The sequence below is a fragment of the Eubalaena glacialis genome, chromosome 1 (genome assembly GCF_028564815.1).
Source record: "Eubalaena glacialis isolate mEubGla1 chromosome 1, mEubGla1.1.hap2.+ XY, whole genome shotgun sequence".
NCBI lineage: Eukaryota > Metazoa > Chordata > Mammalia > Artiodactyla > Balaenidae > Eubalaena > Eubalaena glacialis.
In genome coordinates this window covers 68,468,302-68,540,390 of record NC_083716.1, presented here as the reverse complement: position 1 = coordinate 68,540,390, position 72,089 = coordinate 68,468,302, and the positions used below count along the sequence as shown (strand labels likewise).

General features: G+C 34.2%; 1 pseudogene; it reads right to left on the bottom strand.

The window, feature by feature from the left end:
• Nucleotides 1-50,792: 50,792 nt before the first annotated feature.
• LOC133096342 (E3 ubiquitin-protein ligase RNF13-like) lies at nucleotides 50,793-52,260 on the bottom strand (annotated as a pseudogene).
• Nucleotides 52,261-72,089: the final 19,829 nt, after the last annotated feature.

Genomic DNA, 72,089 nt, shown 5'->3' with positions numbered 1-72,089 from the left:
AGCCACCACAATGAGAAGCCCACGCACCGCAATGAAGAGTAGCCTCTGCTTGCCGCAACCAGAGAAAAAAAATCAGCGCACAGCAATGAAGACCCAATGCAGCCAAAAATAAAATAAATTAAATAAATAAATTTAAAAAAATTAGAACATTCTCTAACACCATATACAAAAGTAAACTCAAAATGGATCAAAGGCCTACATGTAAGACCAGATACCATAAAACTCCTAGAGGAAAACCTAGGAAGAACACTCTTTGACATAAATCACAGCAATATTTTTTTGGATCTGTCTCCTAAAGTAAAGGAAATAAAAGCAAAAATAAACAAATAAGACCTAATTAAACATAAAAGATTTTTGCACAGCAAAGGAAATCATTGGCAAAATGAAAAGACACCCGACTGAGTGGGAGAAAATATTTGCAAATGACATGACCAATAAAGGATTAATATCCAATATATATAAACAGCTCATACAACTCAACATCAAAAAAAATCAAACAACCCAATTAAAAAATGGGTAGAAGAAATGAATAAAAATTTTATCAAAGTGGAAACACAGATGGCCAACAGGCATGCAAAAAGATGCTCAACATCACTACTCATCAGGGAAAAGCAAATCAAAACCACAATGAGATATCACCTAACACCTGTCAAAACGGCTGTCACCAAAAAGAACACAAATAACAAATGATGGCAAAGATAAGGAGAATCTTATGTTGGTGGGAATGTAAATTGTTGTAGCCACTGTGGAAAACAGTATAGTTTTCTCAAAAAACTAAAAATAGAACTATCATGTGACCCAGCAATTCCACTCCTGGGTATATATCCGGAAAAAGAAACATGCTAATTCAAAAACATATATGCACTCCAATGTTCATAGCAGCATTGTTTTCAATTGCCAAGATATGGATGGATGCAACCTGTGTCCATTTACAGATGAATGGACTTGGAGGACATTATGTTAAGTGAAATAAGTCAGAGAAAGACAAATATTGTGTGATATTACTTATATGTGGAATCTAGGAAGTACAACAAACTAGTGAATATAACAAAAAAAGAAGCAGACTCACAGATATAGAGAACAAACTAGTAGTTACCAGTGGAGAGAGGGGGGAAGGGGCAATATAAGGATGGGGGAGAAGGAAGTACAGAATACTGGGTATAAGATAGGCTACAAGGATGTATTGTACAACATGGGGAATATAGACAATATTTTGTAACTGCTGTAAATGGAGTGTAACCTTTAAAACTGTATAAAAAATAAAAAATAAAAAATGATTTTTCCTAAAAAATAAAAATAAATAAATAAATACGTATATACATACAAAAATAAAAGATGGGGGCAAGAGTGTCTGACATGATATAATCTTTAGAACAAGGAGATGAAAGTGGAAGTCATTGAAAAGACTTCTAGAAAAATTATTTTAAATGAAGGGGCTTTCCTGCCGTTTCCTTTCACTTATTTCTATATGAAATGCTGATGAGATGGTGTTAGTAAGCAACTATTATGCAACCACGAGGTAATAAGATGGAGGCTATAAACCACCTTCCCAAGATGACTAAGCAGAAGTTTTGACAGTATTGTTTCACTGACCACATTCTCAAACCACCATATCAGCTCCAGATCAAATATCTTTTTAGTTCTTGTTAGATGGGAAAAACTTAAAACTGATTTAGATACACTCATTAGTTAGATATTCTGTTACACTCAGGTTTATTCCCAACTAATGTAGAAAGAAAGTGTTGTTTTATTTATCTTATTTAGTAAGCACAACTGTGATCAGTTGTTCCCACTACTTCCTCGCCTAGTTTGTCCCTTAAGATACTTTAGCCCACTACAAGTCATGCATCAAGTCCCTCTGGTAAATCAGGAAAAGATTTCACAGAGTATGTCCTCCTGCATGTTCAAGGCATACCTAGACTTATTCCAGTGGTATCCCTTTGAGAAAAGGTTCATAAAATCATATAAACATTTTTATAATTTATAACAGGAATAGTCCTCTGTCTCTTTTTTAGAGTCTGAAATGATGTCTTTTGTTCTCATCTGTTCTCCTGTTAAAACTTATTTCTGGCTATAATTCAGCTAAACCAACATAGCATAGCTATTTTTAGGTATAGATGAATTTGCTTTCATGTGATGTTTTTCTTTTTTCTACAATGAACACAGGTCCAAAGAAAGTAATTTTCCAGAAGTTTCATGAAGATTTTCCCCTTAGCTTAAGGAATAAATGGCAGCCATTCAGAGAAGCAGAGAAACTAAAATATTGCACATTTCCCAACAAAAGAAATCATAATATAAAATTAGATATAATTAGACACATTGTCTCTTGCCTGTTAATTATCCATGTTCAAATCCAGTTAAGAATACCTTACCCACTTTATTCTTTGTTCCTATTTTCATCCAGAGAATAATTAATATCCTAATATGCCATAAAGAACGACTGCTGTACCATATTTTTTTTTAAGGAATGAAAGCTAAAAGCAGGGGGTGAAATGATTGTTTACCTTGGTCCGAGGTAAAATTGCTTTAATTTTTCCAGCTATGTTGCTGCAGTAATTTTAAAACCTGAGCACATCTCCCAGTATCATTAAAACAAAACTGGAATTAAGACCCAGCCCACTCAATCCATATCATAAAGTAGTCAAGGAAATGCTGATGGTGTTTGAACTATTGATAGTGGGTTGAATTTTATGAACTAATGGAGGATATATCATCAACGATCATGCTGATAATGAATTGATGATGTTATGCTTAAACAAAGAAAAGGGCTTGCCTAAAAGATTTCCTATTTGAGAAATCATTCTTCTTTCACTTCATGCCTAAAACACGGATATGGGTAAGAAAAAAATTACCCATGAAAAGAGATATTGTTACATCTGAAACTCAAATGTGAACTGTGTCAGCCAGATAGAACACTTGGGTTCTACAGAAGTATAGTTAGAACATTCCATTTTGTGGTGGTGATGTGTTTATGTGAAGTACTTAGCACTAGAGAGAGATCTCCATCCCTGCAAGAGTGTCTCTGTTTTGAAAATTATTGTTTAGTACCTCTCCTTTAAGTGATGGTGGTGGTGTGTCTGTGTGTGTGTGTTGGGGAGCGGAAGTGGTTATTGAGGGCTAGCCAGTCAAATGATGATGATTATTAGGGATATCAACAGAATTGGTATTGAAACCAAAGGAATCAGTGGAGCCAAAATTCAAAGGAGACACTGTGATCAGTAAAATAAATACACACCTTACCTACAACCCAGCAATTCCAGTTCTACGTAGATAACTACGGACACTCTGGCATAGGAGGCATGTACAAGAATTTTTGTAATATAAAGAAAAAGGGAATCAACCTAAATGTCACCAATATTAGGCTGAACAAATTAATAATTATTTATTCATTCAGTGAATCATATGCACAGTAAAAATGAATCAATAAGCCATATGCATCAGATATGACGAACCCTAAAAATGTAATATGAAGAAAAGGAAGCAAGTTACTTTTGAAACTTTAGTTCAAAAGCAGATAGTACTAAGTAATATAATTCGAAAGGACAATTAACATGAATTTAAGAAGAGCAATTTAAGGGAGGAATTTTGAAGGATATGGTGAATGATGGCTAGAAAAAGTTTTCCAAAATACCGTAAATATTCAATTTTTAAACTTGGTTTGGTAGAAACAGGAATGTTTGTTATGTACAAAATGTAAACCACTTTTATTGCCTCTCTTTTCTTGAGCATTGTCTCATGGAATTTTCACAATTTATCGTATATTACTATTATCCTACTTTATGTAAAGGCAAACTTAAGCACACATTAACCTGGCCAAAGTTGCACAGAGTGGATTATCCAAAATAACACAGCTAGCAAGTTTCAGAACTGGGATCCAAATCTTGGTAATTTGACTGTAGAGCAAATGCTCTTAACCACGTGATTATAGACCCTCTGTGCCCAGGGCATTATCTAAGCACATGCATAATTTTAATGTAGCTATAATCATATTATATCCTGCATTTTATATGTAATATCGCATTTAGGGAAACAGTCTGTGTCATTATTATCTTCTGAAAATATACATATTAATGGTTGCATAGTATTTTATTCTGTCTGTGCCATACTTTATATAAAAAACTTAAATTTTAATTTCCAATGTCTTGATATAATAGTGTTTCAGAAACACCCTTGAAAGTAATCATTATTTTCCTAAGGTAAATTTTTAGAAATCCGATAACGGTAAAACATAAAAACACAATTTTTAAACATTCTGTCTAATTACTCTCTAAAGGGTCTTTATCAACTCATTCTCTTCCTAGCTGTTTATGAGAAAACAAGCATTTTGAAAATTTGACACATTCTGATTATATAATAGTGCTGTTTTAATTTGTATACATTTAATAAGTAATGGAATTTTATATTCTTTCTGATAAACAGTTTTTATTTCTTTTGATGATCTTCCTATAGCTATATTAGCATTTGTTTTAGTGTTTGGTAAGATAATTTTCTGTAAAAAAAAAGAAAAAGGGATTCTCTGTCATATTTGTTTAAATGTTTTATTAGTCTACAGATACCTTCTAAGTTTATTTTTAACCTAAAACTTTTTTAGATTCTTCATAAGTCTACGTGGCGTTAAAGTTTTTTTAATATGTTTAGGAGATAGTTTTCACCACAAAATGCCATATATGTAGGCACCTTTTTTCCTTCTCTTCATATTTTTAAAATCATAAGTTCTCATTATACCTAAAAGTATATGTTATTGTCACATGTAAGATAAGGATGTCACTTTTTTCAAAATTATTTCTTAAATTTCCAGCAATGTTTGTATATTTACTCTTTTTAATTAATTTGGGTATTTCAAAACTTATGCATGTATATTATATATACAATGGTCAATTTCTGGGCTGTCATTCTTTTCCATTATTTTCTCTATCATTTCTTGCCCTATTGATTTCTAAATCACTGACTTATCTATCAACTTTTGTACTAATCTCTACTCCTACAAATGTAGTAGCATCATCAATTTCTTAGATGATTACAATGACATCCTCACTGGTTTATCTACTTCATCACTGCCCTCCACCATCAATTCACCATGTAGCAGTCAGAGTAAATCTCAAATAAGTCAATCACATCATTTCTCATTGTAAATACTCTAGCGGCTTTCATTTCATTTTTAAATTTAAACTAATCATGGATTACACATCTCCATAGCACCTGACCTCCTCACCCTGGCCGTAGTTTTTGACTTAATTATCCATTTCTCTCATTCTTCTCTAGTCATTCCTGCCTTCTTAGTATACTAGTGACAAACCAAGTATACTTCTCTCCATACAAAATGTTAAAATTTAATAACATTTTCAGTACTTCCATGCTTATTTCAATAGTGATTTGGAGGAGAATAAACCTGTCACTGCTAGCTCTCTTAGTACATTTTAATCAGAAAACACTTTACAAGATTTATAGATCTTAAAATGATGTTGGCATCAATTAAAAATAATATTACTGTCACTTTCTAGTTTCTAAATGCAATAAATGTAAAATAAATTTGTATTGCTCAAGCAGGCTTACCAACAGACTTAGATAAAAACTATTTCTTTTTAACATGAAAGGAGTACCATGTTACTTATTGATGAAAACATCTAAATTGTAGCCCCTGGGTTAAAATCTAATCACAAAAATGCTACTCTCTCCGAGATTTGGGAGTGACTACAAGCCCATTTGAAAATTAGGGGTAGGTGAAGCTCAGGAATTTGTGTCAGCACAAGAGTGTCGGGGAAATTAGTTACATCCCACTCCCAGCCCTCAATTTTGTTGTGACAAAAACTGTAGTGAAAACATATCCAGTAGTCATATTCTATCTGTTAAAGACACAGTGTGGATAAGCAGAGGTCATTGTCTAGCCCAATGACTTTCCTGTGTTCTTAGTTTATTTTTCTTATGACTCTTTAAAACAACCTAAGGACACAGGAAGAGGAAATTATTATCAGGCTTTGTTTACAGATGAAAAGCTTAACAAACAAATTTTCTATGCATCAAGTACCTTTATACTGGGGATAAATTTTCCCAAGCAAAAAACTCAGCTTTCAAGAAACATTGTCTGTTTTTTTTCTCTTGGTTGACTGAAATTTATTTGTAATTCAAGCCTTTAGCCCACTAGAAGAAAATAACTTAATCTAAGTAAATTGAGTTATTTTCTGTGTACACAAGGATCCACTTTCATGACATCTGGTCTTCTACGGATCAAATCTAATTTCCTGATGGGAGTTGCGTACAAATCGGGCATTTTGTTTAATATCATTATCCATGGTGTTATGACTTGGGCACCCAGATTCCCATTAGTTTTCACAATTCACAAGGTCCAGGAAGATCACAGCTATAATCTTTTGACCTCCAACTGCATGAGCATTTTAGATCCTACATTTTTCAGTTATTTTCATGGCCCAGAGAAGACATAAGAAATGATTTCGTGCCCTCCTGCACATCTCTGGGGCTATGGAAAAGCTCTCTTAAAATTACCAGCTCCTGGGGAAAGAATAGTCTCTTCAGTAAATGGAGATGGGAAAACTGGACAGCCACATGCAAAAGAATGGTCGACCACTATCTGACACCATACACAATAATTAACTCAAAATGGATTAAAGATGTGAACTTAGGACCTGAAATCGTAAGACTCCTAAAGAAAATATATGCAGTAAACTCCTTGACATAGGTTTTGGTGATGATTTTTGAATCTGACAAAAAGTAACAGAAGCAAAAATAAATAAGTGGGACTATATCATACTAAAAAAGCTTCTGCAAAGCAAAGGAATCCATCAACAAAATAAAGCAACCTACTGAGTGGGAAAAAATATTTGCAAGTCTTATATCCAAAAAGCAGCTAATATCCAAAATACATAAAGAACTCAAACAACCCAATAGCAAATAAACAATCTATTTAAAAATTGGCAAAGGATCTAAAAAGATATTTTTTCCAAAGAAGACATACAGATGGCCAACAGGTACATGAAAAGATGATCAGCATCATTAATCATCAGGAAAATGCAAATCAAAACCACAATTAGACATCACTTCACACCTATTAGAATGTCTATTATCTAAAAGACAGGAAATAACAAGTGTTGGTGAGGATGTGAAAGAAAAATCCTTTTACACAGTTGGTGGGAATGTAAATTAGTACAGCCACTATGGAAAACAGTATGGAGGTTCCTAAAAATATTAAAAATAGAACTACCATATTATGAAGCAATTCCAGTTCTGGGTATTTATCTGAAGAAAATGAAAACACTAACTTGAAAAGATATATGCACCACCATGTTTTTTGCAGCATTATATACGATAGTCAAGATATGGAAACAACCCAGGTAGGCGTTCATCAGTGGATGAGTGGTTAAACTGTGAGATATATATTTATATGTATGGAATATTATTCCACCATAAAAAGGATGAAATCTTGCCATTTACAACAACATGGATGGACTTCAAGAGTATTATGCTAAGTAAAATAAGTCAGAGAAAGACAAGTACTGTATGATCTCAGTTATATGTGGATTCTGCAAAACAACAACAACAACAAAAGCTCCTGTATACAGAATACAGGTTGATTGTTGCCAGAGGCAGGGGAGGGACTAGGGGAAATGGGTAAAGGGAGTTAAAAGGTAAAGAAAAACAGCAACAACAAAAGTAAATATGGTGTAGTATTACTGAGCAACAAAAAAGAAAAGAAAATTTTGAAATGAGAATCTCTGATTATTTCCTGGAAGGTAGGTAGAAGAGGAGAAATAGGGAGAGAAGAAAAATAGTAAAATATTCCTTGTCTTATTTAAAGATTTTGATATAGATTCTGATTAAACTCTAGAGGTGCTTATATAAACATAGCTCTAAATATTTGTATTAAAATTTTAAGGGTAGAGAAATTTCTGAAAAACCAATAAAATGATGGCAAAATATTTTTAAAAGATATATATCCCAAAAAAGTGGAGAATGGTAAAGAAGACAATAAGTAGATGGACAAGTGGTAAGTGACGCAACAGACTCAAGAAAGCTGAATCTTAGAGCATAAGTTGGAAAGCTGGAAAGGATACCATAGAAAAGGAACATTCAGTGTAAGAAATGAGCTTTTGGAAATTAAAAACACGACAGTAGAAATGAAGAGATGGAAACTAAAGTGAAGGAAATCTCCCAGAAAAATGGAACAAGAGACACAAGAATAGAAAGTAGAAGAGAAATAGAAGGTAGAAGATCAATCCAGGAGATCCAATGGTCAAATAATTGGTCAAGAAAGAGAAAATGGAGAAGAGGAAATTATTTACAAAATGATTTAATTTGATACAGTTTTCCAAAATTTTTGCCATGATGTGCAGTACTGCTGTGAACACTTGTATATTGTTAAGAACACACCACCATCATTTAGCCTGTGCATATTCTCTCATTTTATGCATTTTGATTTGCTCATGTATGCATTTATGGATGCATTTACTTATATAATGAATTCCCATAAACCCACTACCCAACTAGCCAATAACCAGCTATGGTATTCTTGCCTTTCAATAAACAAACCAGCAAATAAATACGACCTCCCATATTTTAAACCCTTATATTGTCCTTTCTACTCTTCTGTTCCCAGAGAGTTAAGAGCTTTGCTCTTTGAAAATCCACTTGGGAAACTGGTCACAAACTCCATACTCACCAATTCTTATAACTCCTAGAGAATCTGTTCTTCAGCTCATCCATCTCTACCCCAGGAAGCAGTCCTTGTAGTATGGCAGGTCAGAAGCCTTTTTTCTCAGGAAAATATACAGGTGATTAACTCCTTTCTTGCCATCAGACTTCATTTTTTCTGCCCTTTCTCTAAATGGGGGAGAAAACTGGCTACTACTAAGGAAGCATTCTTCCATGCTCAGTATTAGTTTATAATGTACATTTATGTCTACAGTTATTATGGGTTGTGGCTTTTGTAATACAAAAGTAATTTTCCTTGAGAGATTATACTTCTCTGGTGATTTTAAAATCCCATTCTGAAACTCAAAAGCCAATACTTGATAAGTTTTGTTCTTCGTATTTTTATATGGTATCTTTTACTGCAAGGACCAATTAATCATTCTGAATGAAGAGAAAAGGGCAAAAGACAGGAAAAAATTCTTGAGAATTAAAAAGGCATGCAGCGATATATAAAAATAGTCTCATTTTAAAATGAAACTACTCAAGAAAATAAAATAAAAGATGGAAGCTCCTGTTTTCCTATTTCTAGTATATTGCATTGAATAAAACTGGCTTCATTGGAATATGGATGATCAGAATGTTAACTGAATCCTAGCCCTACTGGCCATCTTTTGAGTTATCTCCCTATCTATCTATCTATCTAATCTCTATCCAGTATCATCTATCTATGGACATGCAAATAAATAAGAAATATAGACACATAAAACTAACACTTGTGATTCACAACTCAGTTGAAGAAGTAGAACATTACAAATAACTTTCAAAACTGAAATACCCTTTGAAGCCTCCTCATTTCCCTCTAGTATCAAATACATTTCTCAATTTTATGCTTATCACTCTTTTGCTTTTCACAATAGTTTTAATGCAAGTGGATGTGTTTTTAAATATGAAACTGTTATACTTTGTATTCTTAAAATTTTATATTAATAAGATTATACTAAATGTATTATTGCCATTTTCTTTTTTCACTCAACATTGTTATTTAATATTTATCTATGTTATTTCACACAGATCTACTTGATTTTTTTAATGTTATCAGTATTCCATTGGTGGGATATTCCACAATTTTTACATCCATTCCAACATGTTCTGCATGATACCATTTTTTGAACTTTTTTGAGATACGCTTTTTGCCTCAATGCAAAGTAAATTTTCATAATTTTGTTCATGGGCAAGAATATACTTGGGTTGAGATGATTGCATTTAACATCACAGATCAATGATTCTAATATAAAATACAACCCACCCTTCTTTCCTCTTCAATTTCATGCTCTGAAAGCAACCCTGTGCATTTTCTTCCTTGGTAGATGTGACTATGGGGAGATATCAGTCCTGCTGCCATGAGTATTCCAACCTCTTTGGTAGTATTGCTTTTCTCCTTGCAACCAACACATTGGACTTGTAGTTTATATGTCAGTCTCTTGTGAATCTTACCTGGAGAGAACAAATCAATTTTCTGGAATGGCAAACTAGAGGATCAAAACCCTTTAGCCTCAAGCAATTTTGTTTCCCTAGAAGACTTTTCATCTTTCTTCTTACTATGCCACACAGTTGCTCAGAGAATTCCTTCTCTGAAAACTATAGGAACCCAGAGTAGCTCTATTGCATATTCTCTGAAAAAATGTGTAATCAACGAAGTGGCGTATATGACCAAAACAAATAAATAAAAGTCCTCATGATATAATACAACATTGGTCAGTCTTTATTCTTGTAAGATATTGGTTGCAATATAGATTAACACACAATGGAGAAAATTTCTCCTATTTTTTTATTTTTCATTTTTTACTTTCCTTTTATTGTTCCTTATTTTCATCATTCATTTTTTTTTTTTTACTTTAATTGGCTTTCCTTGTTGATAGTTGAGAAAAGTTGCTAAGGTTTAAGATAGGGTTATGAAGGAAAAGCAGTAGAAAATAATCATATGCTATTTTAAAAATTATAATGTATCATGATAATTCATGAGATAAAGAATGGTAGAAATCTGTTGAAACCTGAGAAATAATTAATGTCATTTAAAGATAATTGGTGGGAGCCAAGATAATTTCTAATTAATTATTGACAGTTAAATAGAGGCAGATAAAGTAAAAAGTATGAACTAACTCTGGAGTAAGATTGCCTTTCTAAAGAAGCATGTTTTGACTTGAAAGCCTAAATTCTGTCAGAATTTTTTATCTTTGAGCAAACCAACAATTGAATTTTCTTGTAGATTTAAGGAAAATTATTACTTAAATATGATGCTAGTTCTTGATGAATCTACTGTGTGAATTTATTTGATGAATCAAATTCCTTGCTCTACTCTAATTGTCTTGTTTGCCTAAGGATTATATTTGAATGTTATCATGGTAGTCTGTTTATTCTGATATTCATAAACAGTCTATTTATTCATACATATTAATGCTATGAATAAAATAAACTGTGTCATTGCTATAGGCAAAATTGTATGAAAAAGGAAATCTGAAAGGGAGCTTTCTCAGATCACATTAGTATTGTTCTGTGTCTGTCTTATCCTTCATTTGTCTATAGGCAAATATTAAAAATGTAACTTTCAAGGTAATTCCTCTCCTCACAGAATTATTTTCCCAATTCTGAAATCATATGTTATAGAAATTAATATTTTCTAATTTTTCCTTTTTTGCTAATTTCTCCACATTTGCATATTTCCTTTGTGAAATACTACCTACAACATGTGATTATCATTGAGTATGCCCAGACTAAATTTTTGGTGATTACTCAAAGTCATTTCATATTTATTAAGTACTAATTGTATAGTCTTATATATGAAAAAGTCAATACTGTTTAATTGTTACCAGTGACCGAATCTATAATGCGTTGTATTCATTATTGCATGTTCACTTAAACATAAAGTTAACAAATCATATGCAGGTGATGTTTAAATTTGGAAGACTAATTTGTCCTGAGATCTAAGCATGTAGTCAACAATGTTAACTGAGATGAAGTAAGCAAAGTGATTATAAACTTAAGTATTTAAACATATAATCATTCTCCAGAACTAATATTGTCCGATTCACTATTGATATGACAATGCATGTCAGACTCATATCATCTACATGTATATATATATATATATATATATATGTATGTATGTGTATATATATATATATATAAAGAGATATATAGATAGATATCCTCATTATTTGCTGATCTCATATTCATACATTTTTCTACTTGGAAAATTTATTTGTGATACTTGGCAGTACTTCTGCAGTCACTCATGGACATGCACAGAGTGGTAAAAAAATTAAGTCACCTAAGGTACATGCTCCCAGCTGGGGTCAAACAAGACGATGCTCTGTCTTAGTTTTATAGCTTTCATATTATAAACAAATGTGTTTTTTTTCCATAGTCTGCTTAGTGCCGCATTTTTCACATTTTTGTGCTTTTGGTTGGTTGATGATTCTACTGTTTAAAGTGGCCCACAAGCATAGTGCTAAAGTGCTCTCCAGTGTTCTAAGCACAAGAAGCTGTGATGTGCCTTACGGAGAAATATGTGTGTTAGGTAAACTTAGTTCAGGTATGAGGTACAGAGCCAGTTGGCTGTGAGTTCATTGTTAATCGCCTATATATACTTATATTTATATTCCTATTTATGTATTTATTTATATTATATAAAGTGTCTTTAAACAGAAACACACATAGAACAAGGCTACTTATAAATCAGTTGAGGAAGATGTGGTGACCAGAGGCTCACAGGACTCTAACCTTGTGAGACTCTAAACTTTATCTTAGGGCAATTGTTCAGATTTCATTCATTGAGATTTTACAGAGCCTATAGATTACAATTACTATTAATAAGGAGAATTGACTGTAAATAGATGATAGGTGGTTGATAGACAATTATATAGGTGTGTGTATGCATACATAAAATAGTGAAAATATAGGTGTCTTAATAACTTTTCTACAATGAGCTCTGATATATTTCCCACAGACGCTTTTTTTTGACTGTGTATGGCGTGCAAATACATGAACATTACACAAAAATATTTTGTAAACTTATCTATATTCCTGAGTTTCTGTTTTAGTACAGATAAGTTATAATTTCTGTTTTAGCATAGATCTGTGGTTTTCCAAGTGCATTCCCTAAACCAGAAGCGTCAGGAACATCTGGGAAGTCGTTAGAAAAATCTCGAGCCTCACCTCAGATTTAGTAATTCTGAGTCTCTGGAGGTGGGGCCCAGCAACGTTGTTTTTAACAAGGCTCTAGGTGATTCTGACACACACCAAAGTCTGTGAAATGCAGGTCTAGATGATTGCAGTGGCCACACAGAGATTTGGCAACATTCTATTATCACAATTCAAAAGAAGAATCTTAATTTGAATGAAATAGATTTATATCAACTTAATATTTGGCTTCTCTACTTGACTACATTATAAATAAAAATGATGACACCTCCTTTCAATTTCAATTTCTTTCTTTCATTGCAGCTACGATTCTTAGGAGATAATCCTTTATAAACAGTCGTAGACACCTTCAGTCAATCATACATAACAACATACCACATGTTCAATAATGCAACATGTCACATGCACATGTACAAACACACACCTAAGCACACACACGTTAAGTCTTTATTCAGGCTATTTGATGGCAGGTCTTACCAATGACAAGTAATTTCAAAAATAATTTATTTGTGCTTATGTTACAATAAAAATATGAAAGATACTTTCAAACTACTTATCTCAAGGACAAACATAAACACATTAATATGGCATTCTTTATTTTTTGAGGATCTTTGTATATGATATAAATTGTAGTTCATTTATATTCTACAAACATTATTAATATGGGATTTTGAACAAGGAAATTAGATTAACTATAAACACCCAGAAAAGAAATTCAGATGCTCAAAGATAGTAACTATGCAGTATCTTCAGGTATAGAAAACAAACCTACATCTGAGAGATATTAATAAGAATATAATTCTAATGTCTTAGCATTTTCCTAAAAGAACACTGATTTCAGAATGAAACACAACAGAATCTGCTTAGGTTCATCTGTCTTAGATATCCACATCTGCCAGTAACTTATTTTTTAACTTTTTTTTTCACAATTTCCATCATGCCAATGGCAAGTTATATGGTGAAGCCAAACCTTAGCAACTTCTAGGACTAAAATCAGTTAAGTCAAGGATCTCTTGTGACTTTATCTGGGTTTTAAAAATATCTTGGGCAAGATCATCAGCCTTGAAGCCTTGACTCTTTTTTTTTTTTTTTAATTTTTTTTTTAGATTTATTTATTTATTGATTGATTGCTATGTTGGGTCTTCGTTTCTGTGCTAGGGCTTTCTCCAGTTGCGGCAAGCGGGGGCCACTCTTCATCGCGGTGCGCGGGCCTCTCACTACCGTGGCCTCTCTTGTTGCGGAGCACAGGCTCCAGACGCGCAGGCTCAGTAGTTGTGGCTCACGGGCCGAGTTGCTCCGCAGCATGTGGGATCCTCCCAGACCAGGGTTCGAACCCGTGTCCCCTGCATTAGCAGGCAGATTCTCAACCACTGTGCCACCAGGGAGGCCCCCCCCAGCCTTGACTCTTGACATCTCTGAATGACTTCTCGAAATGTCTTCACACAGACCTAAAGGTAGAAAGAAGGCCTGAAGTAAACGGGAAATACAGTACTGTATTTAAACCAGTAAAGTCTAAGGTTGCAGCAAGCATAATGATAACCTTGTCCTTTTTTTTTTTTTTTTTCTTTTTGCAAGATCATTTGCCTTTCTCTCATGGAGTGACTTTATAGGCTTGGAAATAAACACTAATTTACAGGTAGTAAATATTTCTCAAAGGGTTTAATGCAGCCCAAAATTAAGAACTGGAGAAAGCATAGCTACATGTTGTGTTTACAGAACAAGAAGCTGTATTTTGACCAAATTCTAATATTTCCAGTTTGAAAAAGAATAATTAAAAATGTGCTGCTTACAAATGTAATGAGAGTTTCACTGTATTGTTGAGATGTCTCAGCTTTTTAACTGGTTTTGTTTTTTTTAATGAATTTATTTATTTATTTATTTTTTGGCTGCATTGGGTCTTTGTTGCTGCACACATGTTCTCTAGTTGCGGCGAGTGGGGGCTACTCTTCGTTGTGGTGCGTGGGCTTCTCATTGCGGTGGCTTCTCTTGTTGCGAAGCACGGGCTCTAGGCGCGTGGGCTCAGTAGTTGTGGCTCACGGGCTCTAGAGCGCAGGCTCAGTAGTTGTGGCACATGGGATTAGTTGCTCCGTGGCATGTGGGATCTTCCCGGACCAGGGCTCTAACCCGTGTTCTCTGCATTTGCAGGCGGATTCTTAACCACTGTGCCACCAGGGAAGTCCTTAACTGTTAAGTGAACCCCTTTGAGCCACTTTATGGAACAATCTTCTATGATTTTACTGTTTTTGATTCTTTATCATCAGGATTTGTCCAGAGCTTGAGATCTGCCTAGAACATTTCTGGGCCTGTATCCCAACCAATCATAATTCATACATATATGTAATTCATGAAATTTCCCAAGAGCTGTTCTGCCAAGTAAATCTATTCTGAACCTTGTTACGTATATAAAGGCTGGACTCATGATGTGAGTAGAGAACAAAATTATTATCTTCAGATGATGAGCACAAACATATTTAAAGAAAACTCCCAGTTGGCGCAGAACTGAGAACAGATGGAACTAGCAAAATTGCCTACTTGCTTAGGCTCAATGCATTAACTATTTCAGACCACTAGGAAAGCTCTAAGTAAATTGCTGTTCTGAAAAACTCCGATGGTGGGATAATACAGCTATGCTAATTAGAATGGTTCAATAAATACATGGGCCGGAAATCTAGGAGTCTATTGGTAAGTGTCGGTCGTTTAATACAACATGAAGTGATACTGCTTTCTAGGGTGTTACTTACTAACATAATCAGATTTTTCACATTTTAAGGGCAATGTGAGAGCAAGTAAAAATTGAGACGGGAACAAAGTATGATAATATCTTTGAAAATAAAAATATTTTATTTAAATTCCTTTCTAGAGCTCCTAATATATTAGAGAGTACCTTCATGAGATAACTAAGCAGATAAGAAGTTTTAATTTACTTCTTCTAGTTTTTTTGATGCTATAAAATTCCCCGCATGTTTGCATACATATGTTTTTTTTTCTTCTCTGAGAACATGAATTGCTCTGGTCCATTGCCTGTTTTTGTTTTTTGGGTGTTTTGGAATAAGATACACATAATGAAAGTTACCATTTGTTATATTTAGTACATTCACAATGTTGTGCAACAATTACCACTGTTGAGTTTGAAAACATTTTAATCATCCCAAAAGGAAATCTCAGACCCATTATGAAGTCACTCTCCATTCCCACCTCCTACTAGCTCCTCAAATCCACTAATTTGCTTTCTGTCTCCATGGATAGTCTAATCTGAATGTATCATAGAGAGGAAATCATTTAATATGTGACCTATTGTGTCTGACTTCTTTCACTTAGCATATTTTCAAGGTTCATCCAAGTAGTAGCATGTACGAGTACTTCATTTGTATTGCCAAATAAGATTTCACAGTATATATCATTTCATCAGTTGATGAACATTTGGGTTGTTTCCACTTTTGGCCATTGGGAATAGTGCTGCTCTGAACACTTGTGTATAAGTTTTTGTTTGAGTACCTGTTTACCATTCTTTTAGGTATTTACCCAGGAGTAGACTCAAATGGTTATATGGTAATTCCATGTTTAACTTTTGAGGAACTGCTAAACTATTCTCCAGAGTGCTTGTACCATTTTACACTCCATCAGCAACATACAATTTCTCTGTAATTTGGTCAACACTTTTTCTTTTACAATAGCATTTGTAATGGGTGTAAATTGATATCCCATTGTGGCTTGATTTGCATTTTCCTAATGACTAATGATGTTGAGTATCTTTTCATGCGCTTGTTTGTGACTTGTAAATCTTCTTGGGAGAAATGTTCAGTTATATCCTTCATCCATTTATTAAAAATTGGGTTGCTTTCCTTTTTGTTGTTGAGTTGTAATAGCTCTTTTTATATTCTGGATACTAATTCCTTATCATATATATGATTCACAAATATATTCTCCCATTCCGTGGGTTGTCTTTTCACTTTGTTTATAGTGTTCTCTGGTGCATGAAATTTTTAATTTTAATAGAGCCAGATATATTTCTTTTTCTTTTTTACCTGTGTTTTTTATGTCGTGTATAATTAACCATTACCAATTCCAAGGTTGTGAATATTTACCCCTAATATCTTCCTCTAAAAGGTTTAGGGTTTTAACTATTATATTCAGGACTCTGATCCATTTTGAGTTAATTCTTGTATATGGTTTGAAGTAAGGATCCAGCCTCATTCCCTTGCATGTTCCCAGCGCCATTTGTTAAAAAGACAGTTCTTTCCCCATTGAATGGTCTTCACACCCTTGCCAGAAATTACTTGATCATAAATGTATGGGTTTATTTCTGTACAGTCACTTCTCTTCTATTGACCTATATGTATATCCTTTTGTAATATCAAACTGTTAAAATTATGGTAGCTTTATAGGTACTTTTGAAATTGGAAAGTGTGGGTCCCCTAACATCATCCTTTTTCAAGATTGTTTTGGCTATTTGGGGACCTTTGCAATTCTATGCAAATTTTAGAATAGGCGTTTCCATTTCTGCAAAAGAAAAGAGCAGGGGCTGTTGGGATTTTGATGGAGAGTGCATTGAAAACATAGATAGCTTTGAGTGGTAGCACCATTTTAACAGTGTTATATCTGCCAATTCATAAATACAGATGTCTTTCCATTTGTTTATTTTCATTTCTTCCAAGGATATTTTGTAGTTTTCAGTGTACATATTTTGTAGCTCCATAGATAAATTTATTCTAAGTATTTTATTCTGTTTGATGCTAATTATAAATGGAACTGTTTTCTTTCATTGTGTATAGAAATACAACTAAACTTTTCATGTTGTATTGTACTCAGCATCTTTGATGAATTCTATTAGCTGTAATAGTTTTTTCGTTGATTCTTTAGGAATTTCTATAAATAAGGTCATGTTTTCTGCAAACAGAAAAAAATTTACTTTTTCCTTTCCAACTTGGATGCTGTTTGTTTCTTTTCCTTGCCTAATTTCTTTCACTAGAACTTCAAGTAGAACATTGAATAACAGTGTGAAAATGTGATGCTTTTCTTGGTCCTAATCTTTGGGGTACAACTTTCAGTCTTTTACCATTTAGTAGTATGTTAGCTGTGGGTTATTCATAAATATTCTTTATCATGTTGAGAAAATTCCTGTATATTCCAACTTCCCTCTTTTTTATTATGAAAGGATGTTGGATTTTGTCCAAAGCTTTTTTCTATGTCAATTGAGAGAATTGTGTCAGTTTTCCCTTCATTCCATTAATGTAGTATATTATATTTATTGATTTTCATATCTTGAACCACCCTTGCATTCTTGAGATAAATCCCATTTGGCCATGAGGAAAAATCCTTTTAATACTTTGCATTTGGTTTGCTACTCTTTTGTTGAGAATTTTCACATCTATCTTCCTATGTGGTCTATTGTTTTCTTTTCTTGTGGAATCTTTGTCTAGCTTGGTATCAGGATAATTTTGACCTTAAAGAATGATTTAGGGAATGTTTCCTCCTTTTCTATTTGTTGGAAGAAATTTGAGAAGCATGGATGTTAAATCGTTTTAAAATCTCTGATAGAATTCACTAGTGAAGTAATCTAGTCCTAGTTATTTCTTTGTTGGGAGGTTTTGATTAATAAATCTGTCTCTTTATAAGTCTGCTAAGATTTACTATTTATTCTTGAGTTAGTTTTAGTAATTTGTATGTCTCTAGTAATTTTTCCATTTATGTAGTTTTTTCTAATTTGTTAACATACAATTGTTTATGGTATTCTTTTAATATTGTTTTTATTTTTGTAGGGTTAATAGTAATATCTTCACTTTCATTTCAGATTTCAGTTACTTCTATCTTCCCTCTTTTTGTAACAGTCAGTCTACTCTAATGTTTGTCAATTTTGTTGCTCTTCCCAAAGAACTAACTTGGTTTCATTCCTTCTATTGTTTTTCTATTTTATTTCATTTATCTTCATTCTAATCTTTATTATATTCTTCCTTCTGCTTGCTTTGAGTTTAGTTTGTTATTTTTCTAGTTCTTTAAGATATAAAGTTAGGTTATTGATTTGCCATCTTTCTTCTCTCATAATGTAGGCATTCATAGTTACAAATCTCCCTCTGAGCACTCCTCAGAGGTGTTAAAGAGTAGTAGAGGGAAAGTGTTCTATGGCCTTATGATTAAACCTCAGTCTTTAAGTGGGCCTCTTCCTAAGAGCTGTGACCTTCACAAGTTTCCTTTACCTTTTTTTTTTTCCCCTCTTCTTCTTACCTTAGGTGAGACAGGAAGGTTAGAGCTGGGTGATTTTGACACCTGTCATCTCTGTGAATTTGACTCCGTATTATGTTGTCCGTGATCCTCACGGACTAGCTTATAGCTCTCTTGAAAGTGACTCTTGGCTTACTCCTTGTTTCAGTCTGGGTGCCCTGAATCTCAGCTGATGCATGTCAGGCAGGCAGAAAAACATCCAGAGAAGGGCAATGTCCAATAAATTTAAGAAAAGAGAATTTTGGAAAATAGGAAATATGAGCATTGACAAATGTAATGGGACTACAAAGAAAATCATGTTCGAGAGGCTTGGCCAAACACACACACACACACACACACACACACACACACACACAAAAGGAATGTTTTTGAGGCCCTTTGAGACAGTATAGTACTGGATACACAGACGGTATAATTGCTGTTTAGTTTGATTTAATAGATGTGTCTGTTTATTTTTTAATGTTTTTAGACTTGAAGTAATTTGTTTTCTCCCCTTAGAATATGTGTATATCTTCAATATTCACTAATTTATCTTTTATTTCTTCAAAAGTAAAAGCAGTAAAAGAACAATGTCTCAACAAAGAAATTTAAATGAGTAGACAAATATTCTATCATAATTCAGAGTAAATGACTATTATTGCTTTCATTAAAACAAGTTTCATAAAAATATCTTGTGAAAGATGGTATCTTTGCATGGAAAAGTGACTTTATCTAATTTTTTTTCAAAAGCAGCATCAGTTCAATTGAGAACATGCTATGAAAACCTATATAAACACAGAATGCATTTATAGAAATTTTATTCAAACATCAACATCTAAAAAACATTAAATTACACTTCCCATTAGAGTTGGCACATTTCTAAACCTTTACAGGTGCCCATAAATGTAATCTTACATGTATATTTTTCAATGTCACATATTGAAAATTTAGTGGTAAAAGGAATTTTAGAAAACACCGTGATCTATTATGTCTTAATTTGTACAGCCCTCATTTAACATTTATGTTCATATAATGATTGGGTTCAAACTCACATAACAATGAAATCCCTCAATTCTAGGACATAAAAAGAAGCAAAGTTCTGTAGCTATTCTCATAAGGATGCTAGGGTGACAGTTAAGATAGGTTATAACTGACACTAATTGGTGCTCTGGATTGCTATGGCATTATCTTCTTTATAATAATGTGTGCAGAATAGCTTGATACTTTCAAAGTATCAAAAACATGTCTTTTATGAAATAAACTCACTGACATCTGTAACTGAATAACAAACAGCAACAAATAGAGGTGACATTTTGAAAAATTCATTATTGTTTTACAAAAATATTCAGAGGTAATATAGAAATGCTGTAGATTCCATATATTTTTTTCTTTCTAAAGTGACTTTTTATTATATTAGTTAAAAGATAAACATAAATATTAAAAACTATGCTATCTGAAGTATAACTATTAAGTCACAACTATTCTCTATGATGTGTGTAGTTCCTTCAAGTTTTCTTTTTGTAGACAATTGAAATATTAAATATTATTTTAATGCTGATTTTTTCTTCTCTTCAACTAATAAATATTTTCCCAGTGTATTCCAATAACATTACCTATTAACATTTTCAATGGCCACATACAATTTTAAGTGATTCATCACCATTTACTTAGCCTTTCCCCTATGTTTGGAAATGTAAGTTATTTCAGAATTGTACACTTATTAAAAAAACACTACCTTTAGTATCGTTGTGCTTATCAATGTTTCTAATTCATAATTATTTCTAGAATAAACAGCTGTAAAATTTCTGGGATAGACACATAAACATTTTAAGTGTGTTGATACAAGGATATATATTGCCTAACTGCTTTATAAAAAGATAAACTCACTTGACACTCTCAATAAAAGATCTTATGAATACTTACCAGCCTAGGTAATTTTTTTCTAATTTTGTTTTAAACTGTATTTCTCTTATTACTAAGGAGGCAGACAATTTTTATACATTTGCCTAATACTTGTATGCCAAAGGGATTATCAGTTCCTTATCTTTACTCACTTTTTAATTAGGGTCACAATGTTGCATCTTATTGCTATATATGTTTCTTATTTAGTAAAATATAAATATATGTCATAATGACAATAAATGTATTCCCTATTTTTGATCTGTGGCTTCTGGTTACTATTTTACATATCCAATTTTCAAAATTTTGTAAAGTTAAAATCTATCCATCTTCTGCCTTATAATATCTATTATTTTAATCAAAATTAATCTATCCAAAATAACTATATATTTATCCATTTAGAATGTTTTGGTTTGTGTTGTAAGATAGGACTATCATTTTTCCAAGTGGTTTATCAATTGTCTTTACACTGTTTAATATAAATTCCATTCCTCCTTGATTTATGCTTTCTCTTTTATCATATAATAAGCTGATATGTAATAGGTCCTGTTTCCTGGCTGTCAACTCTGTTTTATTGCTCTGTTTCTCTAATTTTATGTTGTTTCATACTATTAAAATTAGGCATAAAATGGCTAGTGCCCTCTCATTGCCCTTCTATATTAGAATTCTTTTTGCTAGTCTTGTCTGCTTATTTTTCTTGATAAGCTTCAAAATCATTTGGTCAAAACTCCAAAATAAGTTCTACTGTTTTTTTGTAGAATTGAATTAAATGCATTAGTGAATAGGAGTTAAAATTTGTCTAAAAGTGACTTCAACCCAAATTAAGGAAGCTATTCTGAATTCATCACTGAGTTTATGAGGATTAGTAGTCAAAACTAATTTGGTCAATATTTCTTCACCATTGTCCTCCAAGATTTATAAATATTACTGTTAATCCATGTAATTCAGCATTTCTTATTTATTAAATGTTACCATTCAGTCCCCGTGAATATTCCATTATGTAGGAATTATGAGACTTTCACTAGTCATCCCCTATGATTTCACTAGTCATGATGCTGGACATGAGGAACAATTAAGCACTGGGATGTAGTACTGAATGTTGCAAAAACATTAATGAGCAAAAAGCAAGGTTCACAGTACAAGGCTTACTTTTCCTGTCATAAGAGTGTCATATATTTTCCCACATTTTGGCAATCATGGGAGGAGAGTGGACTGTGAAAATTTGCAAGGGGAGGAAAGACTGTTTCTTCTTTCTCTATAAACACTGTTAAGAGTGTCAATTTCTAAGTTAGCTGGGAGAAGTTCTTCCCCTAGTTGCATTAGTATATTATATTTCAGGATCCTTCTCCACAAAAGTAAGATTTGAATTCTACATAATACTCAGGTCCTTCAAAAGTAGCCTTGGTATTGGAAACATTATCTTCATAATATTTATTTTTATTTTTCCCATGAGAGATAGAATTCATGCATTCTCCTTTATGCCAGAAAAATTAAAAAGGGCATTTGCAATAGTTTTCCATTTTATTTATTCCATTATAGTCCACTTGATTTTGCATAAGATATGAGGAGTCTTGAATGAATTAAAGTAATTTAGGAGGAAAATTTGATAAAAATCAGGATCAGGAAAAATACAAAAGGAGGAAATGATCAAAAGTGAGGAGCAGTATGAAATTTATATATATATATATATATATATATATATATATAAAACCAAAGTTCTACAGAATTAAGGTTGAACTGCAAATCCGGCTCAAATGAAATAGATACACTTTCAGCTATGTGACTCACTTTGTTCATCAGGCCCACACATACTGATTTCTCAGAGGAAAAGGATCATTTCCCAGGCTTTTGTTAAGGAAGAAATTTCAGACATGAATCTCATCGTGCAGGCAAAATTGATGATGTGAGAAGTGTTGGCGCCTATATCCATTTAATAAATGGAATAACCAAAGCTGTACAGATTGTTTGTTACCGCAATTTTCAATATTGGTCAATGTGATGGTGTTAAAGTATAGGTTTGTTATCACCCTTTTGGATGGGGAGCAAAACGGAATGGCCAAAGGACCCAGCTTTCTGATCATTTGCCTTGATTCAAGATAATAACAAGAAGATATAGAGTAGATGAACTGTGAATCACAAGCTGTCTTACAAATACATCAATTCTTTCAACCTGACCTTTAACAAAAGTTAAAAATCAAACACTTTGAAATCACAATCTTTGGCCTGATCTATGTTGTTCATTAAAGAAAATTTATATACTTTACAATTATATGAATAAATAACATGGTCTATTACCCTCTTGTGAAAGTAGATAGTAGCTGCTGAGTGAGTGTCTAGTCATTATACCACTGAAGAGGGCTGAGATTTTTTTTCTCAAAACAGAGAGCTTGTTCCTCCACTGGTTCCAATTATAGTTGACCCTGTGTATTGGAACTACATTCTGCTTACATTTTGATTGATTAACTTGTTTCTAATATTGACAACATTTTTCTGTTTTAAATATTGCTTCATTGAACAGATATCTTATCCCAATATTAAATTACCAGTGGGCATTTTGTTTTCCTTTTATTCATTTTCTGAAAATGTTACCTGAACTGATTGTGACCTACCCCAAAATCTCATCTATAACCACTTTTCAGCATCTTACTACAAAGGTCTTTGCTTAAATGTCACTTCCTGAGACACAAGTTCATGGACCCATTTGTCCAGTGTATCTGCCCATGCGCTCTCTGTCCCACCACTGGCTTTTATATTCTTCAGAGCACTTACTGTAGTATTTCTCCCCCTCAGTAGAATGCAAAACCTATGAGGCCAAGAACTTTTAGAACCTAAAACAGACTATAACACATTGAATATTTGTAGGATCGATGAATTAGAGAAAGCTGAATGAATACATGAATAAAATTGTTAATGTAAATAACATGCGCTGACTTAATTATAATAATGAATGGTAATTGCAAGTAAACATACTTTAGCACACTAAAATGTTTACCTCTGTCTTCTCTAATAATTGTATAATATAAGTATTGGATTTTATCAAAATTTTAAGAATAAGATTGATGCATTAATTATTTTATCTGACCTTTCAAAATCATATACTTTACTACTATATATCCCAATTTTCCTTGTGTATTTGGGTAAACCCTACCTAGAGGGTCACCTTTAAATGTACTCTTCATTTCTATATGCTATTATTACATCAAGGATTTTCACACCTACACTTCACAGTTTTTAATTAGTTTATATTAAACATAAATAGATTCATTTAGTTGTATGCCTTTCAAAATTATTAAAATTTTCCTTTCTTGACCATTTTTTCTTTTGGGTGTGAGCTATAAAATGGTCCATACAAAGAATGATGTGTTATATTTAGGCGTTCAAGGTGTTATCCCTTAAATTAGCCAATTTGATTGACATCACAGTTAATATTAGATGAAATATATAAAATATTTTCTGAAATATCTGTTTCAGATGGATATTTAAATTTATAGAGAGCAATTATTTTAACTCTAATGGAAATTAACTTTTTAACCAAAGAAGTAAATATTGTGCGTATGCTTTTTGTACAGGGGGTGTGTGTGTGTGTGTTTGTATGTGTGTCTATTACATTACTTACCTTTCAATGTATCCAAGAAAATTTGGGATATCCATAACTAAAGGAAAATTAAAATAATAGATATTGAGATGCAGCTAGCACAACTATATATAATCTATACAAGATTATACATAGATCCCTCAACCTGGGATGCATATTTCTTTGTACTAGATGCAGTGTTAGTTCTTCATATACTTGTGGTAACATGAAGAGAGCCTTAAGGACAAATGACATTTAAGTTATGCACTGGAAGAAACCAGCCACTCTGCTTTTGTACTGGAGGATGACATGACCCTTAGGTCTTAGTATATTTTGATATGTTCCACAGGATCTATTTTATTTTTCTAGCATGCCAATCTCTTGTACTGTGTTAATGCCAATAAGTTACACCAAATATTATGGCAAAATGTCTAGTATACTCAACTGGGGTAATAAAAATTTCCTTGTTTTTTCCTGCCTGAGGTAATGTTCAGTTAAAAAAAATTTCTTCTCACTGAGATTCAATAGCTAATCAGATATATATATATCTTGTACTTGTTGATGGGCTGTAGAGGAAAAGAAAATTAAAACCCTTTCTTTGAACTTTGCAATTTGGAAATAATCTTTTATTACACACTGATTTGACATATCAGTTAAAAGTGCAAATTTTAAATGGTAGTTATCCCTCTCCCATCTACTGAACCTTTTAATACACATACAGAAGCACAGAGAATTAAAACGATGCAGGAAATACTGGAAACTTGCCTGCTTGCTGCTACTTTTATGTGTTGCATTGGAAAAGGAAGTTAACCTCTTTGCTTCCATCTCATTTTTCACTTATGTGATGTGATAGAGGGAGTTAGCTGCTATTTGTAAAGAGCTTCAAAGCTGAAAACTAGTGTGTAACCAGAGAAAGTGCTTCAATTAGATTTCAGATGATGTAAACACAACCCAGTGTAAAGCATCTCCTCAAACACCTGCTCTCTCTTTTCAAATTAATGTGTTTTTCTACAGGACATGAGTTCATTTGAATTACTTTTTAAAATATATGCTTCATACACCTATTTTTAGAGTCCTGTTCTATTAAAGAAATAGATTCACATCTCATGTAACTGTGTTTTGAAATGACTGAACTTTCCTCTCTCTTATAATTTGCTTCCTCACTCAAAGAATAAATAAGAAAAAGTATGGACTAAAGGAAACAACTGACAAAGCTAAGAAAGAGCTAAAGAATGCATGTATTGGTTAACCCTAACTACGTTGCCTCCTACATGTGAGATTTAATAAGTAAATGTAAGTTACATAGCATAATCTTTGAACTGTGAAATAATCACTAAACGTAAATACAAATACATTATAACATTTACTGATTAAAATTCTCCAGAAAATTCAGTATTTCACTTTCTTCTTTATGAAGTACGTTATCTCCATGGCATTTTCAAGTTTCCAGTTTTAAAGTGGAAAGCAGGTTCAAGTTTGTGGGATGTTTGTGGTATTCTAAGACAACTTGATCTTGCCCATTGTGAGGCTTGTGAGCAAATGGGAAAAGATTTCTTTTGCATTTTGGAAAAGAGTACATATTTACTAGTATTTATTGAATTCATAACAGCTTCTATTTTTTAATGGAAAAAGTAGCTCAATTCGTTATCTACCTAGTAGTGCTTAAATGCATGTCAATACTTGTAGCTGTTATACAAGCAAAACTCATAGTTTTAGTTCATCCTATAATATTTACTAAAAATATAACTTCTTTCTTTTTAAAAAAAATTATACCTGAACCATTATGTCAAAATATCCCACCAACAAAATTTCTGGAATTTAGCCCCCACTTAATGGGATTTTCATTTATGTCTGAGTTTCTCAGAAGAAGGCCTTCTGATTTTTGCCTTGACAATATTGACTTTGCAATTCAGAATCCTTGAGATGCTGTCATCTTGCTGCCCAGAGCTGTCCCTCATTAGTGACTACTGCTATCCCTCACACTATTCTTGATTGTTTCGAGGGTAATGAGAGTGTGTTTGTGGTGAGATGGTGCACTGATCTCCTCATCACCTAAAAATTGGTGTAGACCTAACTTCTACAAAAGAAGTTTGGATATACAATTAATAAGACCTTACTAAGGATTTGAGGATAAACCAAAGCACGTCACACCACACACACACACACACACACACATACACACACACACATTTTTTACAAAGTAACCTAAATTTGCCACATAAACCCACACTACTTTAAGAGGCCTTAATCTTATTTCCCTATGTTGCTCACTACATCTTACACCTAGGCTTGGAAATTTGGATAAATTGACCTCAGGTTCTAGATAGAGGCAATATTTTTATTTTAAGCAGATTTTTAAGGCTTGCTTCCAGAAGTTCTTATTTTTTGCCCCTTATGTTTTTTCCAAGATGATTGGCACCAGGACTGCACATTCCATGAAGGCAAATGTCCACTCTCCCATTATGCATGCTTGCTTTATCGTCCTGCCAAAATATCATAACACATTCCAAAGTTGATAATTTCCTAAGGTCTGGATTATTTATTATCTATAGCAACTGTTGTATAGCAGTTTGAAGATTTTGATATAGTATATTATGTTTGCAAAATGAAAATCACAAATAAAAATTACATCATTTGTACATTATAGAAATCTGTGAATAGATGAAAAACATAAAATTATACAAAATAGTCCCAACTACAAGATTACTGCTATTTTTCATTTTGGAACACTGATTTATCTATAGCAATCAAATAATTGATAATCTACCAATGGTTACTAGATACATATAACAGTGTTTTAACCATTTAGAAAATCTTGATAACATAGCTATGTATTTAACATAAATAATAAAACTATATGGGTATTTTTTAAAAGTTTAATAGGAGTTTTAAGGTATTGCTGTTAATGATTTCATTCAAAACATCTAGAAGGATGGGAGTGTGTGTGTGTGTGTGTGCATGTAGCACACATGCGAGTGTTTTGAAAAGCTAAACAAGTGTGTACCAGAAAAAGAAAGCTTCATACACTGTAACTTCTTAAAGAAATGTTTGTATTTCTTTGTATAATTTGTATCAGCTTATTGTACATAACAATAGATGTCAGAAAGATAATTCTACTAACATTCTTTTCTAAAAATCTTTAAATGATACTTGCTTTTAGAGAAAATCTGAAGGTTGCTGCAGCTCATAGAGAAATACAATAATTTCGAAGAAAATGTGAAATTGCCGGTATAAGTGATCACCTTCTAGTTCACAGTGTAACTGAAAACCATTTTTTCTCTTAATTCTTACAATGTTTTTGCAAAACTATTGTGTGCAAGGCAGTCATTGTGTTTGAAAGATCTAAAAACACAGTCTCTGCTTTGAAAGATATTTCAGTATGGTGGCGGGTTTGGTGAGAGAACAGTCCTGAGATTAGGTATGAACATGAATATAATGTATGCAGAATATGTAAAATGTTCCAAAATATTAGAAGGATTTTGCATGAAGATATTATTACCTTCTGTAGGGGGACTTCAAGAAGGATTAAGGGAATATTTGGATTGTGAGGTTGGGACACTATTTGAAAGGAGTTACATTTAAGTGAGGTGAATTAGATTTAAAATGTGGAGTTGAGAATGGAGTTTAATTTGTATCTTTTACACTAGAGATAATTATAACAAAAATAATTACAGCTACAACTCATAAAGTTGAATTAAGTGCTATGGGCTAAGATAAGTAGTTGGGAGGCATTATTTTATATAGTTGCAACTAATTCCTTATAGGAAGGCACTGCTTACTATCATCCCCATTTTATAGGTGAGGAATCTGAATCGTAAAGATCCTGGATAATGTTCACAACTTGTAAGAGGTGGACTTGAGTTCAAGAAGCAAAAAACATCTTTGGAAATTTAAAGACCATGCTCTAAATTAAAACTGTATAGTTTTCCCAGATAATCAGGATCAGAACATGCCTTTGGTCACTGAAACAGCATAGGCCTCCTTGGCTCTAAACAGCAGATTCAGAGAAAGGATATGGAAAGGTAAAAGTTTATAAGCAGGATATACTGGATCTGAGTGTCATAATATTTTTAGCCCTGATGAGCTCAAATATGTACCCCCAATAAAAATGATAGTTATAAAATAGATTATGTGAAATAATGGATTTTCATCCGATAACATTAACTAGCTTGCTATAATTATGCATAATGCTTTAAGGTTTTATCTATTGATACTAGAATACTATAACAATTAACAAGACATTTAAAATTATTATATCTCAAATGTTTACTTTTATATTTTATATGCTTTATAATACACATGGAATATTAGTTCAGGTATATATAAGGAGTGAGTACTCTAAATTATTTTAGACAGACATAATATAATCAAACTGATTTGCAGACCACTGATTAAAGAGGCTGCCATCTCAAAGGGCCACATCTAAAAATTAAAATAAAAATATTACCATAATACTTAATTTTAAAAACTTTCCACTCTCTTTCAGCAGAGTAATATTTTAGTATTTGGCTTCACTTTTAACTCCATGAGTAGATTTTTTCAGTAGCCTACTAGGAGACTTATTTCTCATATATAGATTTGCAGTAATTTTCAGTAATTCTTCCCATGACAGATTAAAGAAAAATGCATTTCTGCCAAACGCATGCAAAACATTTTTACTCCCTTCTCCTTTTCATTTTTCCACTTGTCTTTCAAACTGACTGATTCTTGAGTTCCATGTATACTGTAGCATTATTTTAAATGTTTATTGTGAAATGTGATGCAAAATAAATTATTCTTCCATTGAATGGCCTTGGAACCCTTGTTGAAAATCAAATGACTGTAACAATTTAGATTTATTTCTGGACTCTCAGTTCTATTCAGTTGTTCTATATATCTATCTATATGCCAATACCACAATGTTTTGATTACGATTACATACCTCTGCAGTAAGTTTTGAAATCAGGAAATATGAATCCTCTTTGTTCTTTTTTTTCAATGTTGCTTTAGTTATTCAGGGTCCCTTGCATTTCCATATGAATTTTAGTAGCAGCTTGTCAATTTCTGAAAAAGAAGCAAGTAAGATTTTGATAAGGATTTTGTTGAATCTATGGATCAATTTAGGGAATATTGCCATCTTAGCAGTATTAAATATTTCAATTCATAAATGTGGGAGGTGTTTCCACATAGTTTGATCTTTAATTTATTTCAACAATATTTTGTAGTTTTCACAGTACAAATTTTACATTTCTTCTGTTATGTTTGTCCCTAGGTATTTTATTTTTTTGGTATTATCGCAAATTGAATTGGTTTTTTAAAATTTCATTTCTGATTATTTATAGCTTTGTATAGATATAAAATTATTAATTTTTGTACACTGATCTTGTACCCTGCAACTTTATGGAGCTCACTTTTTTCTAATACTTTTTAGTGGATTCCTCAGGATTTTCTGTATGCAACATAATCTTATCTGCCAATAGAAATTGTCTTACTTCTTCCTATACAATCTTTATGCCTTTTATTTGCTTTTCTTGCCAAATTGCTCTGGCTGGAAACTCCAGTATAATGATTAATAGAAGTGGTTAACATAAGTGATAGAAACAGAAATCCTTGTCTTCTTTTTGATTGCAAAGGGAAAATATTTGGTCTTTCACCATTAAGTATAGTGTTAGCTGTGTATTTTCATAAGTGGCCTTCATCATGTTAATGCCCTCTAACAATTACATAAACATACTTTCTATTCCTAATTTTTTCAGCGTTTTCATCATGAAAGGGTGTTAGTTTTTTTCAAATGTTTTTCTGCATCTATTGAGATGATCATGTGGTTTTTGTACTTTTATCTACTGATGCTATATATAACATTCATTAGTTCCATCTGTTAAAATAATCTTGCATTCTTGGGATAAATCCCACTTCCTCAGGGTGTATAATCCTTTTAATATGTTGCTGGTTTTGGTATTTTGCTAAGGATTTTTGTGTCTATGTTTATGAGATATTGGTAAATAGTTTTTTCCCTGTGAGGTAAAAAAAAAAAAAGTTATTTTCCTTGTTATTGATATAAAGATAATACTGACCTCAGAGAATGAATTGATAAGGGTTTCCTCTTCTTTTTTTCTGGGAAGAGTATGTTAAAAAATTGTATAAATTCTTAATTAAATATTTCGTAGAATTCACCAGTGAAGCCATTTGGTCCTTTTCTTTTGGAACTTTACTTTGCGGGATGCTTTTTCATTACTAATTCAGTCTCTTTCCTTGTTAAAGCTCTATTCAGATTTTCACTTCCCTTTTGAGTCAGTTTCAGTGGTTTATGTCTTTGTAGAAATTTTTCCATTCTATTTAAATTATTTATTTTTTGACATCCAGTTGTTCATAGTATTCCCTTGTGATTTTTCTATTTCTGTAAGGTTGATAGTGATGTCCTCTCTTTCATTCCCATTTTAGTAATTTGAGCCTTTTCTCTTTTCTCTAGGTTAATCTAGCTGAAAGTTTGTTAATTTGTTGATCTTGTCAAAGATCAAATTTTTTTGTTTCATTGATTTTCTCAAATGTTTTTCTACTCTAATTAATTTTTGCTCCAGTATTCATTATTCCCTCTTTCTGCTTGCTTTATATTTAGTTTACTCTTCTATCTTCAGTGTATTAAGGTGGAAGGTTAGGTGATTGATTTGGGATCTTCTTTGTAATACAGGTATTTGTACTTACAAATTCCTTTCTAAGCACTGCTTTAGCTACACATAATATGTTTATTATTTTTATGTTATTTTCATTCATCTCAAAGTATTTTCTAATATGTTTTGTGATTTCTTCCTTGATTTATCTGTTATTTGGAAGTATCTTGATTGCTTTCCACATATTAGCAAATTTCCTAAAGTTATTTCTGTTACTGATCTCTAGTTTCACTCCATGGTGGTCAGAGAACATACTTTATATGATATCAATCTTTTTAAATTTAATATTTTTATGGCCTAGTATACAGTCTATCCTGCAAAATGTTCCATGTACACTTGAAAATAATGTATATTAGGCTATTGCTTTGTTGAGTGTTATACAAAGATCTGTTAGGTTTAGTTGGCTTATAATTCTATTCAAGCATTTCATTTATTTCTGTGTAGTTATTCTATCTGTTTGAAAGTGGGGTACTGAAATCTTGAGCCATTATTATTGAATTATATATGTCTCAGCTAGATTCTGTCAATTTTTGCTTCACATATTTTAAGTCTCTGTTGTAGGTGATTGCTTATAATTATTATTTATAATGGTTAATTGTTTATAATGTTTCTAACTATAAATATTATTGTATGTTTGTATTAAATATTCCTCATGTATTAACCTAATTATTATTATTAAATGTTCTTCTTTATCTCTAGTAACATTTATTTGTTTAAAAGTCATTTTGTCTCATGTTAGTAATGCCACTCCACCTCACTTATGGTTGCTGTTTCCATGGTATATCTTTATTCATCTTTTTATTTTCAACCTACTTGTACCCTTGAATAGCAAGCATGTCTCTTTTAGATGGTATATTGGACCTAGCATTGTGTATGATTTCTTTTTAATCCAATCTGACTCTCTTTTCTTTGGATTGTTTAATCCATTCACATTTAATACTATTATTAAAATAGTTGAATTTGCATCTGCTGCTTTTTTTTAAAATTGTATCTTATTTATTTTTGTTCCTTTGTTCCTCTTTTATGTTGTTTTCCTTTTGCATTAATGGAGTATCTTTTAGTGTAATATTTTAATTCCTTAATGATATACACTACATTTAAAACTTTTTTTTTAGTAATTGCTCTAAGGCTAACAATATACAACTTAATTTATCAGAACCTACCTCATATTTACATCACCTTTATTCCAATGAGATATAGAAACATTATTCATAAAGTTCTGTTATCTCATCCACATTTTTGTGCTATTATGGTTATGCATTTGATATCTATTTATATTACACACCCAACAATATATAGTTATAATTATTACTTTCTATAATTTTATGTATTTTAAAGAAGCTGAAAAAAGAAAGGATAGAAAGTATATACTTCAGATTTTGTTATATTAACCTTTATACTTAGAATTCTGGGTTTTCTTAATTTTCTATTTCAGTTTCAAGGTCCAGGCTTCAGGTAGCACACAACTTAAATGTCAACTGTGATCTCCCCTTGGTATCTTTCTCATGATTTATTCTGTGGTGAAGAACAGCAACATGTGTCTTTTTTTACTCCACGTGAATAAAAATATTAGTGAGAATATATAATTTAGAGCACACTACATATTTTATAACACGTTGATTTATCCTTCGACCAGAGACAATATATGTTTTATCAACGTTCATATAAGCAATGAATTAGTGTTATTCTTCAATAATTCATTTGAGGAAATTCTATGCATGGGATGAACACTGCATGCCATGTATAGAGCTTGGGTCACCTCATCAGAATTCATTTTACAAATTTCTAATTGGATTGGATGGGACTTAGATTTATTGTTTCTAATCTTTAGTCCCGCTTGGACTTCTGATAATGCAACTACCTCTCTCAAACTAATGGGAAACAGGAAAATGCAGCTGGAAAAAGAAAAAGGCAACTTTAATACTCCCAACACAAACCTGAAAAAGATTATATAATACTGGCATGTTTACATGAAGATAACATGTTACTAAAAAACATTAGGAATTTTAGCAAATCAAAGAAACCTGAAATTGTTGAATAGCAGGTGGTTTGGTCGTTATACCAGTGAGATCCATTTCCTTCACTAACTGTTCTAAATACATTTCTTCTGCAAAGAGGAAACAGTAGGATGCTGATTGTTTCTCATCCTTTCTGGCCTTGTATCACACTTTCAAAGGAAAACTGCCCTTTTAACTATAATTTATAATGCATTATGTAATTTACTGCTACAGTGAACATGCAGAAAGTATTTGTTTAATTTGCAATTTGGGGACTGCTGAGCTTGGGCCAATTAGTGTGGCAAAGCAGTAATCTTTTACTTTTGCTGAAACTCCACATTCCACACTCAATACTTGAGCAAACATTTTTTTTTTTAACATCTTTATTGGAGTATAATTGCTTTACAATGGTGTGTTAGTTTCTGCTTTATAACAAAGTGAATCAGTTATACATATACATATGTTGCCATATCTCTTACCTCTTGCATCTCCCTCCCTCCCACCCTCCCTATCCCACCCCTCTAGGTGGTCACAAAGCACCGAGCTGATCTCCCTGTGCTATGCGGCTGAGCAAACATTTTTGATATGTCAGCTTAACCATATGTCATTTCCTTTGTAAGTTGAATTCTATCAATCACAATTTTGATTCCCACTTATGAAAACAAGCTCTTTATAATGACTCATATATATCTCAACTTGGCTGCAGGTATTCCATAATAATAAGTCATTTCCTTTTTTACAGATGATAAGCAATTTAATAACATTGATCAAGGGTTTTGGTCTTCCTACATTCTAAGCTAATAAATGATGATGGGAGTGCTATATGTTTGTTTGTGTATGTGAGTGTGTGTGTGTATGTGAGTGTGTATCTCTCTCTCTATATGTATATATATGTACATATATATGAAAATACTTTTATTAATATTTTCATATAATTTGTGAGTGATCATTAATCCTATTTTAAGCTGACCTACTCTTTAATATATGTGGCCAAATACCTAAGGGATGTTTCTTAAGGTTTATCTTATTTCCACCTGATTAATTTGTGAAGCCATAGAATTTAGATCACCAGTAATTTCCAAAGGAATGAAAAAACATTATTTGAGCACCTACTAATAACCCAAACCCCAAGTATCAATATCTAGCCAGGCAATACTGGAAACCTCAAGATCCCAAACCATTAGCAGCAAATCAAGATTGACATTAAGGATTATTGTTTCCCAGTTATCCCCCAGGAAGTCAGGCCCCCTGCGTATATTTCCAGAAGTTGTGTACTACCCAGCATTAGGGAACTCTAGTCATATCAGCTTGTGAACATCAACCATCTTCAGTTTAACTCCATTTGTGACTCTTTGCCCTCAGGAGAGCCAGCGGACCAGCTTCAGGCAGGGTTAATTCCATTTCTCTGATGGGATCTGTTTTATGTAGAATAGAGACATTCACTCTCCTCTCCTTTCCTGCTTCCATCTCCTCTTCTGATACTTTCCTGTCCTACCTCCATATTCAGTATTTCCCAGTTGGTAGGGATATCAGAGACTTCTTATCCATGAAGCAAGGGATGTTTAGTCTGTTTTCAGCAGTTTTCTTGGAGATATTTGGCTAATTTAACACTGGGCCCTGTCCCCACCTGGCTAGTGAAGATAAGTCTCTCCTGTTCCTGGTAATTTTTTTGCTTTTTAACTAGTGTTATCTGCCTTGCTCTCAGTTCTCTGAATGTTCATTTTTTCATTCAGATTGAGCAAAATATAGATGCACGTAATTTAAATATACCTTCTAAAAACCATGGGGGATAGATATTATTATCCCAATTTTATAAATATGGAAACCAAATTTTATAATTCACCCAAAGTCAGGCTACTGATAAATGGTAGAATTCTAGTCCCATTCTATCTTATTTCAGTATCTTAAACTCTTTCTGCTAGTTAACAATTTCTTAAGATTGCATTTAGTGTTCTTAATTCTCCCTTTCCATCTCCCTGACTCTTACACTTTTGGTCTTGTTGGCAAGCTTTCATAGTAATATCTGGATGTAATATATTTTTCTTTGAGGGCTATGTATTCTCATCAGTTTTCTTCTAAATTGTGTATACATACCACATTTTGTTTGTGAAGAGGGCTGGATTATAAACCTCAGGAGTCAGTGACATCTAAAACATTATCTTTTAATTAAAAAGATTTAGGAAGATACCACAATAGGTGAGCACAAAGTAAGAGTAATTTTATGATACTGATTTTCATCAGGAGACCTCATTCCAGGAACCAAATCTGACTGATGCATTGACACATTCTGCTTGCAGATCAGTGTTGCCCTGCTGGATGAAAAACCCACTTTAAGCCCCAAGTCCCTGAATGCAAGATTGCAGCCTGTCTCTTAGAGTTTAAAGAGTTTTCAGGTAAGGACATTTGGCATTTCATAGAAATGAGAAATTTAAAATCCTTACAAATAAAATATACCTCAGATGACAATGTCACTTACATGAAGATTGGGAAGCACCTCTGCTTTGAGAGTTAATTTTACTCTGTTTGCTAGAAGAGATTGCCCAGGAAAATCAGAATCTTTGGAGCAATAGTTGAGTTCAAATCTCAATTAGAGTGTGCATTTTCACTCCCATGTTCATTGTAGCATTATTCACAATGACCAAGATATGGAAACAGCCTAAATGTCCCTTGATGGATAAATGGACATCTATCTATCTGTCTACCCCTATCTATTTATCTATCTAGATATAAATATGTAATGGACTATCATTCAGCTATATAAAACAAGGAAATCCTACCATTTGTGACAACATGGTTGAACCTGGAGGGTATTATGCTAAGTGAAATAAGCCAGACAGAGAAAGACAAATACTGTATGATCTCACTCTTATGTGGGAATCTATTAAGAAAAAAAAAAGAAGCAAATTTCATAGAAATAGAGAATAGAATGGTGGGAAGGGAAAAAAGGAGGGAGGGGGAACTTGTAGGTCTCAAAAAGTACAAGCTTTCAGTAATAAGAATAAGTTCTGGGGATCTAATGTACAGCATGGTGACTGTAGTTAGTGATACAGTATTATATACTTGAAAGACGCTGAGGCTAGATCTTAAGCATTCTCACCACACAAAAAAATGTAAAAGTTAACTATGTGAGGTGGTGAATGTGTTAATTATCTTAATTTTGGTAATTATTACACAACATACTTGTATATCAAATCAACACATTGTACGCTTTAAATATATTCAATTATATTTGTCAATTTTTCCTCAATAAAGTTGGAAAAAAAGGGGAAAATAAAAGAAGAGAAGAAACAGACATATGCCGGTAAAACTGAAAACAAAAGAAAATAGCCCACACAGCTTATGTCAATTAATTTGAATATCAATGTGAAATAAATGTTTTGGGGAAAATAAATATTACTGCTATTGACCCAAGAAATCTAAAAATTAAAAAAAGTCAAGTTAATTGAAAAGTCAATTAAAGATCTCTCTGTAATATCCAAGGAACATGTAGTTAATGTACTCTTTGTCTCTTAGTACAGAAAAAAATTGGAAAACTCCAAATTCATTTTATGACACTAAATTACGTTGATAATACAATGATTAATGTTAGCCCCCAGGAGAAGTGTACTGGGGGGCCCACAACTGGTGTATTACATTAAGAATATGCAGATTCTGATCTGCTGAAGAAGGCGGCACAAGCCACCCCCACGTGGTCAGCAGGTAGCTCCTTCAGCATCCCAGCTCCCCCTTTGGGGAAGTGAAACCCACAGGATCATTTTGATTCAAGTCACATTTTCCATACACTGACACAAAAGAAATAGTCACAAGATCCCAGAAGCAAAGAGGCTCAGTGAGCTGAGTCTTCCCTCCAAGGTCAGAAGTGAACAGAAGATAAGGAGCAGAACAGAAAGCAAAGATGGTTGGGGTGAGGGTTACTAACGGTTCCCAGGCTTAACTCTGAGTGGTTACTATTTTTAAAAGTGCCCAGGAAAAAGGAAAGCAAGAATTTATGATAGGCAACCTAAATTCAAGTTCTTATCTAAATGTCCAGACTCTGGGTGTGAGCAGGGTTATCAAACTGTAAAATGCCTAGGCGGCCACTCAGAAAAACAAAAGTTGTTTTTCTCCACAGCTGTTTTTCTCATCACAAAAAGTTTGTTCCAATTTCATTTACTAAATTGAATTAAAAAATCATAAATAAAATGTTAGCAAATAACATTCAACAGTTCTTCAATTCATACTTTGTCCCATTTTAGAAGGCATTATCCCCCCAAAAGTTGCAAGGATGTTACAAATGAAGAATTATTTTTATAATTTATCACGTTGTCAAATGTGGTTATTTGAATAGGAAGTGACTATGGGAAAGTCTGGAGGTAGGAGGATGTAATTAGGTATTCATGAGTAACACTGAATGACCCTGATCTTGGTGACTATCTATGAACAAGAAATATCTGTCAGTGTCATTTTATCAACAAACACCCCTGTGGGTAGGAATAGGCTTTACCTTTGTTTCAGCCATGTATCTCTGCTGAGAAACTATCCCAAAATTTAACAGGAAACTAACTTTCTATTTCTCATGATTCTGCCATTTGTGCGTCGCTCAGCTGGGTAGTTTATCTGCTACATGGAGTGTGTTAGGGGTAGAACTTCCAGGATGGCTGTATTAGTTCTCTAGGGCTGCCATAACAAAATCCCACAGAATAGGTAGTTTAAACAACCCAAATTTATTTTCTCACCGTTCTGGAGACTAGAAGTACAGGATCAAGATGCCAGCAGGTTTGGTTTCACCTGAGACCTCTCTCTTTGGCTTGCAGACAAGAGGCCTTCTCAGTGTGTCCTCAGGTGGCTTTTTCTTTGTGCTTATGCATTTCTCGTTCTTCCCCTTTTTATAAAAATCCAGGCCTATTGGATTATGAGCCTACTCTTATGACCTCGTTTAACCTTAATTACCTCCTTTAAAGGCTATATTTCTAAATATAGTCACCCTGGAGGGTTAGATCTTCAACATGAATCCAGGGGTGGGGGTGAGGGGTGGCACACAATTCAGTCCAAAACGGTGGCTTTATTATTCACCTGTTCTAATTCCTCAGTTGGGATGGTTGGAACATCTGGAGGCTGGTTGGATATTCTTCTCTCTCCAAAAGGCTTCTCACTGTGGCTAGCTTGGGATTTCCTACAGCATGGTGGTCTCAAGATAGTCAGACATCCTATATGGTGCTGGCTTTCAAGAAAATAGAAGCTTTGAGGTCTGTTTCTTGAAGGTTAGGCCGGAAACTGATAGAGCATTATTTCTGTCACATTGTATTAATCAAGGTAATTAACAATTCAGCCCAGATTCAGAGTGGGAGGAGTGGAGATATGGACTCTTCCTTCTTCATGGGTGCAAGGGCACACATACGTAAGGAAGAAAGGAATTACTTTTTTAAAGTTTTTATTTATTTTTGACAAATAAATATTGTATATATTTAAGTTATACAATGTGATGTTTTGATATATGTATACATTGCAAAATGATAACAACAAGCAAATGAATTAACATAGCATTCTGTAGTTACCCCCCCCCTTTTGTTTTTGGTGTGGTATTAACATGAGATCTGCTCTTTTAGCAAATTTCAAGTATATAATACAGTATTATTAACTATAATCACCATGCTGTACATTAGGTCTCCAGAACTTAATTCATCTTACAATGGAAAGTTTGTGCTCTTTGATTAATATCTCCCCTTTTCCCCCACCCCAAGGAAGGAATCGATGAGTTCTTTCTTTGAATGCTTTCTATCATGCACCTAAAATGAATTAGTGTTCCCAATGTCAAGCAACCTATGAAGATTAATCCTGGATAGGGAATAAATTTCATGAAAGAGACGTTATACAAACTCAAGAGAGAAGCTTCTTTTTTTTTCTGGGCAATAGAATAAATGTCCAGATTCCAAGCCCTCTGGAGGCCTGAAGGAGTTCTAGAGTTGTTAGAAAGATTGGCTGAAATTCATTAAGAGACCCAAGGCTTGGCTAGAAGTTTTACTTTACTCTTGTGCCATAATTTCCATTCATTGTCCATACCCCTTCATTAAACTCTGACTAAAATTACAGCCTGGTATTTGTTCTGCATTCTGGAGAGAGGAAAGGGTCTATGTCCATAATTGACATGAAATGATACAAAGGAAAAAGCAGTGCCCTTTGCCCAAAGACTAGGGAGGAAGTATTAGGGGTGATCAGTAACAGGAAATAGCCCAACCAAGACATTGCAATAAGGCTAATGTTATCTATAATACAGACAGTAACAAGGTTACATCAATTAACAGTTCCTAATCTCATGAGAAGCTGTAACCTAGGAAATAATGTTGGTGAATGCTTGTGTCACTGTGATTGGATGCAGAAAGGCATCATACTAATCCCTGTTCTGATTTAAATCACTCATGTCTTCTAGTGTATCTGGTCCCATTCATGCATCTGGTTTCATTTAAATCACTCACATCTTAAAGTGCATATAGGATAAAAAGTAAACATCATAGCATAATATAAAAAGTCCTCTGTGATCTTGAGTCCATGGATGGACATAATATTGATGAAAAATTCTTCACAAAATAGAGTATGTGTCTTTTCTGATTAAGACATTTTCCCTCAGCTTATTAGTGGAATTCAGTATCCAAAAAAAATTAAAAACCACTGTCTTACTACCTTATTTCTCACTGTTATTTCTGTTACACTTTACCTTCAGTCACATTATTTGCTATTACCTGAAACTGTTTTGTTCTTCCATATTATCATGCCTTCGTTTGTTGTCTTTCTTAATCCTGGACTCCCCTGTCCTTTCTGTGTTCCCTCGGAAATCAAGTACTAAGATTCAGTGCAAGCCTAACTCTTCAATGAAACATTTCCCAATAATTCTTAGCTCCTGACAGTTCACCCCTACTATATTGTGAACTCCTTGATGGTAAAGACCACACCTTATATACATCTCCAAGGAAAAATAACAGGAAACATTTTTAAATGATTAAAAGAATGATATAATATCACACTCAGATTTTAAATGTAGAGTGCACTGGCTTTCAATCCCATGAAACTTCGATTTTGAAGAAACTTGACAAAACAACAAATTAATCTCCATATGTTCTTCTTGGAATGCATATGCATACTGAATCCCAGGGTAAAACCTCAGAATTACATAGGTTCTTACAATAAATGTGAAAAGTAATTCTAATGATAATATTTTGTGGCATGTATTTTGGTCAAATAAAAGAAACCATAGCAAATATGCTGCAAAAATGCTTTGGTTCAAAATGTCATTTTAGATCATCTTTTCCCAGGCAAAGATAAACATGATTCTAACAGTGTTTGGCCAGTAAATGTGTTTTCATTGATGTAGGTTGCCATTTTCCTTTTGTAAACTAAAAATTAATAATTTGAGGGATTGAAAAGACATGTAAGATATGGTAACTGAGAAAAGAGACACGTATAACATTGTTTAAAAGAGTAGAACTTTCATAACATGTTTCTTCTTGGTATGCAGCTATAAAAGTGATTTTTTAATGTTCATAGTGTAACAAGTTAGTTTTTTCCCTCTTGATGTTAAAGAAAAATAATAAAATATTAGATTCTCCTTTGGAGTGTTATTTCTGATACAAGAAATCAAGTAGACATCAATGCATTTCTCTATATAATCAGATTGCTTTATTGCAATCATCAGAAATTAACTTTGCTTAAGCATAATAGAAAAATTTTGGAAGAATATCAGGTCTTACAGAATTACATTATAGGCTAGATAATTAGGTCTAGAAAATGAACAGACTTCACCACCACTCTCTAGGTTATTGCCACTGACAGACTTTGACACTGATGTGAATAATTGCTCAACTTTGCTATACCTTTGACTCAGTTCTGAAGAAGTCAAATCTCTAGTTGACCCTGCCTGATGGGGAGCAGGGACTGAAAACATCTTGCCTCTTTCTCACTTGTTGTAGGAGGTGGGACCTAGGTAAGGAAGATTTCCCAAAACATAAACAGAGTGTTGAGAAATTGGTAGCCTTCACATGTATAACCATCTGGTATACATTTTTAATATATCAGGAGATAGAACATATTACACATTTTGGCTCTTTTCAAACTCAATATTTGGCAGTCTCCATGTTAATCTAATATAAAAAGTAAAGATTGTGAGAGGACTCATTCTTTTCTATTTGAAGTTAATTTTCATAATATACATCTATGTATCATGGGAATAAAAAGATAAAAATATGTTACTGTAGAGTATGGAATCTTCCCTTATATTAATCAGACTGTTTGTACAGGATAAACTTGACAATTTTAGAGTTGACATAAAAAATAATCACCAGAAGTAAGATTTTTGTCTTAGTGCCACGAAACTGAGTCATTTACAGACTAGGTGGGGATTCCAGAGAAGATTATGTCATTTGTTTGATGAGAGATTAAAACCCTGCATACTGTGATCCTGTGCTGACTCTTATTTTTAATGCTGTAATAACAAAGTAAATGCCAATGGTTATAATTCAGAAGATAAAGACATTTCTTATGGAACTGCTGACAGCAAATCAAATCACCAGAATAGTGTCAAGTGGTGTCAACAGAATGGAGATTATTAAAGAGCATGAAAATACTAACAAAGTATCCTCACTGAAGTTCCAGTAGCATGATAATTCTTGAAATGGTGAACAACCATCACAAATAATATGTATCACCATTGCTATTAAAAAGCTATTAGCCTAGATTGGGAAGAACTATTCAAACTTAGAAGTAATAGAAGAAATTACAAACAAAGGTATAGGCATATTAAAATATATAACACTTAAAACTAATATATATCAAAGTAAACATCACATCACAATTAAAGGCAAATAATATGGTACTTAAAATATTTTCAATAAATATGACAAAGGATTAATATTCTTAATGTATCAAAAATGCTTTCAAATTGATAGCCTTTTAAGATCTCAATATATAGATGGGTAAAGACCATAATTAGAATCAAGAAAGAAGATGCTGAAATAGCTTGTACAAATATAAATATATGTACACATTCCTCAACATTTTTGTAATAAAATAAATACAGTTAAAAGCATCATATTTCACTTGGAAGACATCAATTTTTTAAATGATAATATGCATTGTTCAAAAAGTACAATAATAAAAGGGCACTTTTATTCACTCTCATAGGACCCGAGGATATGACAAGTTTTTTGAAAGCAATATGGCTTTAGGTATCAAAGCAATAAATTCATAAACTTGAACTCAGTAATTTAAATTATACGGATTTAGTTTGTCATGATATAAAAATACTGTTTATCTCTGTATTATCTCTTGTAATTAGAAAACAAAAGTTAAATGCTTAACAAGAAATAAGTGAAACAAACTATATTCAGATAAAATAGTTCAACCATTAAAATAGTTATGAGCAGTTTTAGCTCCAGGGAAATAGTCACTCCCATCATTACAACAACAATTTAAAAATGTCTATTTGACTCGTCAGAGAACTGAGATTTCAGGGCACATTATTTTCATGAAATTTAGAGAGACAGGTGAATCCAGAAAGTCACAGCAGAGATCTGATTACCTGGAGCAAAAGTCATTGGAACCATAAAATGGTAGGAGCACTGAACGGTAATTTTGATTAATTGCTTTAGATTGAATATAGACTAACATGAGAGGAAGAAGCTCCTGGAGGCCACAGTCTTGGTGGAATGTGGGCAGCAAAATTTTCATGAGCTTTACCTCCAGGAACTCCACTAGGTTCTCATGGTTGAATATCTAAGAAAGGGCACCTTTTGATTCAATCAACTAGAAAGAAAGAAAAATCATTCTGAAATATTACCACCGCATTCTCTATAACAAAGGCCTTCTCTCCAGGATAAAGACTTTACCAGAGTCTTGTTCCAGAGTCATGGAGGAAGGGTGTTCATCTCCCTGCAGCCCCTTCTATCCTTCCTATCTTACCCAAGTACAGGACTGGGGTGGGAAACTCTACAAGAATAAACACTTGTAAAGGTCACAGGTCACAGACATGAACACACTAAAAGACAGATTTACCTAGAATGCTTCCAACTCCCACACCTTACCACCATACCAAGAGGGCTCCAGTGTAATAGTGGATTATCAGAGATAGTAGATAGCTAGTATCTCTGAGGAAGGGTATATAAGGAAGACCAAAGTCAAGACAGGAGACAAAAGCAAAAACACTACAGGATTTTGAAATCCCTAGGGGGTACAGCTACTGCAAACATTAAACATGGCACAACTCTTAGCCAGACTTTTTAAAAAGCACGATGGAAGAGACAAAGCAGATATTAGAGCCAGATCCAGGTATGACACAGATATTTTTACACACAGGAATTTTAAAACACTATAATTAATATGGTAAGGGCTCTAATGGAAAAAAATAGACAATATGCAGGAACAGATTATAATGTTATTAAAAAGATGGACATTCTAAGAAAGAATCAAAAGAAAATGCTAGAAATAAAAACATGCTACTAGAAATGAAAGCAATCTTTGATAAGCTCATTGGTAGACTGGACATGACTGAAGAAACAATCAGTAAGCTTGAGATAAATCAACAGAAACTTCCTAGACATAAATGCAAAGAAAAAAAAAAAAGACTGACAGAGCAGAATATCCAAGAACAATTTCAAAAAGTGCAAAAATGCATAACTGGAATACTAGAAAGTGAAGAGAGAACAAATGAAAGAAATACTTAAAGTAGTATTAACCAATGACTATGCAAAATTCATGGCAGACACCAAACCACAGATCTAGGAAGCTCAGAAAACACTAAACAAGATAAATGCTAAAACATAAACATATGTTTATCTCATTTACATTGTAGAAAATTAAAGACAAAGAAAAAATCTTGAAAGAAGCAATAGGTTAAGAATAAGGATAGGAATTAAAGTGGATTTTTCATCAGAAACCATAATAGCAAGAAGAGTTTTGTGAAATACTTAGGTGCTGAAAGATAAAGCCCTAACAAATGAGAATTCTATATCCAATAATATTACTCTTCAAAAGTGAAAAAGAAATACTTTCTCAGACAGACCAAAACTGAAGAAATTATTCACCAGAAGATCTGTCCTGCAAGGAATGTTAAAAGAACATGTTTGAAGAATAGAAAAATGAAACTCATACCTAGAAGCACACACTCAAAACTCAAATGAAGATAAAATAAATTTTTTAACTTTTCTTGTTCTTAATTAGTCTAAAAGTTAACTGCTTAAAGTTATAATAGTAATATTTCATGCAGTGATTATAGCATATGGTAAGTAAAAGGAATGATAGTAACATCAAAGGGAGAGAAGGGAGGAACTGAAACTTCATGTAAAATGGTATAGTGTTATTTCAAGGTGGACATATATTACTTACAAATGTGCAATTGGAAATTCTAGGGCAATCACTAAAACATTTTTTAAAGTATAATTGCTATGCTGAGAGAGGAAGTAAAATGGAATAAAATGCTCAATAAAAATGCTCAGTTAAAAGCAGAGAAAGGAGAAAAAGAGAAAACAAAGAACAAATGCAATGATTAAAAACCAGTTACCAGGGCTTCCCTGGTGGTGCAGTGGTTGAGAATCTGCCTGCCGATGCAGGGGACACAGGTTCGAGCCCTGGTCTGGGAGGATCCCGCGTGCCGCGGAGCAACTAGGCCCATGCGCCACAATTGCTGAGCCTGCGCGTCTGGAGCCTGTGCTCTGCAACAAGAGAGGCCGCGATAATGAGAGGCCCGCGCACCGCGATGAAGAGTGGCCCCAACTTGCCGCAGCTGGAGAAAGCCCTCGCACAGAAACGAAGACCCAACACAGCCATAAATAAATAAATAAATAAAATTTTTTAAAAAACAACCTCTTTGAACTACTCATGACAAGTGTTACTATGGCAATATTCTAAATGAATAATTAAAGTACATTTTAAAATTAATAAACATTTGATAGTTTGGAAATGTTCCCACAGTTTCTGTGGAGATAATTATTATGCCTATTTGAACAAATATTTCTCTTGATAAATGAAACAGTTTATTTTCAAAATTAAAACTAAGACCTTCTTACTTTAATCTACTTAACACAAAACAGAATTAAACAAGTAAAGTACTCTAACAATCACTGAAGACTAGAAACCACAGAAATTTCTGCACTCTATGCTTTAAAATATGAATATGCTGGATCTTTTATTGCAAGGAAAGAGGCACTTCAGGCATTTAGCTTTCCCTGAGAATGAGTTTTCAAAGACTGTAGAATCAAAGATGAACTGAGGTTATTTTTTCCAAAATGCAGTGTTTAGATTAGAAGTTTTATTATAAAAGAAACAAAATTAAACTTGAGCAGCAGTTTAGGTTAAAGGTCATTATAAAGCAAAGATCTGTTTGATAAAAACATGTCAAGCTTTGTCTTAACCTCTATCCCTGATAGAAAATATCAGGGATATTTTCTATCTGAACTGAACAAGGAAAGGTTAGAAAGAGTGCCCCCAAGTCTAATATGATGACTTGTAAGGTGATAAATTGGCTGGCTAGTAATTCATATAGCTCTCTACAAACTTATATTATATGAAAGATCTGGGGTGGGGGGTGGGGGGGAATGAATTTGATATTAGGTAGACAAGAGCCAATTAGGATTGTCTTCAATTCTAAGCAAAAGACCCAAGTCTCTCTGGACTCCATGACTTTCCTATGATAGATTTGGTGGGACCATGATTTTGATTTGTCCTTTCTGACTATGAGCTAGAGAATTCAAATATGCTCAGGAACAACATCAATGCATGTATTATATGAGTAAAGAAATGTGATAATAATGTGAAGTGTATTCTCTTTGAGTTTATAAGAAAGTGAAAATGGCATTTGATATTTTGTGAGAAAACTGCTCAAAAGAAGTTTGAATGCTAAAGATGCTTAAACATGTCATTTAGAGGCAAAGAAGAAAAAAACAACATTTTCACAAAAACTGTATGAGAAATCAATATTAAGAAGACAAACAACCCAATCAAAAAATGGGCAGAAGACCTAAATAGACATTTCTCCAAAGAAGACATACAGATGGCCAAGAGGCACATGAAAAGCTGCTCAATATCACTAATTAATAGAGAAATGCATATCAAAACTACAATGAGGCATCACCTCACACAGGTAAGAATGGACATCATCAGAAAATCTACAAACAACAAATGCTGGAGAGGGTGTGGAGAAAAGGGAACCCTCTTGCACTGTTGGTGGGAATGTAAATTGATACAGCCACTATGGAAAACAGTATGGAGGTTCCTTAAAACACTAAAAATAGAACTACCATATGACCCAGCAATCCCACTACTCGACATACACCCAGAGAAAACCATAATTCAAAAAGACACATGCACCCCAATGTTCATTGCAGCACTATTTACAATAGTCAGGACATGGAAGCAACCTAAATACCCATCGACAGATGAATGGATAAAGAAGATGTGGTGCATATATACAATGGAATATTACTCAGCCATAAAAAGGAACAAAATTGGGTCATTTGCAGAGATGTGGATGGACCTAGAGACTGTCATACAGAGTGAAGTAAGTCAGAAAGAGAAAAACAAATATTGTATATTAACGCATATACGTGGAATCTAGAAAAATGGTACAGATGAACTGGTTTGCAAGGAAGAAATAGAGACACAGATGTAGAGAACAAACGTATGGACACCACGGGGGGAAAGCGGGGTAGAGGATGAATTGGGAGATTGGGATTGACATATATTCACTAATATGTATAAAATAGATAACTAATAAGAGCCAGCTGTATAAAAATAAATAAAGAAAAGAAAGAAAAAAATAAAAATAAAAAAACTATGTGAGAAATGTTTCAGGGTAGAAAAGTTGCAATGATTTTGAGAGGCTCTGAGTCACCTATGGACCTTATTGTAGGTTTGACGAAAGTGGGGTTCAGCTCCTCTGTGGGATTGACCTTGTGGATACACCTTGTGTGCCTAACCTGACCTGGTCCTCTAAGCCTGTTGTCTCTTACATTATTCATTTGTTCTCTTACATTGTTGATCAGTTCTTTTTTTCTGTTCTTTTAAAGACTTCTAAGCCTGAAACCATAGAAATTCACAGTGAGAGTTAAATGTTTCATGCTTAATCAAATGCTTTGTCTCTGACTGGTTTTTTTTCATTTTTAACCTTTCCAATATGAAAGTAAATACTAAAATATGTGTATTTATTAATTTCAATAGAAAGTCATTGGATCTTTTTATAGTTAAGGCCATTTTAGAATCTAGAAGCAAGATGTTGTCTTTCTCGGAAGTATTCAATTTTACATCCTAGTGTTTTAATACAAAGAACTCTTGGAACTTTCTAAAATCATGGAAGACTTTTTGATTTCTATAGTGGGGTTGATTTTTTGTAATTTATAAAATTAAGTTTATTGAGATATGATTTGTATACAGTAAAATACAACCATTTTAACCATGCTAGTTTTTTGTTGTTGTTTTTATTTTTTATTTATTTTTTTTTACAACTTTATTGAAGTATAATTGCTTTACAATGTTGTGTTTCTGCTGTACAACAAAGTGAATCAGCTATATGTATACCTATATCCCCATATCCCCACCTTCTTGCGTCTCCCTCCCACCCTCCCATCCCACCCCTCTATGTTGTCACAAAGCATCAAGCTGGTCTCCCTGTGCTGTGCAGCAGCTTCCCACTAGCTATCTATTTTACATTTGGTAGTGTATATATGTCACTGCTACTTTCTCCCTTCATCCCAGCTACCCCTCCCCTTGCCCCCCATGTCCTCAAGTCCATTCTCTACGTCTGCGTCTTTATTCCTGCCCTGCCACTAAGTTCATCAGTACTGTTTTTTTTTAGATTCCATATATGTGTGTTAGCATACGGTATTTGTTTTTCTCTTTCTGACTTACTTCACTCTGCATGACAGACTCTAGGCCCATCCACCTCACTACACATAACTAAATTTCATTCCTTTTTATGGTTGAGTAATATTCCATTGTATATATGTCTTTATCCATTTATCTTTCGATGGACATTTAGGTAAGCATTCTAGTTTTGACAAATTTAAGTTTTTGAGTAATCACCACCTCAGTCAAGACACAGTATTTTCATCCACCCAAAATTTGCCTTTCCCTGGCAATCATCTCCTCCCAACAATGGCTCCAGGCAACCACTGACGATCCTTCTGTCACTATACATTCAATTTATATTTTCTAGAGTTTCATGTGAGTAGAATAATATGGTACATAGTTTTTTGGAGTCTAGCTTCTTTGTCTCATAGTGTTTGTAATATTTACAATCCTCTTGTGTTCCTCAGTAGTTTGTTTCATGTTATTTTGAGAAGTAATCTATTCTTTGACTATACCACAATTTGTTTATTCATTTAACTGTTGGTAGATTTGAGCTATTTACAGTTTGTGACTACAACAAATAAAACTGATAGGAACAATCAGGTAAAGTCTTTGTGTTGATGTAAAGCTTAATTTCTCCTAGAAACACATCTAGGAGTGAAGTTGTTGGGTCATATGGTAATTTTAAGTTGAAATTAATAAGAAACTCCAAACTGTTCCAAAGCGGTTGTATCATTTTACATTTCTACCAGCAGTATATAAGAATTCCAGTTGCTGATATCCTTACCAAAACTGGTATAGCCAATTCTTGTAAACTTAGCCCATCTATTGATATGTAGTATTATCTGCTTGTGATTTAGTTTGAATTTCCACAGTGGCTAAATATCTTTTCATGTGTTTGTCTATATATCTTCTTTTGTGAAGTGTCTGGTTTAAATAGTTTGTCCATTTTTTATTGGAGTTTTAATCTTATTATTGAATTGTTAGTGTTCTTTATACATTCGGCATACAGTTCTTTTATCAAGTAAATACACATATATATTTATTTATCAGAATTACATATAAATATACATATTCATATGTCATATATATTTCTTTGAAGTCTGTGATATGCTTTTTTATTTTTTTAGTTCTGTCTTTGAAAAAGCAGAAAATTTTAATTTTTTTTAAGTCCAATTGTCAATTTTTCATATTATGTGTGTATTTGTACTGTCTTAAAATCTGACTATTATGTTCTCCAATGTTGTTACTTTCTTTTTAAATTGTTTATTGGTCCTTTGCAATTTCACATAAATTTTAGAATTGCCTTGTCAATTCCAACCAAATAAGTATGCTGGGATTTTGAGCAGGATTATATTAAATCCATAGATTCAAATGGTGGATAATCTTAAAAAATATTGTCTTCCCGTCCACAAACATAGTATTTCCTCATTTGCTATATGTTCTTTAATTTCTCTGTAATTTTTTTTTTTTTTAGATTTTTTCATTGAATAGGTCTTTAAATATTTTGAAATAATTTATCTCTAACTATTTTAGGTATTTTTATGTTTTATAAATGTTATTTTGCTTTCAATTTCCAATTGTTTATTGCTAGGCAATGAGAAACCAAATGCATTTTGTATATTTATTTTGCATCTGGGAAACTTACTAATCTCACTTATTCTAATAAATTCTTTGCAAATTTTGTGAGATTTATATCATATAAAATTATGTCACCTGCCAGAAAAGACAGTTTTGTTTCTTCCTGTCCAATCTGTATGCCTGTTATTTTTTGTTTGTTTGATTGTATTGCACTGACTAGGATCAATACAACATTGAATAGAAGTGGGAAGAATTGTCTTTCTTCCATCTTACAAATCTTACCAGGGAAGCTTTCATTAAGTATGATGTTACTTGTAGTATTTTTATTTATTCATTTATTTATTTATTTTTTGCCAGTTCTTAAAGTGGAAAACGTGTTTATTAACATTCAAACTCCCTTCACACAAGGCCATATAAAAATTCTTAACATTTTGACTATACATAAGTCTATATTTTCTACATAGTTACAATAATGTATAATTTAGCTTTTCATAATACATTGTTTAAATACATCATTAGTTCTGTTAAACATAAGCAATATTTGCAAATCCAATACTTGAACAATTTCCTCTGTACATAGTTTAGCAGGGCTAATTAGCATAAGATGCTCTTTTTTAAGAGGTATATGATCTGAGTATTAACAATTACTGAAGTTTGGTATTTTTATACAGCATTTTCTTTTTGCTTTGATCACAATAACACAAAAAATCCTTAAGGATACTGAAATTCAGTAACTAAAGTCCAGAGACATTAGCCAATAGGTCAAGTTCATGCATAACACTCTAGTATTAAAAACCTTTAAAAAAAAAAAAAAAAAAAAACCTTTTGCAATCTGCCCTAGTACACAGTGTTCCTGTCAGAATAAGACTACTTGGCAATAGAAGGGGAAAAGACAGCTTTGAGTCTCTGTGGTGCTGATAGGAAGAAAAATGCTAACTTACCTTGTCACCTCTCACTAAAGATGGCAGAAATACCAGAACAAGCATATTCCAGCTCAACAACTCTAGGTAACTTTATGGAGATGGGAGTTGGCTTAGCTCATGCTAGGTGGCCACAGCACTGACCTTGTGTGTAAAAACATGAAACATTTGCACACTGTGATCTAGATCTTAATTGTAAGCTATACTGAGGAATTTTTTTTTAATGTTTTGGCTGTATTTCATTCCAAAAGAAGAGTTGATTTGATGCTTGAGTTACAGCACCAGTCTGTATTAGTTATTAGTGAAACGAAGTACACTCCTGCAGATAAATACCAGATCAAAAAAACCTGTTTCAGTAATCTGATTAACCTGTAGAATACTAAAAAATAAGTTATTTCTACAGAAATCTCTGAAGGGAGCAAAAAAACTATATGCCTAAATAAACATTTTAAAGGGAAATAACCCAATACCCTCTGAAGGTCAAATAGTGTTTGCTATGTTGTAATCCTGTTCACCATTTGGCTGCAGTTGGACCACAACACTATGTTCATTAATTTCGTTTTCTGCATCACTGCTGTCAGTATCTTCATTGTCATCTTCCTCAAAGTCTGAAGATTCTGTCATGTTCTGATGTGAGCGGGATTCCGACAAAGCCCCAAATGGCTGGGTGCTGACAGAAGCCAAAGGTTTGAGTAAAGGGGTATGTTCTGACACCTCATTTTCTTCTTGACTACTATCTGTGTCAGGGTCTGAATCACCTTGAGAAGGAACAACTTTTTGCTTGTAGACTGGACAGGTTTTTTTGGTTTTAGTTAGCCAAGGATCTACACACTTGCAATGATAAGCATGGGAACACGGAAGGATTCTGAACTTGTCTCCATCTTCATATTCATCCAAACAAATGGCACATACATCATACTCATCTCCTTTTTGAATTTATGTATAGGGAGTTTCTTAAGTTGATCTTTACGAAGTCAGTTTCTTCTAGCTCTATGTCTATCCTGGACAAATTTTGTGATCTGTACTTACTGTCATTGGATCCCATGCTAATGAGGTCATCAGAATCAACAGTGTGAACTATGGCTGCTTTGTCTCCTGCTCTCTGTGCATTTAAAACCTTTTCATCAAAATTACAATCAAGGGCTTCCCTGGTGGCGCAGTGGTTGAGAATCTGCCTGCCAATGCAGGGAACACGGGTTCGAGCCCTGGTCTGGGAGGATCCCACATGCCGCGGAGCAAGTGGGCCCGTGAGCCACAATTACTGAGCCTGCGCGTCTGGAGCTTGTGCTCTGCAACAAGAGAAGCCACGACAGTGAGAGGCCCGCGCACCGCGATGAAGAGTGGCCCCCACTCGCCGCAACTAGGGAAGGCCCTCGCACAGAAACGAAGACCCAACACAGCCAAAAATAAATAAATTAATTAATTTAAAAAAAAAAAAGTATGTAGCTGACAAAATACCATAATGTGTATTATCTTAAAAAAAAAAAAATTACAATCAAGTCTTCTAATTAACACGATGAAAGTGCCAGATGAATTGTCTCGTAGTGGCGGAGGCACTATGGGTTCACAGGCATTCTCTGGTTTTGAGTTAATCAAAAAACCCTTTAAACCTTCAGCTGGAAGTCTATAACCAAATCTTGCTGGAAGGTCATCAATGTCTGAGACGCGTTTTCAAAATTATATGCTAAAATGTCCGCTTCTACAGGCGGTAGGTTTAGGAATGCAAAGAGCTGCACAGTCAAGATGGTATAGACTTGTGTGACCGACAGCATGAGCATCCCTATGGAGAGCAGCATTTCGCCGTTAAGTCACCTGGAAGCCTGACGCCACAACACAGATAGGCTCGCCAGCACGGCGCTGCGGGAGAAGTCCCTATCCCGACATCATGACTGAATCTCCGCACCGACCCCCACCCTAGCTGTAGTATTTTTATTGATGTCTACTATCAGAGTGGGAAAAAAAAAGTCCCTTTTGATCCAAGTTTGCTGAGTGTTTTTATAATGCATGAATGCTGAATTTTTCAAGTGCTTTTTTCTGCAACAATTATCAACAAAATAGGTATTGAGGTGGTCAATTGGACAGAAAGACTGAAAGTACTAATCAAGCCTTTATTCACTTACTAGGACAGTGAATAATGCAAGAGGTTAACGGAAGCTCTGGCTCCCTGCTATTTTGTTTTTCTTCATAGAATGGCAGGAGAGGGTCAGATGGATGCAGCGCAGAAAGGGGTAGCTGTCTCTGAGGAGAGACTTAACAAAAGGCTCTTGTCTCTTCATGGACCATGGGCTGAAGGTAAGGAAAGAAGGAAGGGGTAGGAGTTGGAAGGTACTGAGTTGAAGTAGAGTGCCTCAGCCACAGACACTGAGAAGGAGGCCTTAAAATAGGTGGTCAGGGCTAGGAATGCCCATATGCCTATGAGGATGCTGGTGAGTGGGGTGGGGGAAAACTGAGTCCTTGACTGCACCTTTCTTCAGAAAATTGCAGTGTAACGTTGTGCACCAAATCTGGTGAGGGGAAAGCAGCGTTCACTCATAAGGCCTGTCAGGCAAAGCTTGGTAATTGCCTATAGTTGGGCCCAAGGATTCCACACAGGATTTGGGAATGGAGCCAGACTCCTCAGTCACAGGATTTTCTCCTTTATTGTCTTGATAAAAACAATGCTTTAAGATCATTCTTCTTTCCTAATATATGCATTTGGAGCTTTAAGTCTCCCTCAAAGCACCACATTGGCTGCACATCCTGTTATTAGCTATGCCTTGCCTTTTTTTTTTTGGTGGTTACTCATGAGTTGACATTATGCATCTTTAAATTTTCCAATCTGCCTTCAGAAAATATTGAACCACTTCACACAGAATCAAAGGAAAGGCTGAAATGAAAACAGGGATCTGTGATGTATTATTTTAAAGCAGGATATTTTTTGGCTGGCTTGCTGATCCATGAGATTAGGATAAATTAAACATAGAGGTACAAAAGTGTGATGTGTTATAACTGATATGAAGATATGAAGGAGGTATTCAGGAAGGCATCAAGTGCCCAGCTGAGTTTGGAGAACACACATTTGTAATGGCACTTGTGCGTAAGGCTGTATGGTTTTCTCCAGCAGATCTCAGCAACCTGAGTAATAACTGGAGAAACGTGGGTTGGAGTTGAGTAGGACTGATGGGGTAGAAAGAAAAAGCTCAAGTATTGATGGTGAAATTAATTGATTGAAATGACACATCATCTTCCCTAAACTGGATAAGAGAGAAAAGGAATTGATGAGGTAGGCGAAGGATCAGGGAACAAGGAAATTCCATATTCAGTCTAACATTTCATTTTCATGGTAAGTGTGAGATGAGAAGAAAATGTACAAAAATAGAGGGAGGGAGGGAAAAAGAAGAAAGAAGCATGAGAAAAATTTTAGATGTAGCAGAATTTAACAATGATATAAAATCTCTATCAGATCCAATTTGCACCATTCTTCACTGTACTCTTTGCCCCGAGAGGATAGCCTGCATAGAATTATATCATCAATAGATTTCCTTTACCTCAAGCTTCTTTCTAGGTTTGAACATTGAGAGACACTAGCATGAGATCAGAAGACAAGACAGGTCAAGGTAGTTATTCTTCTTGATGCCTCTTTGCCACGCCACAGCTCCTGCCGGGATGTTCCTTCTATAAGGCTCCTGTCTACAGATTCTAATATTTATTTCCTTTCTTTGTCCCTTAAGAAGTAGGGTCGTAGCCGTTTCAGGTGCCACATTATTCCCCAAATGCTGCTCACACCTTTGTAGAGCATCTCCTTATTAAATTGACCCTGAACTTTCCAGTTTGAGTGTGCCATCTGTTTCCAGTAGGACCCAGGCTAACACACACGCACACGCATACACAGTAATAGCCCAATGTGATGTCAGATTTCCTTCCTCACTGAAAATCTGTATTTCTCTTGGATTTGTTATACAAGTTCACATGTTATACAAGTTCATATATAAGTGGAAAGTATGGCCACCAAAGTGCTATGTCTTGAGTGGACAAACTGTCTGATCTTTATGCCCCACTAATTTTGGTGTCTAAAATCATATTATTAACCACTCTAAAACAAGATAATGAATCCAGAAAAATCTAATCCAACAAATATTTATTTAAATGCTTAGTATGTACCTGGCACTGACCTGATGAAATGAACATGACTCAATGTGTGTCATGAACACTAGTGCAAGTGATTTATATGAATTATCACTGTTGATTCTCTCAACGACTCTGTGAAGCACATCCTGTTTCAAATGAGTAAGCTTAGGAAATGTGAGGTTTATCTAAGTTACCTTAGAAAATGTTCCCAAAGTTACCCAAAGCTGTTAAATGAGAAATCTGGATCTGCAGTCAGAGAGTTTGATTCCAAACAGTCTACATGATTAACACCTTCACTATCTTGCACTTCTACCTTCTTAGAAATTACTGTTTAGAAGGGTGGCAGATATTATTATACCAATAATTATATCAGTTATACCAATAATCAATTTGGTGATAAAGATATTAATACAAGTGAACTATATAGGTGTTCAGCAATTAATTAGCAGGAAGAACTAGTGTTTATATAATGATGATCGTTAAGCTAAAAACTGAAGACTTTGTATGAGTTAAGCAGGTGAAGAGGGAGTGGAAGAGTATTTCTAACAGAGAAAATGAAATGTACGAAAGCCTAGAGTAGGAAAGAACTTGGGATATTTGAAGAAAAGATAGAATGACACTGGCCAAATTATAGTTTATCTAAACACCTAGAAAAGAGTGGGGGAAAGAGGCCACAGAATATATCCATTTAGATAGAGATGGTTGTATATGAGTTCAACATTACAAATAGTGGAAATCTTTAGCAATTATGGATGGCATGAGATAGCAGGATGGGTTTAGGATTAAGATTCCCCAAATGGGAAGTTTCATCAACAACACTAAGTGAACAGATACATGAATTGTTTTGCTAAGGCTGCTGTAAAATAGTACCACCACAACAGAAATACATTATTTCACAGTTCTGGAGTCTGGAAGTCTGAGATCAACGTGCTGCCAGATTGGTTCCTTCTGAGGACTATGGGAAGGAATCTGTTCCATGCCTCCTCTAGCTTCTGGTGCTTTGTTGGCAATATTTGGCTTATAGATGCCTCCCCCCAATATCTGCCTTCATCTTCATATGGCGTTCGTCCCCTGTGCATATCTGTGTCCACATTTCTCCTTTTCATAAGGATATCTGTCATGTTAGATTAGGGGCCAACCCTACTACAGTATTACTTTATCTTAACTAATTACATTCCAATGACCCTATTTCCAAATAAGGTCACATTCTCAGGTACTAGGGGTTAGGACTTCAACATATGAATTTTTGGGGGGACACAATTCAATCCATAACAATACTCAATAAATAAACTATTGCATTATTTGCCAAGCGCCTCAGGTGGACCCCAACTCTGAGACTTAATACATTTATCTTATTATAAAATACTGACAAGAAACTGGTTAGGTATACTTTGCTAATCATAAGGACTAATTTTATTTTCTGTACTCCTGATAGCAATTTATGGAGGTTGACTAGAAGTACCTTGTGAATGAATCCAAAAGACTACCTTCAAAGTTTAGAGCACAAAAAGTGGAGTATTAAATTCCAAGCGTAGGCATTTGTCTGATGGATGAGTTCTTTGATCCTTTCTCCCTTTCTCTTAAGAGGATTTAGGGTGAAGAACTGAGTATATATAAGTACAATCTCTTTTTCACTCTCCTCCTCTCCAGTTCTTCCATTTCACTTCCTATTTCTTTGTATAAAAGACTTTGGAGACCCCAAGATCATACCAGGCCTTTTTTGTGTGTGTTTCAAATCAAAGAGATATCCAGTCAGCAAAAATCAAAGATCACAAGTAGCAAATCTGTCAGGTCTGAGATGTAACCCTGTGTCTTTTTTTCCAAAACAGACAATTGACCTTCTCAATAAGCCATAACTTATGTACTATATACAGAGGTATCAAGGGTTTTGAAAGCACAGCATGTTTAATACAAAAATGTGTATTCTGCTATCTATAAGTAACAGAAAATAAGAGAATAAGTGTGACTGAGTCCACTTTAGTCTAATTTTTATGCTAATAATAATGTATCCTAAAGAGCACAGATTGCTTTTCCCTTAGAAGGTGGAAAGATATAGAAACAGATATAATGAAAGCTAGATAACATAAAATATGATTTTTTTAAACTACTTATTCATTTCTTTTGTTCTTGAAAATGTGTCACATTCACTACATAAGCGAGAAATAAGTCATAAGAAAGAAGAAAGCTTGAAGAAATAGCAGAACATGGAAATAAGTCTGAGGTGAGAACCATGAAATAAGATTCAGATCAGGGAAGAGAACAATACTAACTAAAATACATTCTGAAGAATTAATGTAAGAATAAAGGCAATTTTAATCTGTCATCCTATTTGAAGCTTAAGTCCACATTAAATCTCCTACTACTGGAAAAAAGGAGGTGGTAAGAAAATACAAAGGAAGAGATTATTGGAAACTGCATAAATTAGTTGATGAGGACTCATACATAGGAGCTTTCCAAAGTTTCAAACACATATTCTGTATGTATATGAGTATTTGTTTGTATAACTCATATTTTGTCACGTTCAAGACAATTGTGACTCACAGGATTGCTGAGGGTCTGAGAGGGAGAAAATGTATCTAAGAACAACTACCATAACAGTTGACATATAGTAGAGGATTAAAATTAGAAGTCAGTTTCTGGTGTTGGTTTCATTAGTATTGGCAGCAAAAGTTTTCACTTTGATTAAATAATTTTCTCTTTTATATTCAAAAGCTGGAAAAACATAACCTACAAAATAACATTAAAGGAGAAAAAGTAGGATGATAGAGCAGCTTGCTCCCAAGAAATCCTTAAATCTCAAAAAAGAGAATGATTGTTGTTTTCTGTTGCTGTTGCTGGTGTGTGTGTGTGTTTTAGGAAAACAGCTGTATATATCAGCAGGGGAGGGTTAGGTTGGGCAGAGGCCATGAGAGAATAAGTGATATGAGAGCATTTTACTTTTATTGTCTGGAACTTTTTTCTCTGGGATGGAGCTTCAAAAATGGAACCCTCTCCCCTCCAGGCTTTCTCCTCATAGATATTTTGAAAAAAAATCTCTATTTTAAGGATTTTTTTCCACGATGGGTTAAAATAACTACATAAATTATTTTATGTAGTTAAAAGGCTCCAGATAGGTGACAGGAAGATTGAAGAAGGAGGATGATATGGTCCAGAAAATCTATTTCCAAGAAAACCCAGCCCCTGAAAAACCACGTGAAGTGTTTGACCACATAGCAAGGTGTTTTAGATTCCTTTTTATTTTCAGTATCTTTAGGGGAAAAGATGGATAGGTAAGTACCTAATGAGGCATTAACTAAACTGGGGTGGAAGGACGGGAGATGCATAAGAAAGGAAATGTAATCATTATGGTATGTATCTCAATTGTGAATAATACTATGAATTATTATGTATTTCATAATAATGAAAATATATAATACAATTTGCCCCCAAATTTTGATATGAATACATTGGAAGAATACCTTTAAGGTGGAAGGAGCTTTATAAGAATGCTAAACCCTCATTTTACTGATTAGGAAGGCAGTAGGTAACATGTGTAACTGAAAAATAAATACATTGTATTATAAGTGTGTAATTTAAACATACAGTGCAAATACCTCCCAAAATAGTTAGAAATGTGTTTCTCTCTGTGAGTGAGCAAAGGAGATTGGAGGATGGAAGGTGGGGACTGCTGACTTATACAATGAATCTAAACAATAAAAACATATATTTTTAAATCAAGAAAGAAAGAGATGATAAATATAATTTTTAAAAGCTGTCTAGTTTTTCAGGAATTCTCTGGTGGTCCAGTGGTTAGGACTTGGCACTTTCACTGCCAGCGCCTGGATTCGATCCCTGGTCAGGGAACTAAATCCCACACGTCATATGGTGCAGCCAAAAAAAAAAAAAATTGTCTAGTATTTTATCATAAACTTAGAATAATGTTTGGACACTGTGACTAAATTAAAAAATAAATTGTTTCAAAGATAAAACCTCTACTTGTCTGTATCTTAAAAAAGACAGTGGGAAGAAAGACAAAGAATGTGAAAGAATAAAGACCAGGTTGCATTTGTGCGTATAAATACGATATAGCACTTACTTTTGACAGCACATATGTAGCTAAAAATGCATACATCTAAATGCTAAGCATTTCTACTGCCATATATATGCAACATATTCACATCAAAGTTAATTAATGTGTTATCATTCTAAAAATAAATACCAGATTTTACCTTATGTGTTTCCCATGTCCAGGCTTCAAGACTTTATTGTGCCATTTATTCCTTTAAGCAATTTCTACTCAGAGGAATATTCAGTTTGGTTTGGCAATTAACAGCATAAAGAGCTTAAGTGGCATTTGTTGAGAACTTTTTAGCCTTGGACAGAAGCCTTCTCATAGAGCAAAGTTTCTTAGATATTCTTCAGAGAAATAATACCAGAAGGTGGTGCTCCTTCAAAAGAGTAGTTCCAAGACAAATTATTTGGAAACAACATATTACACTTTCATTTTGGATTTTGACCAATATAGCCTTAATGTTTTCCTCAGTTTGACTACACATTAGATCGGTTTATTCCTGAATCTAGTCCCCTTTTTCTTAGAACAATGGCAGTTAGAAATATGATTGCTGACCTAACAACATGATTATCTTCAATATCATCCAAAAACAAAAAACAAAAAACTGGTCAAATTCTATGAGTCTTCAGTTCCCTTTTTCTTAGAACAATTACTATAGAAAACTTGCAATTGTAAGTTCTTTCTCTGTCCCTTTGAGATGTAAATCTTCCCTCAGTCTCTTACCAGTTTTACAAACCAGGAAGGTCTCTCTCAAGCATCTGGGAGCCATTCCTGTGAAATGTAGTCATCAGGAAAGATAAAGTGCCCGTCTCCCTGTCTCTGGGGCAGGTATCACTAGCAAATACAGATGGCCTGCACAGTCACCACCCTTCCATCTAAAGTCATCTAGTACTTTTCCACTAGCTCACCTCACGGCTTAAAAACTCCTAACTTTTGTTTCAATAGAGAGGAGTTCAATCTCTCTCCCCTATTTCAATAGTCTTGAATAGTTTTCCCTGCCTGTTTAACGCCACCTGTTGCAGTATTTCTTTGGCAATATTTATAAAATACATTTTATATTAAATGTTTTCAGGAATACTGCAGAAAAGAAACCAACCTACCTGAGGTTCCTAACCAAATGTTCCCAATTCATAACACAATGAAAACTTTTATTTGTTAATACATATTCCATTATACCAGTAGTTTCCTTCAAAGCATGGTTCAAAGACCGGCAATATCAGCACCAAATGGGAACTTGTTAGAAATAAAGTTTTCAGGCCCCACCCAGACCTTTTGAATCAGACAATTTGGGGGTGGGGCTCAGTAACCTGTGGGTTACCAAGTCTACCAGGTAATTCTGATGCATGCACACTAAACCAACACTTTTTATCACATGTGTTGGGAAATTCAATCCTAGGTAACAGCAATAAAGAAACAAAGGCCAGCTGAGAAAGAGCATTACTCTATTTATTTATTTATTGCATTTTAATAATTGAAATTAAGACTCAGACAAATTTCTGTCCTAAAATTTAGAATGCAGAGCAAACAAATATATTTATATTTTATTTATGACTAAAGGCTTTTTAGGTTTCCTTGTTAGCTGTCCTGTCTGCCATGCACCCTTCTTTCCTGCTCCATACAATATATAAATACATTATTATTTGTCATTATTCTAGAACTAATATAAAAGTTTTATGATCAAGAATCTGGAGGTTTATTTGCACTCATTACTGTTAATTCTGGGAAGTCTTTCTCTTGTCATATTTTTTGACATCCCATGAAAATACGAAGCATTTCTCCAGCACCTAACGTCTTCTTTCTTCTTTAAAACTTCATAGAAAGTTCTGTTTGAAAACATATATTTTAAATGTCTAGCTTAGCTTATACCATTGTTTATCTTTGTATGTCTACATATATATATTTCCCTGTCAGATTCAATGTAATTAATTTTTATGAATTCTGAATTGCCTGTATTTTTCAATACCCTTCATTTGCTACCAGTCAACTTAAGACTCATAGAATTTGAACAGTTTTTTTGTTTTTTGTTTTTTTCAGGATGATATTGAGGATACTCACGTTGTTAGGTCAGCAATCATATTTCTAACTGCCATTACTAAACCAAATATTGTTTCTTGTGATTAATGTATTTCCTTCCAGTTGCATATATAAATTGCATGTTACATTCAGAAGTAGTACAGAGTCTGCAGAGAAAGCAGAACTCTGAATTAGAGGCGATAGCCCTTACGGAAGGCTCATGTGACTTATTTTTTGGGTTTTTTAGCTGTGGAGAAATGGCACTAACTACCCATATTATACAAGGCTGATTTTCTCCCTCCCTTACAAACAAGATCCATTCCCCACCCACATTTTTACCTTAGGTCTTTAGACAATATTTTTAACACTGAAGCTGGAAAAGCTAGGATTGAGAGTGGGAATCTATAATGCCTACATACCGAAGTGTACTTAATAATCACAGTCATGCAGAGAGATAAAGTTCACCTTTTATAATAACATTTGTGAATTTTTACATGTACATAAGTGTAATAAGCCTAGCAATTCCTCCAGGTATGCATATTAAATCTTCAAGCAAAGACAGGTATAGTGTGTATTTCCTTGCATTTGCGTTAATTAATATTTGTCACTTTTTTTCATTGTCCCATCATGAATCTGTTGGAATCTACAGACTTTTCAGTTGGTTTTGTTAGAGCATTTTCTTTTGTTACCAATTTGTCACCACATTATAGATGAGAATGACACCAAATATAACTATCCCTGAATGAAATTTGAATTTTTTAGCCCATTGGGAAGGACTGTTGGTTGAAAAATCTACTCATTTCCATTTTCCCAGAAAAATTAATGAGAGGAAATGAATTCAAGTGCTCATTTTTTTTTTCTGGATTCTCCTCCTAGAAAATATTTAGTCAACAAGCAAACTATTTGTCACAGATTGCTTAGGGTAAATTTTGCTCTGAGACAGAGAATTGTCTACATGAGAGACATTAGAATTCTTGACAGACATGGACTCTGTCTGGAGGAACATCTTTGAACTTGGAAGCTGAAGATCCTGTTAATAAATATAAATCTACTTCATATTTTTGTAAATATATCTTCTCTGCTTTTCCATTTTTCTTTGTGTTTTGAAGGTGTTCTGTGATTCACTGATTCACTGATTTAAAAACTATTGGGGACCCCACTGAGGTTAATGAATAGGTGGAACCAAATATGTTGATGTCACGAAGACACTGATTGGCAGTGATTGTGCTGGCAAAACACTTTCCTCTGTTCTCTAAATTCCCTATAATACCATTTTCTGTTCTATAAGTCACATAACTGTGTGGAGGAAAAACCTTTTCAGTTTCTAATTGCACTTGTTGTTTACTGTAAATTACTCTTATGAAAATATTCCCATGTATTTGCCTGTGCACGTGTGCATGTAATTGCATTTTGGCAAGAGGGCAAAAATACATCCACTTTGAAAATGAAGTCTAAGGGGTGCTTGTACAAACAATGACATTTTTAGCTTCACTCTTAGTTGAAATTTCTTTTGTATTCCTAAAACTGACAAGCTGACTGTCTCGTCATCTTAGCTTCTCCAGCCACAAGATAGGTACAAAACTGATGCTTCTAGGTTTTTCCTGACATTGAACCTTTCTCGAACATGCCACATTTAAGGATAAAGGGAATTCTCTTGTAAACTCTCATATCTTGCTGAGGGCATGCATATGTACCTCTCAAAGCCCATCACCAAGTCATATGCAAATATATTCCAAAAGGTGCCATTGCTGTCATAACAGGGAGGTGAAATGGAGGTTTTCCCAGAATAATGGTAGAAAGCTGAGCTGAAGGACTGCTGTCTGCTTCTACTTATGAATAACCTATCAAAGGTGGCACCCCAGGCAATCAGCTCACTCATGAGCAGATGATAGCTGTCTGGAGTTTCATGTCATAATTACTGAAAAGGAAAATTTCTGAAGTAAAAAAATAGGTTTGATAAATACACAGTCACCACAAGACTACAGAAAAATTATCTTTTTATAACTACAGTATCAAAAATAGGCTATACATGTTCCTTCTCAGAATAAGAAGTACTATTATGAGGGTGCTAGAGCTTTGTATAATCTTTGTTTTCCCAGGTAGAGATCATTAGGAATTTTACAGGTTTAAGCAAAGTGATCTGGCAATAATAAATGGAAATATGAGTTTATAAGCTCAGCTGTCTTGCCAGGCTGGACTGTCTGCCCATCTCTGGACTATTATTTGTGAAAGAAATAAACTATCTTATTTAAACTACAAAAAAAAAAAAAAAAAAAAAATGGAAAGAGTAGTGAAAGGAGAAAAATAGGAAAACTATGGTGTTTCTCTTTTTTTTTTTTTGGATTTTTTGAATTTTATTTTATTTATTTTTTATACAGCAGATTCTTATTAGTTATCTATTTTATACATATTAGTGTATATATGTTAACCCCAATCTCCCAGTTCATCCCACCACCACCCCGCCTCTGGCCACTTTCCCCCCTTGGTGTCCATACGTTTATTCTCTATATCTATGTCTCTATTTCTGCCTTGCAAACCGGAGTATCTGTACCATTTTTCTAGATTCCACATATATGTGTTAATATACGATATTTGTTTTTCTCTTTCTGACTTGCTTCACTCTGTATGACAGTCTCCAGATCCATCTGTGTCTCTACAAATGACCCAGTTTCTTTCCTTTCTATGGCTGAGTAATATTCCACTGTATATATGTACCACATCTTCTTTATCTATTCATCTGTCGATGGACATTTAGGTTGCTTCCATGTCCTGGCTATTGTAAATAGTGCTGCAATGAACATTGGGGTGCATGTGTCTTTTTGAATTATGGTTTTCTCTGGGTACATGCCCAGTAATGGGATTGCTGTGTCATATGGTAGTTCTATTTTTAGTTTTTAAGGAACCTCCATACTGTTTTCCATAGTGGCTGTATCAATTTACATTCCCACCAACAGTGCAAGAGGGTTCCCTTTTCTCCACACCCTCTCCAGCATTTGTTGTTTGTAGATTTTCTGATGATGTCCATTCTAAACAGTGTGAGGTGATGCCTCATTGTAGTTTTGATATGCATTTCTCTAATAATTAGTGATGTTGAGCAGCTTTTCATGTGCTTCTTGGCCATCTGTATGTCTTCTTTGGAGAAATGTCTATTTAGGTCTTCTGCCCATTTTTTGATTGGGTTGTTTGTTTTTATAATATTGAGCTGCATGAGCTGTTTATATATTTTGGAGATTAATCCTTTGTCCGTTGATTTTTTTGCAAATATTTTCTCCCATTCTGAGGGTTGTCTTTTCGTCTTGTTTATGGTTCCTTTGCTGTGCAAAAGCTTTTAAGTTTCATTAGGCCCCATTTGTTTATTTTTGTTTTTATTTCCATTACTCTAAGAGGTGGGTCAAAAAGATCTTGCTGTGATTTATGTCAAAGAGTGTTCTTCCTATGTTTTCCTCTAAGACTTTTATGGTATCCGGTCTTACATTTAGGTCTTTAATCCATTTTGAGTTTATTTTTGTGTATGGTGTTAGGGAGTGTTCATTCTTTTCCATGTAGCTGTCCAGTTTTCCCAGCACCACTTATTGAAGAGGCTGTCTTTTCTCCTTTGTATATTCTTGCCTCCTTCATCAAAAATAAGGTGACCATATTTGCGTGGGTTTATCTCTGGGCTTTCTATCCTGTTCCATTGATCTATATTTCTGTTTTTGTGCCAGTACGATATTGTCTTGATTACTGTAGCTTTGTAGTATAGTCTGAAGTCAGGGAGTCTGATTCCTCCAGCTCTGTTTTTCTTTCTCAACACTACTTTGGCTATTTGGGGTCTTTTGTGTCTCCATAGAAACTTAGAGATTTTTTGTTCTAGTTCTGTAAAAAATGCCACTGGTAATTTAATAGGGATTGCATTGAACCTGTAGATTGCTTTGGGTAGTATAGTCATTTTCACAATATTGATTCTTCCAATCCAAGAACATGGTATATCTCTCCATCTGTTTGTGTTATCTTTGATTTCTTTCATCAGTGTCTTATAGTTTTCTAAGTACAGGTCTTTTACCTCCTTAGATAGATTTATTCCTAGGTATTTTATTCTTTTTGTTGCGATGGCTAATGGGATTGTTTCCTTAATTTCTCTTTCTGATCTTTCATTGTTAGTGTATAGGAATGCAGGGGATTTCTGTGCCTTAATTTTGTATCCTGCAACTTTACCAAATTCATTGATTAGCTCTAGATTTTTCTGGTGGCATCTTTCTTTCTTTCTTTCTTTCTTTATTTATATTTTTGGCTGTGTTGGGTCTTCATTGCTGTCCATGGGCTTTCTCTAGTTGTGGTGAGCGGGGGCCACTCTTTGTTGTGGTGCGCAGGCTTCTCATTGCGGTGGCTTCTTTGTAGTGGAGCACGGGCTCCAGGCATACAGGTTTCAGTAGTTGTGGCACGCAGGCTCAGCAGCTGCGGCGAATGGGCTTAGTTACTCCACAGCATGTGGGATCCTCCCGGACCAGGGCTCGAACCCATGTCCCCTGCAGTGGCAGGCAGATTCTTAACCACTGCGCCACCAGGGAAGCCCTGGTGGCATCTTTAGGATTATCTATGTATAGTCTCATGTCATCTGCAAACAGTGACAGTTTTACTTCTTCTTTTCCAATTTGTATTCCTTTTATTTCTTTCTCTTCTCTGATTGCCATGTCTAGGACTTCCAAGACTATGTTGAATAATAGTGGCGAGAGTGGACATCCTTGTCTTTTTCCTGATCTTAGAGGAAATGCTTTCAGTTTTTCACCATTGAGAGGCTTGTTTGCTGTGGTTTGACATATATGGACTTTATTATGTTGAGGTAAGTTCCCTCTGTGCCCACTTTCTGGAGAGTTTTATCATAAATGGGTGTTGAATTTTGTCAAAAGCTTTTCTGCATCTACTGAGATGATCATATAGTTTTTATTCTTCCGTTTATTAATATGGTGTATCACATTGATTGATATGCATATATTGAAGAATCCTCGCATCCCTGGGACAATCCCACTTGATCATGGTGTATGATCCTTTTAATGTGTTGTTGGATTCTGATGCTAGTATTTGATGAGGATTTTTGCATCTTTATTCATCAGTGATATTGGTCTGTAATTTTCTTCTTTTGTAGTATCTCTGTCTGGTTTTGGTATCAGGTTGATGGTGGCCTCATAGAATGAGTTTGGCAGTGCTCCTTCCTCTGCAATTTTTTGGAAGAGTTTGAGAAGGACGTGTGTTAGCTCTTCTCTAAATGTTTAATAGAATTCACCTGTGAAGCCACCTGGTCCTGGACTTTTGTTTGTTGGAAGATATTTAATCACATTTCCAATTTCATTACTGGTGATTGGTCTGTTCATATTTTCTATTTCTTCCTGGTTCAGTCTTGGAAGCTTATACCTTCTTAAGAATTTGTCCATTTCTTCCAGGTTGTCCACTTCATTGGCATAGAGTTGCTTGTAGTAGTCTCTTATGATGCCTTGTATTTCTGCAGTGTCCATTGTATCTTCTTTTTCATTTCTAATTTTATTGATTTGAGTCTTCACCCTCTTTTTCTTGATGAGTCTGACTAAAGGTTTATCAATTTTGTTTATCTTTTCAAAGAACCAGCTTTTAGTTTTATTGATCTTTGCTATTGTTTTTTTTCTATTTCATTTATTTCTGCTCTGATCTTTATGATTTCTTTCCTTCTCCTAACTTTGGGTTTTGTTTTTTCTTCTTTTTCTTGTTCCTTTAGGTGTAAGTTTAGATTGTTTATTTGAGATTTTTCTTGTTTCTTGAGGTAGGATTGTATTGCTATAAACTTCCTTCTTAGAACTGCTTTTGCTGCATCCCATAAGTTTTGATCATCGTGTTTTCGTTGTCATTTGTCTCTGGTATTTTTTGATTTCCTCTTTGATTTCTTGGTTATTTAGTAACATATTGTTTAGTCTCCGTGTGTTTGTGTTTTTTACGATTTTTCCCTGTAATTGATTTCTAATCTCATAGCCTTGTGGTCGGAAAAGATGCTTGATATGATTTCAATTTTCTTAAATTTACCGAGGCTTGATTAGTGACCTAAGATGTAATCTATTCTGGAGAATGTTCCATGTGCACTTGAGAAGAAAGTGTAATCTGCTGGTTTTGGATGGTATGTCCAATAAATATCAGTTAAATCTATCTGGTCTGTTGTGTCATTTAAAGCCTGTGTTTCCTTATTAATTTTCTGTCTGGATGATCTGCACATTGGTGTAAGTGAGGTGTTAAAGTCCCCCACTATTATTGTGTTACTGTTGATTTCCTCTTTTATAGCTGTTAGCAGTTGCCTTATGTACTGACGTGCTCTTATGTTGGGTGCATATATATTTATAATTGTTATATCTTCTTCTTGGATTGATCCCTTGATCATTATGTAGTGTCCTTCCTTGTCTCTTTTAACATTCTTTATTTTAAGTCTATTTCATCTGATATGAGAATTGCTCCTCCAGGTTTCTTTTGATTTCCATTTGCATGGAATATCTTTTTCCATCCCCTCACTTTCAGTCTGTATGTGTCCCTAGGTCTGAAGTGGGTCTCTTGTAGACAGCATACATATGGCTCTTGTTTTTGTATCCATTCAGCGAACCTGTGTCTTTTGGTTGGAGCATTTAATCCATTCATGTTTAAGGTAATTATCGATATGTATGTTCCTATGCCCATTTTCTTAATTGTTTTGGGTTTGTTTTTGTAGGTCCTTTTCTTCTCTTGTGTTTTCCACTTAGAGAAGTTCCTTTAGCATTTACTGTAGTGCTGGTTTGGTGGTGCTGAATTCTGTTAGCTTTTGCTTATCTGTAAAGCTTTTGATTTCTCCATTGAATCTGAATGAGATCCTTGCCAGGTACAGTAATCTTGGTTGTAGGTTCTTCTGTTTCATCACTTTAAATATATCGTGCCACTCCTTTCTGGCTTGTAGCGTTTCTGGTGAGAAATCAGTTGTTAACCTTATGGGAATTCCCTTGTATGTTATTTGTCGTTTTTCCCTTGTTGCTTTCAATAATTTTTCTTTGTCTTTAATTTTTGTCAGTTTGATTCCTATGTGTCTCGGTGTGTTTCTCCTTGGGTTTATACTGCCTGGTACTCTCTGTGCTTCCTGGACTTGGGTGGCTATTTCCTTTCCCACGTTAGGGAAGTTTTTGACTATAATCTCTTCAAATATTTTCTTGGGTCCTTTCTCTTTCTCTTCTCCTTCTGGGACCCCTGTCATGTGAATGTTGGTGAATTTAATATTGTCCCAGAGGTGTCTTAGCCTGTCTTCATTTCTTTTCATTCGTTTTTCTTTATTCTGTTCCACAGCAGTGAATTCCACCATTCTGTCTTCCAGGTCACTTATCCGTTCTTCTGCCTCAGTTATTCTGCTATTGATTCCTTCTAGTGTATTTTTCATTTCAGTCACTGTATTGTTCATCTGTTTGTTTCTTCTTTAATTCTTCTAGGTGTTTGTTTTTTAATTCTTCTAGGTCTTTGTTGAACATTCCTTGCATCTTCTGGATCTTTGCCTCCATTCTTTTTCTGAGGTCCTCGATCATCTTCACTATCATTATTCCGATTTTTTTTCTGGAAGGTTGCCTATCTCCACTTCATTTAATTGTTTTTCTAGGGTTTTATCTTGTTCCTTCATCTGGTACATAGTCCTCTGCCTTTTCATTTTGTCTATCTTTCTGTGAATGTGGTTTTCGTTCCACAGGCTGCAGGATTGTAGTTCTTCTTGGTTCTGCTGTCTGCCCTCTGGTGGATGAGGCTATCTAAGAGGCTTGTGCAAGCTTCCTGATGGGAGGGACTGGTGGTGGGTAGAGCTGGGTGTTGCTCTGGTGGGCAGAGCTCAGTAAAACTTTAATCTGCTTCTCTGCTGATGGGTGGGGCTGAGTTTCTTCCCTGTTGGTTATTTGGCCTGAAGCATCCCAGCACTGGAACCTACCCGGCTCTTTGGTGGAGCTAATGGCGGACTCTGTGAGGGCTCACGCCAAGGAGTACTTCCCAGAACTTCTGCTGCCAGTGTCCTTGTCCACGTGGTAAGCCACAGCCACCCCCCACCTCTGCAGGAGACCCTCCAACACTAGCAGGTAGGTCTGGTTCATTCTCCTATGGGGTCACTGCTCCTTCCCCTGGGTCCCGATGCACACATTACTTTGTCTGTGCCCTCCAAGAGTGGAGTCTCTGTTTCCCCCAGTCCTGTGGAACTCCTGCAATCAAATCCCACTAGCCTTCAAAGTCTGATTCTCTAGGCATTCCTCCTTCCATTGCCGGACCCCCGCCCCCCGATGTGGAGCTCAGAACCTTCACTCCAGTGGGTGGACTTCTGGGTGTAAGTGTTCCCTAGTTTGTGAGTCACCCACCCAGCAGTTTTGGGATTTGATTTTATTGTATTTGCACCCCTCCTACTGTCTCATTACGGCTTCTTCTTTGTCTTTGGATATGGGGTATCTTCTTTGGTGAGTTCCAGTATCTTCCTGTTGATGATTGTTCAGCAGTTAGTTGTGATTCCAGTGCTCTCACAAGAGGGAGTGAGAACATGTCCTTCTACTCTGCCATCTTGAAGCAATGTCTCTTTTTCTGACTTAATCTTCATTCTGCTTGTGACACTATTGACCTCCCCCTTTATAATCCAATCCTAAAATGTCTTGCCAAATTTTCCCACTTTAATGTTCTGATCTAGTCAAATATATTATAAATATAACTTTATTCTAAATGTGCCTCTTTCTTTCTATCCTATGTGACTTTATTTATCTTGTACTCTCATTTTGGAAGCCCTTCTCATTGCATGAAAGTTGACGGTGATTGTCCAGAGAGAACTCCTGCTCAGTGTCTCTTGCTGCATTCTCAGTTTCTATTTGTACTTGACTGAATGAACGTCTTCCCTCTTATCTAACTGTCCATAAGTAAACATCTCAAGCCTTTCAGGTGGTGGTTCCCAGACTTACGGTTCTTTACATTCTCTATTATGCTTTGTACAAAGAGAAGGCATCCATATTTCTTAGTAAAGTGTTTTATAATAGGTTTACTGACATTGTGATTTAATAGCTGACTATTAGGAGGATTCTTCTATCTGATTAAAATTCATGACCACCCATTATCACTATCAGAGAGGGATTAAACCAAAGGGCTATGCTTGCTGATGTTTGTAAAAGCAAGGCAAGTGGGAGAAAAAGATATGGAAAAGCTGATTTAGCATATAGAATACTGGTATCATGGTTCAGTTTCAGGGGTTCTGGCAACTAGGGCAGTAGTTATAAAATGGGATGATCAGTTTTAGAATCAAAGTAGGTATTATTTTAATGCACATTTCTTTTCCTCCTTGAAAATTATTCGCATATTGGGAAGAAGAATATTGGAGGTGAGTGGAGTAGGCATGTGCATTTTGACAAATATCCCCAAACAATTTAGAAATCCCTGTTATATATTTTCTCCCACAGGTAGGAAAACAATAACGTAAGGATAGAGAGCCATAAAAGAAGAGATATAAGACTGATTTACCCCCAAAACTTCACCTTTGTGGTTCCTGGGCCTAGCACAGTGTATGTCATAAAGTAATTGTATAATACATTTGTCTTGTTAAAAAGAAAGAGAAACAGCACTACTTCCACAGTGGCATTACATACCTACAAAGAGTTCTATAGTCAGATGTGCTTGGGAGATTCTGGATTAAATGAAGCTTAACCAAGTCTTTCCTGAAGTCTTCTCACAAATGTAAACATGCTTTGTAAGTTTTCAAAAGAAGGCATATGTTTCCCAAACTGATTTTACCAAAGGATCCTATCCCTGTGTTTTTCCAAGGACTCTAATGGAGCTCTGATTCCATGGAATAAACTATTGGAAATACTGAATTAATTTTTAAAAATTAAAGAAAACATATGTTAATATAAAAAATAAAGTCAAGCTAATAGGTCCTTTGTGTTATGCTTTAACATTATTTCTCTAAAAATTTACCTTTGTTATTTACCATTTTATGTTTAAAAGTATAGTTTAGCTGTTTGCTAAACTATATTTAACAGGATATAGTGAATGCAGGATTTTTTGATTATTTTTTTGTTAGTGAAGTGTGCTTCACACTGACTCACACCTCTTAACCCAACCATCACCTGTAGAAATGGAGATCTTCTCTATTCAAAATTCTATTTTACATCTGAAAGAACAAGGCCATTAAATAATTGTGCTCTTATAACAGAGTTTGGACTACAACCTGGATCTCAACTCACCAACAGTGGGTCTTCATATACAATCTTTGATGTCACATTTCTGTCTACCCCTTGATCTCATGTTTCAAAATTCTCATGAGATACTCCTTTCAAAATTATTAAAAGAAACAATCAATTCATATTGTCAAGTGTTACTGATTTGCCTAAGTAGATTCACCACTTCCAGGTCTGTTTTCAGATAGAATAATTCACTCCATTAAATTACTGAAAGAGATTATTTCATCTGTATCTATCAAAGAGGAGAGAAAAATACTGATAGAAATTTTAATGCTTTGACAGACATTTTAATGATTTCCTATAGAAACAAACCATTGTTTTGAAAAATTTAAGTAATAGAATCTGTCAAAAGTCAGATCCACAATAAATAGGTACCTCCAAAAGTGACATATACACTTTATGCAGTTTTCCATTTTTTATTAATCATTATGAATTCATAAATTTCTTAATGAAAAAAGATAAATACACAAAAGTAAAGAGAGCGGTGTAACAAAACCTCATGTACTGCATACTTCACCTCACCAATACCAATACAAGTACAATTTTGTGTCACCTCAAACATTATACCCTCCCACTACTGAATTATTTCTAAGAAGAAAATCCCAAGCATAATATTTTACTCATAAATTCTTTAGTACCTTATGTAGTTTCATACAATATATGTGTTGCAATAAATACAATCAGTATTATCCTAATCACATTATTTTCTTTCTTAGTTCAATTCTAATGAGAGCTTCCCCAGGCTGATTTTAGGACCCTGGAGGGTCCTAAAAATGGCTCCTCTCTACTTTCCCCTAGGACGTGCTATTTCCTATCAGGATGGCAATTTCTCATTGTTCTTGTCTTTTTTATTTTGAATTATTTTATTTTTACAGAGAAATTCCTCTAAGTTTCTGGGGAAATGGAAAATATTACCATCTTTGTAGGAAGTCTGGGTAAGGATGGAAACCTCTGCTTACTCTTCTTTTTTGTACAAAATTCAGATCCTGATGATTAAAAATGACTCGATCATTATTATTCATTGTATATTTTAGGTTATTTGAAATAAATAAATAAGTAGGCCAGAGGGTTCTGCATTTGTTTTGGAAGTAGCTCTTGTACCAAGTCTTTAATCTGAGAGTTGGTTATTTAAGTATTTTTTTCTGTCCTTTCTAGTAGGACCTATATTTCAAGGTAACCGAATAACTGTAAGTGATAAGGAAAAACTCTTCTTTACAAAATAACCCCATCTAATATACAGTGAAAGAAAATTTTAAAA